Source organism: Lepidochelys olivacea (assembly GCF_965140295.1).
Source record: "Lepidochelys olivacea isolate rLepOli2 genome assembly, chromosome: 7".
Classification (NCBI taxonomy): domain Eukaryota; kingdom Metazoa; phylum Chordata; order Testudines; family Cheloniidae; genus Lepidochelys; species Lepidochelys olivacea.
The window spans coordinates 82,697,214-82,769,302 of record NC_140417.1 but is presented as its reverse complement, the minus strand read 5'-3'; the positions used below and the strand labels follow the sequence as shown (position 1 = coordinate 82,769,302).

Genomic DNA, 72,089 nt, shown 5'->3' with positions numbered 1-72,089 from the left:
TCAACTCAGTTGTTTGAACTTCACTGTCTAGGGCCTCACTAGGTGCTAGATCTCCTGCCTTTTCATACATGCAAAAAAGTGCAACCGATCACCATGTTCTCCAAGACAACTCCATGGTTCCTTCTTTATTCAGGATTCAGATAAAAATTATCCTGCCATTTTTTCTGAAAGCTCCTATGGACCCTCAAAGCCGTCTCCTAGATCTTGTATTTCTCTATGGTCCCCTCCATATATATGCTTATTTAGCTGTGGCCTCCTCTACATCTCTTTTCCCTTCTGCAGCTCTGTCTGGCTGGTAAAGCCTCCCTGTAAACATCTGCCTTACTGATTCTCCACCTCATTTCAAACCTCAGCTCAAAACACTAGTTTTTTCCTCAAGCCCATATATCTACGTTCTTTATTCCCTGTTCAGTTATTCATCATTTAACTCTCTTCATGCCATAAAGTAGCTTTGATACAGTTTGTATCAAAACAAAAATTCTATGATTTGTCCCCATCCTTTGACAGCCGTTTCAAAGCCACTCACAGATGCTGTCCTTACACTATGCAAAGCATAGGGATGGCTCCTTTTGAGCCCTGATCCTGTCAAAACTTATTTACGTTCTTAATCTTACTGTGCATCTGCAAATCAATTGGATTTAAGCATGTGCTTAAAGTTAAGTGCTTCAGCGAATCAAGGCTCAAATCCTGCTGAGCGATGAACACTTGTAATTTTTACTCATTTCACTCTGACTGTACCATAGAAGGATTCTCCTACTAAGTGAAATCCTGGCCCCATCGAAATCAATGACAAAACTCCCACTGAGTTCAATGGGATGAGGATTCCACCCATTATCTTCAGATTATTGAAACAAGTTGTATTCTACTGGATTACACTAAGGGCCTGGTCCTGTTCCTACTGAAGATTTGCCATTAACTTCAGTGACAGTAGGAATGGATCCAAAATTTAGATCCTTTGCTCTTCAGGTTGTGAAATGTTTATCTAGTGACTTTAGAGGTGACATATATTTGCAATACAACTGCATACAAAATTAATTTAAAGTAGAACAAAACTGGCTAATTTTCATGATAAATTTTGAAATTCAAAGGATGAAACATATCCCTGATGTAACTTCATTGAAATCAGTGGAGTTGCACCTGGTCTGAATTTGCCCCAATGTCTTCTAAAATTACTATATATACTGTATATTGTGTCTTATTTTTCATACCATGAAACTCGGTCAGTTTTGCAGTGTCTTAGATACTGCTACATATACCAATTTGTTTTATATAACAGGCCATGTAATGTATATATGGAAGGTTTCTCTATTTTTCCATATGACATTGCCCAATTATGAATGGATTTCTATTTTGCTGCTGTTATGAAATGAAGGAGACTGTTTCAAGCTCCATGGCACTTCATAACCTGAACTTTATTAGCCTCAGTTGCTAGGATTCTGAGAAACTTTAAAGAGAGATTTTGATTTTCAGTGTATGTTTTTCTTTTGGAATTAAAAGCCATGTTTCAATATTAATCATGGTAATAAAAATTTGCATCCTCTTTCAAGATTAACAATACATGTTTCCTAGTCTTCAGAGACTTGTTGAAATAGCTCCATATGGTCACAGGATAGAGATTTCAGTGTGGGAGATTCCTCCTTAGATTTCTAGTCCAACCAAGTGTAAGCTATTTAAACTTTGGATATTTGCTGTCAGAAAAAGGCAGTCAGTTTATCAGTCTCTTTACAGTTCTCTGAATTAGGGATGGATCAGCAAGGAAATCTACTTCTTGGAGGTCAGAAAGTGTAGGGGAAAAGTGAGAACTGCCAAAAACCAAGCAAAGTTGGCCCTTGCAAGGGAAATTAAAACCAATAGTAACAGGTTCTATAGCCATATAAATAAAAAGGAAACAAGGAAAGAAGAAGTGAGACCACTAAGTATTAAGAACGGGGTGGAAATTAAAGATAATCCTAGGCATGGCCCCATACTTAAACAAATACTTTGCTTTAGTTTTTAGTAAGCGTATGAGGAGCTGAGGGGTAGTGGCAAGGTGTCTAATAGAAATGAGGATATGAATGTAGAAATTACCACCTCCGAGGTGAAAGTCTAACTCAAACAGTTTAATGGGATTAAACTGGGTGGCCCAGATAATCTCCATCCAAGAATATTAAAGGAACTGGCACATGAAATTGCAAGCCCAATAGCAAGGATTTGAATGAATCTGTAGATTCAGGGGTCGTACCCTATCACTAGAGGATTGCTAATACAGTACCTATTTTTAAGAAAGGGGGGGAAAGTGATCCGGGAAACTACTGGCCTGTTAGTTCAACCTCAATTGTCTGCAAGGCCTTGGAACAAATTTTGAAAGAGAAAGTAGGTAAGGACATAGAGGTAAACAGCAATTGGGATAAAATACAACATGATTTTACAAAAGTTATACTATACCAGACCAACCTGATCTCTTTTTTTGAGGAGATAACTGATTGTTTAGACAAAAGAAATGTAGTAGATCTGATCTCCCTGGATTTCAGTAAGGCATTTAATACAGTTCCACATGGGAAATTATTAGTTAAATTGAAGAAGGTGGGGATTAATATGAGAACTGAAAGGTGGATAACAAGGAACTGGTTAAAAGGGGGACTACAACGGGTCATACTGAAAGGCGACCTGTCAGGCTGAAAGTAGGTTATTAGTGGGGTTACTCAGCAATTGGTCTTGGGACCAGTCTTATTTATCATTTTAATTATTGACCTTGGCACAAAAAGTGAATGTGTGCTAATAAAATCTGAGGATGACACAAAGGTATTGTCAATATGGAGGAGGACCAGAATATCATACAAGAAGATCTAGATGACCTTGAAAACTGGAGTAATGGAAATGGGATGAAATTTAATAGTGTAAAGTGCAAGGTCATGCAATTTGGGACTAACAACAAGAATTTTTGCTATAAGCTGGGGACTTATCAGTTAGAATCGACAGAGGAGAAATACCTGGGTATACTGGTTAATCACAGGATGTCTATGAGCTGCCAATGTTATGCAGCTGTGAAAAAGGCTAATGTGATCCTAGGATGTATAAGGCGAGGTATTTCCAGTGGAGACAGGGAAGTGTTAGTACCATTATAAAAAAGCACTGGTGAGACCTCATCTGAAATACCATGTGCAATTCTGATCTCCCATTATTAAGAAAGATGAATTCAAATTGGAACAAGTACAGAGAAGGGCTTCTAGGTTGATCGGAGGAATGGAAAACCTACCTTATGAGAGGAGACTCAAAGAGCTTGGCTTGCTTAGCCTAACGAAATAGAGGCTGAGGGGAGACATGATTGCTCTCTATAAATCACGAGAGGAATAAATACCAGGCAGGGAGAGGAGTTATTTAAGTGCCAGTCTTGACAAAAGAACAAATGGCTATAAACTGGCCATCAACAAGTTTCAGCCTTGAAATTAGACAAAAGTTTCTAACCATCAGAGGAGTGAAGTTCTGGAGCAGTGGGGGCAAAAAAACTAACCGGCTTCAAGAGCTTGATAAGTTTATGGAGGGGATGGTATGATGAGACTGCCTACAATGGCATGTGGCCCATCTGTGACTGCACATAGTAAATATCCCCAATGACAGAGATGGGACACTAGATGGGGAGGGCTCTGAGTTACTACAGAAAATACTTTCCTGGTGTCTGGCTGTTGGATCTTGATGACATACTCAGGGTTCAACTGACTGCCATATTTCAGGTTGGGAAGGAATTTTCCCCAAAGTCAGATTGGCAGAGACCCTGTGGGGGAAGGGCGGGGGTTGCCTTCCTCTGCAGCATGGGACATGGGTCACTTGCAGGTTTAAACTAGAGTAAATGGTGGATTCTTTGTCATTTGAAGGCTTTAAATCATGATTGGAGGGCTTCAGTAGCTCAGATAGAGGTTACTGGTCTGTTACAGGAGCGGGTGGGTGAGGTTTTGTGGCCTACATTGTGCAGGAGGTCAGATTAAAATCTATGAGTCTAACTCTCACACAGAACAAAATCCATCCAGTTGGTTCCAGGTAGAAACATTTTGTTTCTGTTGAAAAGAGTAATGTGGGAATGTTGGCCAGACTTAATAGAAGAAATTAATATAAAAAAGGGCTTTTAAATGACTCTTTCAACACAGATAATATAGCTGCAGTTTGTTCTTTTGCATCATCATTTCAAGTATATGCAGCACTACTTTCAGTTCCCCTCCCAAGATTTTTTTTTTTTTTTTTAAAAAAAAAATCAAAATTTTAGGTCTACTAAGCCCCAAATTACAGTTTAACAAAAAAAAATAGAAGTTCTCTTATAGGGCCAGACTTTCAAAGGTATTATTTTTGTGCATGCCATATTGAACGAATGGGCTATGAGGATGCAAATTTTATTAGCAGTATGCTCCAGTGATAGTGCTTGAATATAGTAAGTGTGAGTTCTTGTGGGAATAAAGCTAGGTTTGTATATATGGTTATGAAAATTTGGCCCTGCTGTTTAAGATTGATACACCCCACATATAACTTCCTGGCTGCCAGCTGGGGCTCTGGTTGTTGGTCTGATTATGTTTGTGACAGGAGTCATCTGAGCATCACTAATCCCATCCTAGTCCAGGGGGGAGGAAGAAGCTGCCTGCCTCGCCCAAGGAGCCATTTTGGGGGTGTGAGTAGAGAGCAAGGGTTTCTGAGGAGCCGCAGAAGAGGCATAAAGCTGTAGAGCACTGGGAACAGTTAAGGTTCTCGGCCAAGGCAAGCAGACACACTTGCTGCTAGTTTGGGGCTCTGTACAAAAGTGACAGCTCCTTCCATCCCAGCTGCTCCCACTTCCACTGAGGGAATGAGAACCTGCTTGGAGCTGACCTTGATGGGGATTTATAGGAATGCTTACAATTCTCTGATCTTTTTCTGTGGATAAACACTACAGAGCTATCAAAACAGCACCATTAAACCATACATTTAAATAGGCTTTTCTTTTAAGACTTAAATAAGCATCGTTTGTGGTTCTTCAGGCTGAAGCATGATTCTCTATCACTGGCCTCAGGTTTGGAAAGGAGGCCAGGCTACCAATCTCATTAATTCTCTGATTTGGACAAAACAATATGGCAGAAAACTCTGTAGCTCAGTCCTGAATTCCCTTGTCAAGTTTGATTTTTCTCTCTTGGATCTGAACCTAATTCATCAATTGCTGAACCGGAGTTTATTGATCAGGATTACACTGTCGGAGTCTCCTCTTTATCCTGTAACGGGAATTAGATCTATTCATCAACTATCATCTTCCACTATCAACCCGCCTGCACTTCATGTGCTGCGACTGGAGTGCCCTGTGGTTCCGGAGACGCTGTGCTGCTAAGCAGGATTATCATATCATAGAATCTTCTGCCGGAGAAACTTCTCAGATGATCAATTCCTTCACTGGCTTTGGAAGACAGTTTATGGCTTCCACTTGTAATCCAAGAGACACTATAATTCTGTCAAATATAGTACAGGAATATTTTTCCCACAGATTTTGTTCTGGCTTCTGGGCCATCCTAATGATTTGTCAGTCAATACTCTGCATGGTTTGGAAGTGTGGGTTCAGTTGGTTCCTAGTGCTGGTCGCTCACTTGCAGGTCAAGAAGGGCCTGGGGATGCTGGAGATGAGCACATTCAGCCCAAGAGGGAGAAAGCATCATGTTTTATCACCCAAAAGCAATCCCTCCTGCTGGATAAGTAGTGGCACTGGTGAACTGTGCAGGCTAGGAGGAGAGAGCTTCAGTTACAGGTATGCAATGGTCAGAGCAGTGACGTGAGAAAATAATGGGGAGGTACCTATGGCTTTAACTACACTGGCCAAATCCTTTTAGTTTGAGTTTCTTTGTATATTTCACCTGCAACATGTATATTACATAAAGTAAATGTAACATTGTATTAATTTAACCTGCCCTCAGTGGGCAGCACCCAGCTCCCACCCAGAAATAAACAGATAACTCTCCACAGTCAAGCAAATGCTTAATCAAAAAAAGGCAAGTCTCAGACTGCTCTACACTGCAGGGAGCCTCAGAGTCCACCTCACACTAAGGTGCTAAAAACTGCTTTGCAGACTGCTCATTTAGTGCAAAGCAGCTAGCCAGCTGCCCTAGCAAGACAGCTGTGGACTCCTTTTGTGTACAGGACTTCCCAGATGTTATAAACTGTATGTTGACTTACATCAGTCGAAGATCTGGCCCTTGATTTTTAAGCTATCCTGCTCCACTGACAGCCTGATGATGTGATGACCAATTTATCATTTTGACTTGGCAGCGCCCTGCAGAAGCAACTATAGAGTGAATAATCCCCCCCTCCCCCACTTAGCAGTATCTTCTCTTGCTCCTAGACTATGGGGTGTTTTGAAAACCGTTCTGTCCTTTAATCATATTGATTTGCACATATGTCCTCCCCTCTTTGCACATTGGATGGGTTGGAAAGATATTGGGGAAATTATCAGTTCTTTGTTGGACAGGCCAAGTCAGACTGAGTGCCTATGGAAAGTCCTAAGGTCCAAAAATCTCTCTGGTGAGTGTGGAAATAAAGGAAGTTCATGTAAGTGGATACTTCCCATTTTCAATCCAAAATACCTCTGCAGTTATTCGGAGCTCTGCTGACCACGGTGTTGAGTGCTTTCAACATCAGTGGGAGTTGAGGTCACTCAGCACCTTGCAGGGGGTGCTCAGAGTGAAGTCCTAACAGTTACAGTTCCGTCAGCCTGAGAAAGAGCATTAAAATCAGGAAGAGGGATGGACTCAAGTAAACTACCATCACCTCAAGCCTTCTCTCTCTTTTCCTGTAGTTCACCCGCTAGTGCCTCTCCAACTTTTCATTTGTAGGTCAATCATGGGAATCAGAGAAGCAAGCAAGGGAAGAAGTGTGGCAAGAGGTAAACCAGAGGTTTACCAGAACCAGTCAATAATCCAGCAATAAATTCTGGGGTACTTGGGCCAACCTTTCAAACTGCAGAGCCATCCCACTTCAGGCTGAACATTTTGTATGGAGCTCTTCTCTCCAGTAGTGTCTGTTAACATTAGTTCCCACAGATGTTGGCTAATTATTGTGAGCCTTATGGAGAAGTTATTCAAAGATCATAAACCAGTTTCCATTCAACTTTTCTACTAATGTAACTATTGGTAAAAAAAATGAAATTGTTTAACACTGAGGGGTTTCTCATATTCACTCAGTATTAATGCTGGAAATTTATCATCTGCAACAATGAGCCCCGGTACTGCCAGGAACTGCAGATTATGTCACTTTCCAGAAGTAAATCTGATGCCAGCAGGAAGGGATCCCTAAGTCCCATTCCATTATTTAAAACACAGTTTAAAAAGCAATCAGCAATTTATAAATGTCAAGAAACCTTTTCGCCTTATGAAATTTTATAGCTCTGCGTGAACCAGCACATTGGGGTGGCTTTTTTTTAAAGAACACTTTTGATCAAAATGAAATAAGCATGTTCCTGACCAAAAATAAACTTTACAAAGAATAGTTAAAGGTGCAATTAACTAATTACTTAAGGTGGGTAAAAAAACCTTAGAATATTTTAGGTACAAAATAATCATTTATTTAAGTGTCCACAAATAACCTTAACTCTGACCCTGTATATACCTGGGATTTATTGCAGGTATACAGGATTATTTGCTGTTTTTTTATAGAATACCATTAGTAGGTGTGCATAGAATTTAAGATGTATATAATAACTAAAGCTATTTTGTAGTGTAGTGTGACCAGGTGTGACTCACCACTATAGCGCCTCCTACTGCTGTCCCAGGGATTAGCTCTGATAGACAGTGCACCTTCTTCTGGTGATGTCTCACCACCTTCACTTCTGCTCTTGGACCCATACCATTCCAAGGACCACAATGTCCTCCACAGCTCTCTGGCTGTGCCAGACTCTGTGGTCCCCACATCCAGGAGAATGTACTGCAATCTGACAGTCCAGCCACTTCCTCGGTATATTGGAATTGGAAAGAGTTCAGAAAAGGGCAACAAAAATGATTAGGGGTATGGAACAGCTTCCATATGAGGAGAGATTAATAAGACTGGGACTTTTCAGCTTGGAAAAGAGACGACTAAGGGAGGATATGAGTGAGGTCTATAAAATCATGATTGGTGTCATGAAAGTAAATAAGGAAGTGCTGTTTACTCCTTCTCATAACACAAGAACTATGGGTCATCAAATGAAATTAATAGGCAGCAGGTTTAAAACAAACAAAAGGAAGTATTTCTTCACACAACATACAGTCAACCTATGGAACTCTTTGCCAGAGAATGTTGTGAAGGCCAAGACTATAATAAGATTAAAAAAAGAAGTAGATATGTTGTGGGCACCTGGCATTGGACACTGTTGTCCATCAATGGCAAACAGAGGCTAGGAAATGAGCAACAGGGAATGGATCACTTGATGATTACCTCTTCTATTAATTCCCTGTGGGCACTTGGCACTGGCCACCTTTGGAAGACAGGGTACTCAGCTCGATGGATCTTTGGTCTGACCCAGTATGGCCATTCTTATGTTCTTAAGTGGGGGTGAGGGGGGGACCCGGGCCCACCCACTACTCCAGATCCAGACCCAGGGACCCTGTAGATGGCAGCCATGTGCTGCATCCCCTCCAACTTCTCAGTACCTTTCCCTGGGCCACTTCCCCGAAGTCCTAGCACTTTCTTCACCCTTTACCTCAGGGCCTCAGCATGCCAGTCTCAGCAGCCAGCCAGGAACTCGCTCTCACTCCCCTGATCCTGCCCAGCACTGCTCTGTCCAAGGTGCTAGCATTCTTCTTCCTGTGAGGCAACCAGCTCCCACTCCTCAAGCTCCAGGGAACAACTGTGAAGCTGCTCTGCTCCACAGCTCTTTTTATATGGGCCTACCAGGCCCTGATTGGCTGCTTATCACAGCCCCTCTCCTCGTGGTTGCTTTCTGCACAGCCTCCCTAGGGCTACATTAACCCTTTACATGCCAGTGTGGGGCAGGTGCCCCACCACATGTGGTTTCTGGGTACTATCAAGACACAGATGACAGAATAGTCTCTTATTGTTGACTATCTGCACCATATATGAAAGGTATTGTAGGCTACTACAACCACTATTCACACAGAACTTTTAGGCTCATAGCAATATGGTGGATTTAAAATGTTTCTGGAAAGTATTCAGGATAAGAAAAGAGATATCTGTCGTTCTTCCTGTCAAAGTGTGGGTGGTTGAAGTTAAGGAGGAACTACTTTTGGGTCAGTGTCCCATATGTAATGGGTGGGAGGTGGCCTGTATATCTGGAGCTGCTATCAGGTAAAAAGATGGGTGTTGATACAGGCTCAGAATGCACAGGAGCATAGGAATTGCTGCACCAGATCAGACCATTGTTCCATAAGGTCTGGTAGCCTGTCTCTGACTGCAGCCAGTACCAGCCCTGGGCTAGGGAATGGGGAGCATGTTGGGAGTGTGAAGAGCCAAGGAGGAGGAGTGGCTGGAGCAAGCTGCACTCCAACTATTTCCAGCTGGTGTCCTGCCTCTCAGGAACCATTGCCAGCTGATGTAGGCTGAGGCAGCCCGAAGGCTGCTCTAACTTACACCTGGGTCAGGGCCAGCACTGGTAATCAGAGAGCCACAAGAGACTCCATTTAGCGCAGTATGAAGGGGCATCAGGGAAATTCAGGGAGGCAGAGAATTGGGGTCACAGTATAAATCCAAGTTTTGTAAACTTGGCTTATTGGATTAACCCAATCTCAGACTGTTTTTGCCAAGCCCAAAGGTTAAGTGGTTCACCTTTCAGGTCATGTCATGCAGTTTGAAGTGCTGACCCATACTGGGGAGAAGCAGGTGCCCTCTCAACCCCTCAGTGTGATACTATTGACCTGCCTCTGCTGTTTGCTGGGACTGCAGCACCACAATGGGGCAGAAGTGATAAATTAGAGTAAACAAGGAGATGTAAAGCCTCCAGGTTTTAGTTCATGTGAAAGCCCCCTGCTAGACTGAAGGTCAAGATTTTCCATGTGAATTCAGAGGGCGAGGAAAGCATCTGACTGTGAATGAACTGGGAAATAGATTTGTTTCGGAGCATCCTGCGGGTTGCGGCCAGCTTGCTGAAAAGTGACATAGCCTGTGAAAAGTAGCAATGGATAATAACCCCAGTGTGAAGAGACTGTATCTCACTTTCCAGCCTGCTTTAATGTTAGCAGGGAATGATACTATTTTTTATTTGTCAGTGTCCTTTAAATATTTCTGACCTGAGTAATAAAAAACGACCCTTTTCCCTTTAAGGAAAAAACCCTCTATTTTAATTGCATTCATTTTGTAACTCCTAATAATATTAGGTTTGGATAATAGTTTCTGATTTTACAAAAATCTAAATGCTTGGCCTAAAACTAGCCAATGTGTCACTTTAAATGAAGAGTTTCAGCAGAGATTTGTGAAGTTGTTAAGGAATTTGGATGCCCAGTTCTCATTTAAAATGAAGAGGAGATGAATGTCCAAGTTAGCAAGGCAGCTCTGAAAATATCACTCTTCAGAGTAAAGTAATTTCCCTATAAGATGCCAGCAGGAGAATACCATTTTCAACTGAAAATTTTGTTAAATTTTGTCTTCATACACATAGCTCCCATTGACTTCAATGGGAGTTCCAGGTTTCCATCCCAGGTCAGAATTTGGCTGTTTATTTAAAAGTCAAATTCACAATGGCAAAAAGCTCCTAGCCCAGTGAAGTATGGGGTTGAGCTAAAGAAGTGCAGCTTTTTTTAAATTCTCTGAAGCCCCTCTCTGTTTCTTTTCCACCACAACAAAAAACGTAAAAGACTGAAACGCTTGAATCCTGCACAAAGAGAAGACACGATTATTTGCTGATAGGTTTAGATTAATATTTGCTGAGTGATTTCTTAAAGGGTTTCTGAAGTGCTCTATTGTTGTGGGGGAAAATATACAAAGTACAAAACTTTGGGGAAGGTTGGCTGGTGTTTTCTTTTGTTCTTATAGTATTTTCCCATCTGGAAATATTTGGTGTAAATTAGCATAACACCGCTGACTTCCTAGGACAAGCAACCTGGTCAAGTGGATAGGTCATTGGACTGGAGCCTTGCCTACACTAAGAGCGTTTTACCCTTATAGGAATACCAGTACACAATATCAGCAAAGCTCTCTTAGAGTGGACACTGCTATACCAATAAAGCCATGCTTTTGCTGTCTAGTAAAACCACACACCCCGAGCAAAACCGACTATACTGGTAACAGCTTTGCCAGTATAGCTGCATCTACAGTAGGGATTTCTGCTGGTCCTGCTATGTAGGACAGGGATCCAGCCTTTTCACACCCTGATCAACATGGCTATGCTGGTAGAAGTAAGTAGTGTAGACGCAGCCTGGGATTCACAAGACCTTTGTTCTATTTGTGGCCCTGCAATTGACCTGCTTTGTGACCTTAGGAAAGTGCCTTCATTTCTCCATGCCTCTTTTTCTATTCCTAATTCTATCTCTTTAGATTGTAAGGTATTCAGGGCACAGACAGGGATCTGTAACATACTGACCAATGCGTTACACTTGTACACTGCCTAGCGCAATGGGGCCCTGCTACTTAGCTACTGATCCTATGGGTAATAACAAATAACCACCTGAGGATATGTTCTATCATCTTTTTTTTGACAGTTGCAAACTATTCCAGAAAGGAAAAGGTGGGTCGTTCTAGGGAATCTGACTTTGCACAAAGAATATATATTTTTACTGGTTCAGTCTTCAGTAACTATTAGTCAAACTGAGCTCCACTGCTCTTCTAACACCAAACTCGGTTATCTAGGGCCTCTAGTTCTGCATGTGCAGTTTTGCCCATGCAGAGCAGAATTACACATGCAAATAACTGTGCACACAGAATTACTATCCACAAAATGAGATCAGGCTGGTACCAACTGAAAAGCTACCCCCTCGAATATTCAGAGCAAACCTTCCCTTGTATTTCTAATTCTCCTTTTAAATTTCTATTGCCTCTCTCATTTTCCTACTTACTTTTCAATTATTTTTTCTTTTCTCCCTTACACTCTATTCTTTTATCTCTGTTGCTTAGTCCCATCTCATATTACCTCTGAGTGGCACTCAGAGACTCTAGCCTCTTCCCCAACACTCACCCCTACCCCTTCTGCCTTTTTTTATTCTGCAGCTGTTCTGAGCCCTCTTGTGTCATTGAGCCTGCCTCTGAAAATGTCAGTAAGGATAACATGAGCCACTGGAAGCCCAACCTCTCTGCCATGCTACTGCCGATGGGGGCTACAGAAAGAGCATCACTAGACACTAAAATGTGGGTGGAGAGGCAATGCTCCTTCCCCTGCCCAGGGGTTTCAAAAACATCAGCCTATGGTTTTTCAAGACCAGGCTTTTAAAATAAAATACCTGGCTCTTCCAAAGCCCTAGGATGAAGCAGATCACCGGTTACTGAAAGGATTGGCTTGTGCTCAAGAAATTGAGGTGCCAAGGTGGGTTCAGTAGTGGATGTGTCAGGATTCCAAGCCTTCCTCTTTCATGTTTTGTTCTAATGAGCTTGCAAGGGGTGCTGTGTGCAAGAAAGTTTGCTCCCAGAAGAATTTCCCTAACCAGACAGAGCCAATACCATTCTGCTCCATTTTACCAGATTCATGTTTTTCCATTTGCTTTCTACAGTGAAGTGTCAAAACTTTCCCACACATCCCCACGTGCTCGGACAATATGTTCATTCACACACACACACACACACACACACACGCATAGATGAATTTAGATAGAAAAAGCACAAGTGTCTTTACAAAAAACTGCAAGAAATAAATGAGAAAAATGCCTACTATTCATATCAGCTTATGTTCAAAGCATAACAATACTTAATGGCACATTAATGGCATGTGGACAAAAACATCACAATTGAAAAAAAATGTCAAGTTATTTCAAGAAAAAGACCTCATGAAAATGTTTTTCAGACCTTGGAATGTTGCTTTATTCTAAAAACTGAACCACAATAACAGTGCAATTGGCTCTTTTCGCCTCCTTTTTTTGCTGGAAATATTATTTTGTAAGGATTTTGGAGATAATCCCTTCTGGCTTCAATAAGCCAGGTGCATTTAAAGAACAGAATGATAAAGTCACAGTGCCTGATTCTTACACCATTGTAAACTAGGAATAGATCCACTGAATCAGATCCTTAGTCTTTTGGATGGGTTAGAAAAGACCATCAGTATTATTCCTGGCTATTTGACTCTCAGTACTCTATGGATAATAAAATTAGCAACAATTCTCTTGAATCTAAAGTGCACCAGCTCATAGTAGGCATTTGGTTCTGATAATCAAATATATGGAAGGAGAAAAATATAGTGAAAGAATTCAAATTTTAATTAAAACTGACTCTAGTAAAGGACAGGACTGGCTGAGGTGGGAAAAGGCAGTTCTACTGTCTGAGACTGAGGGTATGTCTACACTTATCGGGGATCAATGCTGTGGCGATCGATCCACCAGGGGTTGATTTAACGGATCTAGTCCCGTCGACTCTGGTACTCCACTGGGAATGAGAAGGGTGAGGGCTTGTCTACATTGCCCACAGGATTGATGGGCGTCAATCGATCCAGCAGGGGGTCAATTTATCGCATCTACCACTGAGCGGTCTGCTGTCAACTCCAGAACTCCACCGGAGCGAGAGGCGCAGGCGGAGTCAATGTGGGAGCATCAGCTGTCGACTCACAGCAGGAAAGACACCGCGGTAAGTAGATCTAAGTACGTCGACTTCAGTTACATTAATCACGTAGCTGAAGTTGCATAACTTGGATGAATCCGCCCCCCCAAGTGTAGACTAGGCCTAAGATAATCAATGGCAGAGCGTCTCCTATTGATACAATGCGGTGTAGACACCGCAATAAGTCGACCTAAGGTACGTCGACTCCAGCTACTTTATTCACATACCTGGAGTTGCGTAACTTAGGTCGATTTAGCCCCGTCGTGTTGACCAGGCCTTAGGGTATGTCTGTGGGACCCGGGCTTGTGGACTCAGTGTATCCAAGCCCATATTTGAGCGTTCACTCTGCTTTGTAAACCTGGGTTTGCAACTGCTGGCCCAGGTCTCACAAGTTCACTACCATGTCCATACTGCACTACGCAGGTCTTCTGACTTGGGCACACTGCTTGGGCTGCAGCCACACTGCAAAATGTATGGGCTTAGACCAGAGTCACAGGGATGGAAGGGGGCTTGGAATCAAACCTGAGACAGAGCCCAGGCTTAGTGTGCAGTGTCAGCATACCCTGACTGCATACCCACCCAGATCCTCTGCCTCTGCACCTGGGCAGCTGGCCTGATTCACTGTCCTGCTACCCCAGCTATATTGCTATTTTTAGCACACTAACTCAAGCAGAGTTAGTGCAGTGAGCTAGGAATCGCCCTGCTTAGTTAAAATGCAGATGTACCCGTATAGTGACAGCTTGCAATTCCAACATGGTCCTCAAAACACCACACTCTCCTAAGTGCTGAGGTCCACACTCAGAGCCAGATCCTCATTCTCTGCAGTCCAGCCCGTTTTTCACCATTCTGGCTGTGCAATGGGGAACTCCCAGATAGCATAAAGCCCTCAAAATGAGCACACATAGAGGGTATTCCTGGGCAGGCAGGAGAAACAGTTATGGGATGGGAAGCGGTATAGCGAAAGCACACTATACCCCAGCAAACCCCAGTCAGTGGAGTGGCTAGGGGATCATTCTAGGTGGTGACATTTAGAGCAGCCCTTTGGTAGCTCTAATTTATGCATGGTGCCAGTTTGACCTCTGTGAGCCTCAAGGTCAGAGGAAAAGAAAGGTAGCTTGGAGTTCATCTTGGCTGGCCCCAAGGATCCAGCCCTCACTTTTTACCCAAGCAAAGTCACACTTAAGGGAAATTTCAATGGGAGTTTGACTGAGCACAGACTGTGTAATAATTGAGTGAGGCCTGGTAGAATAAAAAAGGACTGGAAAAAGGGACAAGTAGGGGACTGGTTTCAGAGTAGCAGTCATGTTAGTCTGTATTCGCAAAAAGAAAAGGAGTACTTGTGGCACCTTAGAGACTAACCAATTTATTTGAGCATAAGCTTTCGTGAGCTACAGCTCAGGATGCATGCTGTAGCTCACGAAAGCTTATGCTCAAATAAATTGGTTAGTCTCTAAGGTGCCACAAGTACTCCTTTTCTTTTTAAGTAGGGGACTGAAGATCAGACACAGTTTGGGTTGGAGGAAAAATGCTTTTGTCCTTCTAATTCTGGCGTCAAGAAGCAGATCACCCCTGCAATCATGAGGAATGAGTTCCTGAGGTCATTGGAGGCCTTGCATGAGCAGTACGTAGTAGAATGCATTTGTGAGAGGTCATACGACCAAGCACAGCTTGTTATTCCAGAAGGAGAGATAGAAAATCATCCTTATGTGCTGGCTGGGTGAAATTGCCATGTGTAGCCTCCTACTTGAGGGTTGCTCCCTCCCAGTGACTTTGTGATGGATCCTGGGACATGGATAAACATTAGGAGAGCGCTTTGCTTCCTTTCCTCTGTCAAACCCTCCCCCTCCCCGCCCCCATAACAGATTTAAGTGTTGTATAAGGTTTCCCATAATGCCTTTTGCTGAACAAACAACCTGATAGGCTGGGAAAGATTCTAGTGTGTATAGTTAGGACCAAAACTCCCATGGATCAGAACTCTGACAGAGCACTGAAACCACCGTTCACAGCCACAAAGTCTCTGTTGCAGGATACATGTTCCTTAGTTGCTGGAGGCACCTGCCATTTCCCCTCTCACCTTGAAGGCATGCCTGAAACATACATACATGACATCACTTCATCCTGTTATGTATTAGTGCAGGAGGTAAATGCTGGAGAGGATAACACACAGGAGTGTGTGATCATTGCTAACATGCTTAAAATACGGTGTGTTTGCCTTCTGTTCTGACCTACAACAAACACGACTATTTCAATTCTAGGAGTAAAATCCCAGCCCTATTGAAGTCAACTCCCTTTGACTGCGGTAGGACTAGAATTTCCCCCCAAGTTTCCACACAAGTCTGCCAATTCACTTTAACTCTGATCTACAGCAAAGCCTCATAGTCCATGCCTGAGCAGAGATAGCTGGCACACCACGTTGTGCAGTCATTTTGTTCATGACGTGGAGTAGGCTGAGGCCAGCACTTCTGGCCAGAGGTGACAGGCTCATGCATTTGCTTGACGCCACTGCACTAATGAGGCTCCAAGGGGCCATCTATACTGCACAAAACACCTGTGGAGAGAGACACAGACCCCTGATCAAAGCTTGGGCCTGCACTATGGGGCTATAAAGAGCCGTGTAGACATTCCCGCTCAGGCTGGAGCCTGAGCTCTAAGATCCATCCCCCTTGCTGGGTTTCAGAGCCAGGCTCCAGCTCAAGAGGGAATGTCTACACTGCTATTTTAGCCCCATAGTGTGAGCCTGAGTCAGCTGACCTGGGCTCTGAGATTTGCTGCTGCAGGGTTTATTTTCTGATTTTGCAGAGTAGATGAACCCTAAAATGTTGGTGTATAACCATTTATACATGCACCATCCCTAAATTTCAACAGTTCTCCTGTTTCCTGCCAGGTGAAATATTACAGGTTTCCCTAGGAGGCTTTTCAATCTTTCTTTGGCCAGCTTTTGTGGAAATGTTTTCCTGTTTCTTTTTTCTGTAGAGGGTTTGCTGGCTGTGAGTCAGAACTATAGGCTGCTGGGAGTACATCTACACTGCAATGTAAATCCGGGCTCAGGTTCAAGCCAAAACCACCTGCCATCTATATAGGTATCTATCCAACTTGGCCCTAGAGCCCAGCCAGAAGGGTGGGCCTGAGCCCATTCTAACAGTGAAAAAGGGAACTCCCAGAGGTGCCACATACTACCTCCCACCAGGCATAGAGGGTATTCCTGGGCAGGCAGGGGCCTGGTCTGGGTCCCCCAGACTTGAGTTCTGATAGCCCCAATACTATTCCAAAATCCCATGGGCCTGTGTTCGTATCTTTTCTATCCCAAGGCCAGCCAGTTGACCCCCAAGAAATGAGAGGAGCCTCCTGGTTCAAATGCAGCTGTTCAGCGTTTAACCCTTCCATTTTGTTTGCTAAATTGAAAGTAGAGTGAACAGTCTCCTGAATTTGCTATGGCCACCAAAAAGAAGTCCATTGCCAAGCACGCAGCTACCTGGTCATGGGACTAGAGTCAGATTCTGATAAATCTGTGGTTGGAGGTGAGCAAGACATTCAACTTCAGTCAGAATACCAGAAATGGCCCTGTGTACCAAGAAATAGCAGACAAGCTGGCAGCATTGAGGATTCATCGGACCAGGGACCAGTGCAGGGAATGGATTGAGCGTGAGTCTATCTCTGTGATAGATGGTCCTTAAAACCAAGAATCACAGCTCCATTCAGGTTACTCCTAATCCCAAAGGACTAGTCATTTACCCCAGGTCAGTTGCACCTTAGATCTCACACCAAGGACAACACTTGTAGCCAACAAATTATCTGAAGATTTGCTAAACAGGAAAAGGAAGCTAGAGAGCTATTTACAAAGGTAAAGCAAGCAAATATAGACACACAAATGAGTTTCAGTCTTAGGTTTCAAAAGGTAATATAGGCTTCTATAATCAGCAAGCTCTATTTCTCCTATAGGGCTAACCCAAGCTAAACAGCTGGGGGCGCTCGTTCTTATCTAGGAAGCTCCTTGCACCTCCTGAGTCCCAGCAATATAGAGTTCCTTAGTTGCTTTTGTTTGCGGTTTTTATCCCCCTCCTTCCTGCCATGTGCTCTCAGCTGCAAACTCAGCTGGTGGGAGAAGTCCATTCACAGGGAGGAAAGCAGAACTACAGCAAGAGTCTTTAGTCCTTTTATTGACAATTCCTCAGTCTGGATACAGGAAGTTGCCAGATGATCCAAAAAGCCCGTCAGGTATCGATGGGTCTCCTCTTTCGGGAGGGGCGTAACAATTTCTGGAGAAGAGCGGCTCCTCACACTAATTAATGTCCCGCTCCTCTAAACAAGGGCACTGGAACCTTTGTAGAAGTGGGGGGGTTGGCACCTGTGCCTCACTTTTTAACCTGGACATAGTCTGGAGGCAAAGGGCAGTGTTGATAATAGCGATCAGTTCCCCTGCCGGCACCGCTCTGTGCCTAACCAAGGTTTGCAGGTTTTGGGGGGCCACCCCCCAAACTATGCCCATGTTAAAAAGTATGGGATATGGCCTCAAGGCCCCCCCGGTTCTGGCACCGTTGCCTGTGTGGCAATGCCTAGTCACAGAGGCTCACACTACATCCGCTCATATATTACATTACATTGAGTGGCTCTCAACCTTTCCAGATTACTGGATCCCTTTTGGGAGTCTGATTTGTCTTGTGTACCCCACGTTTCACCTCACTTAAAAACTACTTGCTTACAAAATCAGACATAGAAATACAAAAGTGTCACAGCACCCTATTAGTGAAAAACTGCTGACTTTCTCATTTTTACCATATACTTACAAAATAAATCAATTGGAATATAAATATTGTACTTACATTTCAGTGTATAGTATATAGAACCATGTAAACAAGTCATTATCTGTATGAAATTTTAGTTTGTACTGACTTTTGCTAGTGCTTTTTATGTAGTCTGTTGTAAAACTAGGCAAATATCTAGGAAAACTAGGCAGACCTCTGTGTACCCCTAGGGGTACGTGTACCCCTGGCGGAGAACCACTGCATTACAGTATGGAACACAGCTATTACAAGTCAAATTAATGCATGCAGCAACTCACAAGCATTCCATCGAGTCTAAACCCAAAACACTCGCTCATAATTCTAATACAGTCGCACCTCAGAGTTCCGGACACCCCAGGAATGGAGGTTGTTCGTAACTCTGAACAAGCTGTTATGGGATGCGCCTCAGGGCGGACTGCTCGGAGCGGGGGGCTCACAGCTCTGCAGTGGATGCCTGGCGAGAGGGGGTGGGGACAGGCAGCTGGTTCTAGCCCCCTGGCTGCACGGGTGATGAGGGAGGCACCCTGGGGCACCACAGTGTCAGTGGGCGCACGGTGCAGGCTGTGGCCCTTTGAAAGTGAGCTGCTGCTCCAGAGCACAGTGTGGAGGCAGGAGCTCAGGCTCCGGCTCCAGCAGCTTACACTGCAGGCCAAGTTTCAGTACCAGCTTGGGAAGTTTCTTTCCTAGGCTCTGAGCTTGCAAGCTTGTCCCTCTCCCAGATAGAGGGGAGGGAGAGGGGAAAACAGAGTTCACCACTTGTAAGTGGCTGCCCTGAGCCATGGCGAGTAGGGGGTGGGGATGAGGACAGGCAGCCCAGATGTGCCTGTCTTTAAGATGCAATACAGGCATAGAAACGTATTTGCTTTTTTTTTTTTTTTTTTTTTTTTTGGTGTCTGCTGCTGCCTGATTGGTTACTTCTGGCTCCCCATCGTGTCCGGTCGACCAGTTAGTCCGTAACTCTAGTGTTCATATCTTTGCAGTTCTACTGTGCCTATCTTATCAATATTAACCCACAAGTGAGCCAGACAGATCCCAGCTATGTATCCGTCAATGTTCATTTGTAGGGCCCATCCATAGTCACGGTCCATTTTGGTCAATTTCACGGACATGGGATTTTAAAAATCATAAATTTCACGATTTCAGCTCTTTAAATCTGAAACTTCACAGTGTTGTAATTTTAGGGATCCAGACCCAAAAAGGAGTTGTGGGGGCAGATCACAGGGTTATTGTAAGGGGGGGGTTGCGGTGCTGCTACCCTTACTTCTGCACTGCTGCTGGCGGCGGCGCTGCCTTCAGAGCTGGGCAGGTGGAGAGCAGCGGCTGCTGGCTGGGAGCCCAGTGCTGAAGGCAGCACAGAAGTAAGGGTGGTAATACTGCGACCCCCCCCCAAATTAACCTTGAAACCCCCCTGCAACTCCCTTTTGGGTCAGGACCCCCAATTTGAGAAACACTGGTCTCCCCCACGAAATCTGTATAGTATAGGGTAAAAGCACACAAAAGACCAGATTTCACAGTACGTGACGCTTTTTTCATGGCCATGAATTTGATAGGGCCCTATTTATTTGAAACATGGGGACCTTGCCATGAGCTGGTGCCTAGTCTGCCAGTGTCACAGCAGTACTTACAGGCAAACAGCCTGGCCAGTCCGGGACACGGTCAAAGCTCAGTCACACAATGGCATCCATCTTTCTATGGTTTTGCAGGATTTCTATGACAGAGGAGATTGCATCATCTGAGAAGGGGAACAGGGAAATACTTTTTTTATCATTGCCAAAGGGAAGGGATGGGCCACTGGGAGAGGCTTAGTAATCCCCTGCTGATCCATTTGGGATTCTAGGACACCAGAAAACCTATGTTAAAATCTCTAACGCCAATTTTGGCCATCTTTCAGCAGAACAAATGCTTGATATAGAACTTGCATTGTTTTGAAGGGCAAGGAGCCATGTAACCAGACTAATCTATGTCTTTCCAGTTAGCCGTCTAACATTTTACCTTCTCTGTGATATATTTTTCCTTCTAAGAGCTTGTCTGAACCTACTGAATGTGATTCTGCTTACAGCTTGTACTGCTGCCTTTGCCAGCGCTTGCTCCATATATTAATGGCCCTCTGTGTAAAGGGGCTTCTCTTAACTGAATGCCCTGAGTTCCAGGTTCTTTCTTAGATTCAGTTTGTGTTCTCTTGTAATTTATCATTACTCTGTCTAATAGAGGAGAGTTTAATGGCTTAAACATTAGGTTTGAAATACTTAGCCTCCCAGTAACTTCAGGATCAAATCCAGACAGGGCCTACTCAACCCTTGCTCCTTCCAAGGTACCTTCTATCTAGGGTGCTGTGTGTATGGATCTTTCATAAAAGACTTTAGAAAATGAGATCCTGTCTACCTTGTATGTACAATAAAGATCAGTTAGCACTTTTTGTTCAAGCAGAAGTTTGTCCTGGTTTCTTGGCCATAATTTCCCATCACTCTTTTTGTTGCCCTCCACCCTGCCACACGTCAGTGGTAGGTGAAGTGTATGCAGTGTGGCTTTGTAAAGTGCTTTGGGATGAAATGTACAGTATCAAAGATATTTAATTGATGAAAAGGAAGAGTGTCTAATGCTCTTAGACCTCCTTTCAAGTGGCTGGTAAAGTCAGGATAAAAGCAATCCAATTATTGCATGAACCTCTTTCAGGAAATGGTCTAAATTGGGTCCTCTCCTGCAGCATCATAGGAAACTTCCTGAGCTAGTTTTTGTTGTTTCTCTCTTGAAGTAGTGCGCTATTGGGGATCTCCCAAAATACTGTGTAACTTGTTCAAAAGTTACTAATTGTGACTCATGAGCCTGTTTTTAGCCTGATGGCAGTAGATCCTTCCTGAGCTAGCTCTGAGATGCAGATCCCAAACCCATGGGCAATCCCTTCTGCCTTCCAAAGGAAAAGAAGCTCAAATCCATAAGAATTAAAAATAGCAACACTCATTAGTGTGCTGGTGGCTGGAGTTTGTTGTCCAAAATAACAGCATGGGGCCTCATTTTGAAAAGGGGGCTCAGGCGCACAGTTGCAAACTGAATAACTGCGCACGCAAATGACCAGATGCATTATTTTTTAACAAATGTTTTTCACAATAGGGGGATACGAAAAGTAGAGGGTGATAAATATAATTTCTGAAGCCTTAAATATAGTCTCATGTGGCCCCATACAAATAAGGGACCAGTGTAACATTTCAAAGGGGAGGAGTCTGTCTGTTTTTCATTGATTCAGACAAAAAAAGGAAAAATCAAGCCACACCTTTCCTCACCTTGTTCCTGAGACAGTTTTGGAATCAGACACCCTGGCTTAGTAGTTTAATAACTTACTTAGATCATGGGCCAAATGCCCTGCTAGTGTAAGTGGTTGTAGCTGTATTAACTTCACTGGAGTTTTACCCCATGTACACCAGCAGAGAATTTGGCCCGCTGTCACTTAGGATATGTCTACACTGCAATTAAACAACCATGGCTGGCCCATGTCAACTGACTCTGGCTCCTGGGGCTCAGGCTACAGGACTGTTTAACAGCAGTGTAGACATTCCAGGTCAGGCTGGACCCCCCAGCAGCCTGGGTCCCAAAGCCTAAGCCACTCTTCCCTTTGGCTAGGAAGCTGCTGTATGGACATCCGCCACTAGACCACGCTGCCCTGTGCCCGAGAGACGGCTGTATGGCCTCCAACCGCTAGGCCTCACTGCCCTCTGCCGGGGGGGGGGGAGGGGTGGCTGTATGGACTCCAGCCACTAGGCCACGCTGCTTTATGCTCTAGGCACTTCAGCCGCTAGGCCATGCTGCCCTCTGCCTGGGGGCAGCTGTATGGATTCTGGCCACTAGGCCACGTTGCCCTGTGGCTGGGGGCTGCTGTATGGACTCAGGCTGCTAGGCCACGCTGCCCTGTGCCTGAGGGCCACTGTATGGACTCCGACCACAAGGCCACACTGCCCTGTGGCTGGGGGGGCTGCTGTATGGACTCTGACCATTGTACCTCATTGTGGTGAGGCCCCAGACAATCTGTTAGACTGTAACCGCAATGTCAGCACACCCATTATCCACCCTGACAGGAGACAGAGTATGCATACACCGCCACAAGCAGATAAAGAGACTGGCCCTTGAATCCCAGGGAAATTAATTTGTGGTTTTCAGTCAGAATATTATTTGCAAATAGTTTTTCACAGTATGCACCCATTGCTACTGATGACATATATATTTGGCTAAATACATGGAAAATACAGTCCTGGGCATATCATAGGGAATGGACTAGCTCAAAATTGTTAGGGATTTCTCACTATAATAAATATATTATGTACAGGAAGAAGGGATTTCCAAGAGACTACTAGGGGCAATGGGGAGAAAATAACATTATTTTGCATACTTAATTATCTCCTCCAAAGGTCAACTAATAATTAGGGACCGATGGGAAAATATCATCTGTACCAGGAGGTATTCCCCAAGAGCAACCCTACACCTCACTTACAAATGAAGTGAGGGTCCTGCAACAACCTGCCCAGGCTGGGGACCTCCAAGCCAAAAGAGAGGCACCATTGTCATGGAAACCACATCAAAACAACAGACTTCCTATAATAATCCCAATTAGTATCAGCAGATGTGGTGGGGATGAGGCATTTGGGAGAAACTCTCTGGCGTTCATTTCTTGCAGGACTGTGCTGGGAAGAGGGTGGATAACTGAAGCAGTGTGTTTACCTTCTTGAAACAGCACTGATGGTTTGAGACACTAAGAACAAAGGGCCAGTTGTGTCACTGAATTGCCCACTGAGACCCCACTTTATGGTTAGCTCCCCTTTCTCATTTCCTGGCATTACTTACTAATTATGACAAATGAATCCTGCATCCTGCTTGGCAGACGGTTTCACATGACCTCTGTCTTGTCATGCCAACATATACAACAGCCATGGCTTGATCGCTGAAAGTGGGGAGCAACCTCTACAAGTTACTGCACATTAACAAAGTAGTTGTACTTGTGTAGTGACGATACAGTGAACCAGCTTCTCCCTTGGTTAACACCAGTTCTACTAGGCGTGACTCCCCTGACTTCAGGTGAGATACAGCAGATTTACACTGCCATAAGTAGGAGACGCCAGCCCTGAAGCTTTAATATCATGCATCTGGCCAGCACCTCTGATGGAGCATAAACTGTTGGCTTGAGAAATGTGTGATTAGTATTGCATTCTGGATTGCTGTAATGGCCGTTGGCGGTCATTATTACAGATTGAACCTGATCCCACAAAAACATCAGCTCTACAGTGTCTGCTAAAAGTATCCTTTAGCTGGTAGCTGTAGTGGACTCGTATCATTTGTGCACCAGCCATTAGACGTGGATACACAAAACGCATGGGTTATGCTGACAGCCTGTGACGTGTAGCTCATAAATGGTCTGAGGAGACACTGGGAGGTGGTCCAGAAGCGTTCTTCTGGCAGTTTCATCATTCCATATCATGAGGCAAACAAAAATTTCTGTATAATAGAGAAAAAAGAGTGTCATTGTCCCACCCAGAAGCAGCCCACGAGGGGTGTTTTATGTCTCTCCCATACTATGGAGGGAGCAAGGAAAATTTGACTTGACCCTTAAAGGACAGTCAGCTCATTTTTGTAGAATGTAAACTCTTTGGGGCAGACACTCCTGTCTTCATGTGTGTTTGCCTGGCCCAGTGCAGCTTTGATACTGAGTGGTGCCTCTGGGTGCATCCATAATATAAGCAGGAAGTAATAATGTTCAGAGTGGTTTGGATGACTCAGTGCTGCGGCTGCCCAGCCTGTCCTTTCCCACACCAGCTCTAAAGCGGTGCGATCCTGGAGGAGAACAGCATCATCTGTTTTCACAGGAGATAGATGAACGAAAGAAGGATTCCAAGTCCAATTGAATTATTTATGTCTTACTGTCTATCCCACCTTGGTGTGCAGGATGCTGGAGAAAGAGGATAAGCCCTGTCTCTGACGCAGGGGGGGAGTTTGCACTCTATAGGTATGTCTACCCAGCAGCTGGGAGCACCCTTCCCAGGGCAGATAGCCAGACAGGCGTGTGCTCTGCTCAGGCGAGTGTGTTTCAGATAGTAGCATGGCTGCAGCACCAGAGGCAGTAGCTCAGGCTAGCGGCCCAAGTACCAACCCCCACCCCCTGGGTGTGTCTGCGGGGGGCTAGCCTGGGACGCTGCACCCACACTGGTACTTTTAGTGGCATAGTTCCAGCAGTGCTACCAGCTGGCTGTCTACCCACGCTAGGAAACACGCTCCCAGCTGCAGTGTAGACATACCCTGATTTAGTTCTGCTGCTCTTTTATCTCCTTTATTCTCCAAGTCTCATCCAGCTCCATCCTTCCTCTAAGTCTAACGAGTTTCTTTTACCTTCCCCAATTCCATCCTTTGCTTCCCATCACACTCTTCTCACCCTCCTAGCAGACCTTGCTGACAGTTCATTGGGGGAAAAGAGGGTGCAGGTCTTGCTGTCGCCCTCCTATCCTCTGGCCAATTGCTTTATTCAAACGTCCACTGCACTAGGGCTGCCCTGAACCAGAGGCACCCTGTAATTCATTGTCATGCCACCCCCAGCCTCAGATGCGAGAATGATTTGAAGCCAGCCCTGCAGTCAGCCAGACGTGCTGAGACCTCCAGCCAGATTTCACCAACGGAGGCAAGGATTGGTGGGAGAGGAAGCCTTTTGAAACCTCCCATGAAAAGGCTCTGGCCCCGGGTTCGTTTCAGTTCAAGGTTTGGGCTGAGGCTCATGGCCAGTCAATTGTGCCTAGTCGCCACCTCTGCTAACATGGAAATGCCTTATGACATGTCTCCTACTGCCTCACCCAGAAAACAAGGGAAATGGAAGAGAGCACAAGAAACACAGAAGAATGGACGTCAAGACAAGAGAGAAGAATGGAGAAAATCTTTGGCGAAGTTCAGACCTGCGTGCTCAGGTCTGTCTCTACAGTTCAACCTGTATCTTACTTTTCAGTGATAACTTGGTAGTTCAGCCCCTGCAGAATCTCGCAAAAGCGCTGCATTTTGCAGCCGTCCTCCCTCATCACAGAAGGAGGCATTGCTCAAACTCCAGGTTAGTGTTGGGGCATTGCTCTAACTCCAGTCAGGAGAAGGGGCTGAGGCTGCTGCTCCTGGCTCAGCTCACACCCTTAGAGAGACGGCAGCACCTTCCCCCTCTTGGCCCCGGTCCCACTCAGAGAGGCAGCTGGAAGGCATGAACTGAAACTCCTCAGGGAGCCCAGGTCACAGAAACAAGCCAGCAGAGGAACTTTATTCTTGCTTTACAGTTGATCTTTTCATCACTAAACTGGTATTGGAGCAGGATGGAAGCTTCTTACAGCCTGACACTGGACCTCCATCCTGCTGGTGCCATAAACCATCACTTTTCAGCAGTGAAACCACAGCAAGAAGGAGGTTGACAAATTATTTTAATTGCTCATTGGACTGCAGGTTCCAAGGAGCCTGGGTCATTCCAACCGCCCTTGAATCCCAAGGGAGGCTTACTGTATGCAGGACTGTATGATCATGAGACCCATTTGTCACTCTGCTTCATTTAGGAATGTCACCTTTGGGGCACTATGAGGGAACCCTTTTCTTGCTCTGAAATGGCACCTTCACTGAACAAGCACAAGTCAGCAGCTGAGCGGCCAGCGCCACCTATTGGTAGTAAATGGAAAATGCATGTTCATCAGCCCTCTTTAAATGAATACTACTGATAGGTTTCAGAGTAGCAGCCGTGTTAGTCTGTATTCGCAAAAAGAAAAGGAGGACTTGTGGCACCTTAGAGACGAACCAATTTATTTGAGCATCCGATGAAGTGAGCTGTAGCTCACAAAAGCTTATGCTCAGATAAATTGGTTCGTCTCTAAGGTGCCACAAGTTTTCTTTTTACTATTGATAGAGACACGGTATTCCCAATGAACACAAGACAACGGATCTCTGCCAATTTACAGCACCTGAGGACCCAGCCCAATGCATCATAGAAAGTGCTGGTAAGACGCAACGTGAAAGAAGAAACACAAACAGAAATAAATTGTGATCAGTCTAGGTATTTATACGGTCCCTATGACTGTAGAATCAGAGCACCTCACAATCTTTAATGTATTTATCCTCATAACACCCCTCTGAGTTAGGGCAGTGCTATTAGCCCTATTTTACAGATAGGGAACTGAGGCACAGAGCTGCTAAGTGACTTGCTAAGAGTCACACAGCAAGTCTGTGGCAAAGCAGGGAATAAAACCCAGGTCTTCCAACTCCTAGGCCAGTGTCCCAGCCAATGGACCATCACACATAGCTACTAATAGCTCATATCTGAGCCAGTAATACAATCCTTGTTAGCAGGAGCATTCCAGAAAGGGGCTGGTGATATAAAAATAATAATACAATACCCACTGCTCGCTTGAACCAGTTCTCAGGCGCAAGAGATAAGTGTAATAGTGCAGCACTGAGGAGCTTGTTTCAGAGTCACATATAGATGCTTAATAAAGACCAACATCTTAGAAAAGAATACCTCAGCAGCGGGGAAATAAAATCCTGGGGGAATAAAATCTTCCCAATAAGTAACAGAAATAGAAGAACTCATAATATGGAGTGGTAGAGGATAGGTGTCCTTTCTGGGGCACAATGAGATAGGGCTCACTTTGAAGTGAAAGTCAGACTGCACAAGAGGTCGGCCCTAAATCCAAGGCTAGGTCTCATATTCATCGACTAGATCAGCAATGGGAAAGAGTGAGAAGCTCCTGTATGCAGATGACATAGCAATATGGCATCCTCAAGCAAAGGTGTAGAGGATACAGTAAACCAGTGGCATTACTGACTCAATTGGAGTGGGTTGAAAGTGAGCATGACTAGGACTGAGGTCATGTGGATCAGTAAAGGTGTCACAAGGAGAGCGAACATAGAGACTAATGAGTGAGACTAAACCAGACTGACCAGTTCAAGAGCCTTGGTTGCTGAGTCACAGAAAATGGCAAGCTTAAATGTGAGATACAATCCAGCTTGAAGCATGCTGAAAGATTGTGGAATAAGATCTCAGGGGTTGTGTATGACAACATATGTCACGAAAAGCCAACTCTATAGAACAGTGGTGCTTCCATTAAAGCTGTATGGAGCAGAAGCATGGGTAATAGAGACAGCAGGCTCAAGGCCTATAGGTGTTTGCGATGTCTTTGTGCCATAATAGGAGTTGCACTGAGACAGCTGTCATAATAAAAGTATTAGGATGGAGGTCAAAGCCTGAGATGTGGCTGACAAAATCCATGAAACATAACTCCAGTGGTTCGGGTACCTGAAGAGGACCTGATGATGACAGCATGGCAGGAGAGGGTGATAGGAAAGAGACCCAAAGAAAACCAAGGAAGTGATAGATGGATTGCATCAAAGACGATGGTAAGGAAATGGACCTTACTGCCACTTTGGCATGTACTTGTACAGTGACTTGATCCCAGTTGATGGGATAAGAAGAAGGAGATGCGGCTCTACAGAAAACCTATTTTAAAAGGACAGGATAGTCGCTTTTTTGCAACTCTTTCATTCAAATTATACAACAAATTGCATAAGATGTACTGACATCTCCATGATCCACCAGGTGGCGCTCTGACTCAATGTTTTCTGCCAGCCGTCCCATCACATTGGGTCCATCATGCTCCAAAGGACAGTGAATCAGAAATCAGTGGGAGTCCTGTTCTAGTATATACAGGTTCTTATACTGTGCTCATACAGGGTTGCCAAGTCTCATATTACAACAGACGTCCTTATTTAAATAAAAAATTGCCTGTTCCATACAAAATCAGGGTGGGACGCCTTGTACCCCATGTTCCAACCAGGAGGGTAGTGCTGCTGGAGCAGTATGGGTAATCAGGCTGGAGTCTGAAATCCAGGACGGAGCTGTGCTCTGGCACTTCACTTTGTAAAGTTGGCCGCTTGACCTGATGCGCAGGATGAAAATGCCACTCAAATTTGGCCTGGCCGCCCCTCTGAAAGTTGCCCCTCCCATTGAAATCTTTAATGGTGCCCCTGGCGGTTGCAGCGAAGCCTCCTTCGGCTGCTGTCTTCCTCCAGGCCACACCCCTTCTTTCAGCCCTGATCCTTGGCGGTGCACAGCACTGCCATAGGCGGAGACCATCAACGTCAGCCTCCGACTCAGCTCCCAGCACCCACACACAACCTGAACAGGCACCACAGGCCTGGGTTTTGAAGAGAACCCCTTGGAAGGAAGGGGGCAGAGAAAGGACTCTGCCCCAGAGGCTCAAGTCAAGACTGGGAACATCTGAGGTCTGCCCCATATTTCTGAAATACACGGCTGGCAATCCTATCACCATAGTTGCTGAGTGCCTTCCAGAAGTATGCTAAGCAATGTGATTACACATCAGTCATGTGGTGTTTGTTCTCTCATCTTCTCCCCAGAGAGGGAGTTAGGCCCCTAAATCCCTTTGAGGATCTGGGCCTCAGTCCTTACTGTTCTGTTTCTCTTTCCCTGACTCTTGACCCACAAAGAAGAAATGGCTCAGGAGTGCTCCTTTTCTCCCTGGTTACCAAAGTCACGTGACCCCTCAGTACCCATATCCCATGTCCAGAATCAAGTCAGAACCAGATTTTTTCATTTCCATTTTCTCTGCATTCCTTTCTGGCCTGGTGAGTGAGCAAGTGCAGTATTGATTTACAATCTGATACATCATGAGTAAAATTTTAAAAAGCTCCGAAGTGACTTAGGAGACTGAATCCTGTTTTCCAAAATTACTTGGGCACTTAGGGGTCTAACTCTCACTGAAAGTCAATGGGACTAAGGCTTCTAAGCCACTTCGGAGCTTTTTAAAATTTTACCCTTTCTCTTGGAGGATTTTTGGAAAAAGAGGGTGGACTAGATCATTGAATAGGTCTTTTCCATCTATAACTCACATAGCATTCACATGGCACAGATTCAGAACTGATGCGAGGTATCAAAAATTCCCTGTTTGATTTTATAGGAAGCATCTGCACTGGATTTGGATTGTGTAGTCAGATCTGTTCCAAATCCAGAGAGAAGGATGCTGATTTCCCCATTTCTTTTCTACTCATTTCCTGTTCTGGTTTCCACTCTTCTTCTACTAGGCTCAAGCCAAAGGTGTCCCCAATTCAATTATCGCTATGGAGCTAGAAGGCCAATGATTTAAAAGAGTTCTGGGGGAAATCCACTGATCTCCAGTGATTCTTTAATATTCCTATTTTAAATGTTTTTATTTATTTAATTTTAATATTAATATATTAATGTAATGATGTTCAGGGGAAAATCATCAGATCCACACCCTACAGCAAATGGTTCTGTTTTGACAAAACCTCATTACACCACTCAGTAGGATTGGCAGTCTGTGCTCAGGAGATGCTCAGGTTTACAATAGTAGAAGTCATTACAGGTAAGAATTGAGGTCAGGGTAAGCTTGCACAATACCTGCTGCACTGAGCTTTGTTCTAGTAGTACTACTTGTCCCTCACTTCTAAAAGCAGCAAATTTTCCCTTTTTGTTTATTAAAGAGAAAAAAATGCTTCTACCTAGGCGTGTTCATCTGACATATCCTCATAGACTTTAAGGCCAGAAGGGACCATAGTGATCACCTAGTCTGACCTCCTGCACATTGCAGGCCACAGAACCTCACCCATCCATTCCTGTAATAGACCCCGAACCTCTGGCTGAGCTACTGAAATCTTCAACTCATGATCCAAAGACTTCAAGTTACTTAGAATTTATCTACCATTTACTCTAGTTTAAACCTGCTAGTGACCTGTGCCCCATGCTGCAGAGGAAAGTAAAAGAAAAGCATAGGGTCTCTACCTGGGGGGAAATTCCTTCCTGACCCCGATTATGGAGATCAGCTGGACCTTGAGTATGTTGTCAAAACCCACCAGCCAGACACCTGGGAAAGAATTCACTGTAGTGACTCAGAGCCCTCCCCATCTAGTGCCCAATCACCAGCCATTGCGGATATTTGCTACGAGCAATCTCAGATGGGCCACATGCCATTGTAGGCAGTCTCATCATACCATCCCCTCCATAAACTTACCATGCTCAGTCTTGAAGCCAGTTAGGTTTTGTTGTCCTCATTGCTCCCCTTAGAAAGCTGTTCCAGAACTTCACTCCTCTGATGGTTAGAAACCTTCATCTAATTTCAAGCCTAAACTTGATGATGACCAGTTTATATCTATTTGTTCTTGTGGTGCTTAACTTAAATAACTCCTCTCCCTACCTGGTATTTATCCCTCTGATGTATGTATAGAAAGCAGTCATGTCTACCCTCACCCTTCAATAGGTCAGACTAAACAAGACAAGCTCCTTGAATTTCCACTCATGAGGTAGGCTTTCCATTCCTCTTATCATCCTAGTGGCCCTTCTCTGCACCTTTTCCAGTTTGAATTCATCTTTCTTATACATGGGAGACCATAACTCCTCACAGTATTCCAGATGGGGTCTCAGCCGTGCTTTGTATAATGGTAATAATACTTCCCTATCTCTGCTGGAAATACTTCACCTGATGCATCCTAGGACTGCATTAGCCTTTTTCACAGCCGCATCACACTGGCGGCTCATAGTCATCCTGTGGTCAACCAGCACACCCAAGTCTTTCTCCTCCTCTGTCGCTTCCAACTGATATGTCCCCAGCTCCTAGAAAAATTCTTGGTTTTATCATGGGACTTGACATTCATTACCCGTGGACCTAAAAGCAGGTTACAGGTGTTGCAATTAGAGTCTTTGTGCAACAGCCAGACTTCCCCTCTCTCTCTCTCTCAAGTTGCATTCATCCTTTTATTTCAGTGACCTAGTACCACGTATTTTTTACCTGCTGACAAAAATTGAATGAGGATTTATGGATTTTGTTGCAAGGATGGGGGACAGGGGAGGAGAGGGAGTATATAAGAGGGTGATGGGTACAATATAACAACTCAAATAAAATAGCATAGATGAGAGATTCTCAATGGGGAAAAGACTGAAAGGGAAAAAGGGGAGGAAAGGGTGAAAGAAGGAGAGGAAAGAAACAAAAGGCCAAATGCAACCATGACATAAACAGATGTAGCTCCTTGGACTTCAGTTCAGTCCTGGCTGCTGACACCAGGATTCCAGTTGCTCACTTGAGAGGGAGAAGGGAGGGAAGAAACTTAAGAGCAAAAGGAGGGGGAGAGAGTTTTAGAGCCTAGATTCCTGAACCCCACATTTAAGGACTCACAAAACAGGGGCTAAAATGTAAACACACTTGCACACACACAAACTGCTTGGTTGGAAAGGACGCTCTAAACCCCTTCCCCGCTAAAGGCCACTCACTCAATCTCTGTGTCTCTTGGACTTTCGAATGATGCTCTTTTAGTCCCCCACACACAAAGGTTGGGTGAGTGTTTCTCTCCCCCTGCTTTGTGTGGCTGATGGATGGCTTGCATGGCTTCCCTCTGCAATGGATTGTTGTGGCGCAGAAGCCTCTAGCCCCACCGCACACACAGGCTGCATTGCCTATTAGGGAGCCCCTTTGTGATGTAATTGGATTTCTCCCTTTGTTAGTTTGCAATGAAAATGTCATCTATATTGGGGAGGTGCCCATTCATCTTGAATTAAATTCAGTCGTCTCTTCGGTGAGCTGTGAAACTATTCACACTGCAGCAGGCAGCTGCAACTGGAGGCTTCCCTGACAATACCCCATGCTGCTCTATAAGCGCAGCTCCCGTCCCACAGGGCTGACTTGCTTCCTCTGTTACCCACATCCATTACGCTTCTCAGCCCATCCCTTAACCATCTAAGAAATAGCAACCCTCCAAACTACACACAGTGGCTGGGAAGCCGAAAAGGAAGCTGAAGGCCATGGCTGAATGAATGTGTTTATAAGAACACCCCAGAAGAGAAAGCTCAGCTAAAAGATCCAGCAGAAAAGGAGCCCTTATGTGAGAAGGGTGCAAATTCCAAAATTCCAGTCAAAATCCTCCATCCCTCTCTCCTCTCCCATGAGTGTTTCAGGTCTACTTAGAGTTAAAGCTTAACAGAGGTATGTTAATCAATCAACTAATTAATTGCATGTTAACTAACTATATTAATATGTTAATAAGTTCAAAATTGGTGCCGAGAGCTCCAACATGAAGGCACACGTGTCTGGCCAGCACCAGCAGAGACATGCACGACTGACATACATCTACATATGGGAAATAGCTGAGTGACCCTGCAGAAGACACGTAAAATTAGCACGACAGGTGTGCCTGAGACACATACCTGACGTGTGCTTAACACACACACACAAATACATAGACACATTCCCCTGACATGCACTTTCACCATCATCCACTTACCTAGTCTTGGAAAGGGAGTTTTCCAGGATTTAAGACTGGCATGGCCAGCAACCCTTTTGTTATTGTACTCTATATGAATCAAAATAAATCTCCAAGACATTGAAAGATCCTAAAAGATATTTCTCTACTGATTTTGTACAGATGCAAGCCAATGCAAGTCATGGCCTTTTTCTTCTGTTGAAGGTGTTAAGAAGCTCTGACCTTGGTCTAGGAGCTTGCCTCGTCTTTCACAAACTCTTATCCATGTAAATTATCACAAAATTGTCACACTCATTAACCTGCCTGCTACAAGCCCAATATCTCTTAGAATTGTGTTAATGTGGAATATGGTTCACTAAACATCAGCTACATAATGTTTCATAGCACTTGATTGAGACATTGGAATGCAGAGAATAGCCTCGTTAAAACGGAGAGTACCTCCACTAGCGTAGCATCCCTTAACATAATTCTGGGATGCGGGGGAAGGATGCGTGTCCAGGCTACAAAACATAGCATCCTCAGCAGCAACGCAACCTTAATGCCTGTTGAGGTATAGGAGACAAATTATCTTAAGTTAAAATGACATAGCACCCTAGTATTGTGCGAAGTTTAGGACTGGAGCTGCTATGGAATAGTAACAAAAGAAAATAAAAGCAACCAGGCTGGAGAAGGTATTAACAGGGTTAATTCATTTCAATTAATCAGTTTTTAGGATACATTAAGTTCCTGCCTGAATGAAGCCTACTGCACTAGCCCTCAAACTCACTCTGAGCATCCAGGCTTCAAATTCAACCTGACACGGGAACACAGTCGTTTAGGAGATTAGGTCTGGTGATTAACACGTCCGTTGTAGAAGCACCCAAATCCCTTATGCTCACCTTTATTGTTTCTTTTCACAAGGAGCTTCTCTTCTGTGGAAAGAGCAGGAATGATTTACTAACAGGATTAGTTCCGTCACTCGAGCTCACAATGGGGGGCCCCCAGTGTTGAAGTCCCATCTCTGTCAGAGTCCCTCTCAGATGCTCTGCCTCCCTGTGGAGGAAGAGCTGGTGATGCAGACAGGAAAAACCCCACAGAATCCCATGGGATCAGTCCCCTATGCTGGTTTTCCACTGGGGAGATTGACTTGGGTTCAAGGGGCATACAGGAAGCCAGTCAGCCCCTGCCATCTCTACACAATGTAATGACTTGGTATCCCAAATTAGCCCACTCTCCATGCAAGCCCCGCACCTCAGCACTAACCTGCCAATATGCCTCAGGTTGGCTTTGGAGGGATTCCCTCCAGGGATGCATGGTTCAGTCCCAGAATGCCATTCAGTCCTTGATCTCTATGCTGAAACTCTCAGCATAAGTGCCAGTCACGATGAAGTTAGACAGCTGTTCATCAGGAACTGAGCTGAGATCATCACATCATTTTATATAGGTCACCAAACGACCATCAGAAGGTAACAAATTTCAGTTAATGCCAGAGCTCTGCAGTTAAAGATGGCTTCAGTTTTAGAAGGAGTGACTGAGAACCTCAGCCTAAACAAAGCAACCTGCCAAAACATCAGCACAATGCAATACAACATGATGATAGTGCACCACCCCACAAAGCTAGCCTGGGTCACTGGACAGTCTCAGTGAGATTCAGGCTCAAGCCTTTATCTGTAAGACTCTTAAACTCCATCTCAGTGACAGGCTTGCTATTCCAATCCCATGAGCTAGTCAGTTCGTTTGTAGGGTTGTATTTAATCAATACACCAGTTAAAAGCATAGCTGTGTCTTCCCAGATTTTCCAGCACTTGGGATTTGTGGAAGCTCCGCTTGGGGAGCAATCACTGACTTTCACCAGCTCTGGCATGCTGGCCACCGGCCCAAGAACAGCAAGAAATTCAGACAACAGGCAGTTTGGAAAGAGATTTATGTACTAGCGTCACAGAACAATTTTAATCTTATAATAAAACATCATGTTACCGTTTTTTTTCTCCTTGTTGTTTTAGCAGAAGGTTCTCGTTATCACAGGAACCAGAGGAGAATTTGAGGTGTTGCTCTTGGCATTTTTACACTCCATTGGGGAAGGCAGAAATTTACAGTCAATTTGTGATGCACAATTTCCTTCACTCAGTTTATTGAACAAAAACAAGAACCACTTTGTCCATGCATGCTACACAAGTGTTCAGTAAGGCTTCTCCATATTCACTCACACACACACACACACACAGTAAAGCTGTTATAAGCCAATATGGTCCCAAGTCACAATTCAGATCTGTATTTGCACCTGATTTCAAACTTCCAGAAATTTGTGGGAGGATGGGCGGGGTAATTTAAATTCTGTGGTCTGGTTTGGCCCACTATAATGACAGGCCTGAAGTATGGATCCAATCGGGATGTAAACTTCCCCCAAAGTCTGGATCTGCTGTTTTTGTTGAGGCCCAGTCCTATTTATAAGACAGAGGAGAAATATTGCTCACTGATTCTCAGCTCATCAAGATGAAAGTTCTTATGTTTCTTGGCCTTAAAGAGGGATTGAAGAAAGTTTTAAAATACACCACACCTAATACAACCCCTCTCTAATATGTTTTTAGCAGATATGTTTAATTTCCACTTCTGCAAATTATCAAGGACTGTATTGTTTAAAAATTGGTTCCTCCATCCACACATTTCCAAGCCCAACTTCCCCAGCTACTCAATGTTGGAATCATTCCTCCTGCAGCAGGGATAAGGTATCACCCACAGTGACAACGTCCCGGAGCAAGTTCTTGTTCAAATATCCCAGACAACCCAGGCAAGACAAAAGTACAGGTGACATGACCTGTTTTACAGACACTTTTTTTCTTCCCTGTTTTAATCTTCTTCAAACTCCTTTTTGGTCTCCCCACTTTCTCTTTTAATGTCCCCCTTTAGCCCCTTATAACAGCTCTCCAATCCTATATGTTTAAGATGTAGCATATACTGTGCTGTCAGCTCAAACCCATCAATACCTCTTCTTCTTTTAATTTAAACTTCCCTTCCAATACACCTCTAAGATCAGAATAGTAATTACAAAGTAAACCCTGCCTTCACCAGGCCATTTTCAAATTGTCTCACATTCATGCGTGTTTGTTTTATTACTCCTTGGAAACCCCTACTGCCCTTCACACCTGCAGATGAAAATTAAGCTCCCATTTCAGTTCCCCTCAGGTCTAGGCACTGTATCTGATAAGTGCTGGATGACACAACATGACATGCCAGACCCTTTCTATAGGTGCACCAAAGTTTTGGTTTCTGGCATGACCTCTCTAGCCAGTGGCTGAAGCTCCTGGGCAAGCCAAGCCTCACTTGGGCAACCCTCAGAAAGGAGCAGCTTAACGTGAGAAGAAATGCTACACCTGGGATTGTGCCTTTGGGCATCCCAACTCCACACTTCAATTCCCCTTGAACACTACACACAGACACTTTCAGGATACATAACTGTGCACCTGCACACACATACACATATACACACACTCTCAGTGGGGGAACACACTCACAAACACACCCATGCCTGACAAGGAAACTTGGTCTTTCTTTCACTAAGCAGGAAGCATTGGTGGCCAGTGGGAGGGCACTGTCACCGCTGGCTCAGGTGTGAGACCACGTAGATAAGGCCCACCAAGAGGAGGCCACGCACGCCCACCATCATGAGGAGGAAGAGCAGCAGGATGGACATCACTGGCTCCACCACCTGGTTCCCGAGGTTCCAGAGGGGGAATCCCATGTTCACTAGCTGCTGGTTCAGTTTTGAAAATGGAGAGCGCCCCCCAGGCCTGGCAGCCTGCTGCTGCGGTCGAGCATGGCCTGCATTAGGCACCACGTTGAAAAACTCCTGCAAACATAACAAGAGAGAGAAGGAATTCATCCTGCTGAATCAGACTCACAGAAGGGGTGGAAGCTGAAGGAAAGAACAAGGCAAAAATTTCAGAAACGTTCCTATTATTTAATTCAGAGCAAAATATCATCCCGAGGTCATCGAGAGAGACAATGCGGCAGAGAGCAGGGACCACAACTGACTGCCCCTCCTCTCACAAACATTTCTTAGGAACTGCTTGGCTTTTGCGCTCTAAACTGAAGTTGAAATTGTGGGGAGAGAGGAATGGAGAGTAGGATACATTAGAACAATTACAGGTACTGCACCTTTTGGGCTACACCTCACAGTACACAATTTCACCCACCCACCCTGTATGTAAATCCCTTGGGGCCAGGCACACGCACCCATTTACACAAGTGAAGGGGAACCCAGCCAGGTGGAAACAGAAGCTCCTTCCCTGAGAACCTGAAGCCCTTCCAAACTCTGCATGGTCAGGGATTTATGGAACTGGTGGAGGTGGGGGATGGGTGTGCCAGGAGAGAAGGGGATGGAGCCAAGGATCGTGCTCCTCTAACTACTACCAGATTTTTTAAATCCAAGATGGAGTCAATGCTGTTCAAACCAGCATTAGCTCTCCCAGCACATTACCAACTACCCACAAAGGGACTTACAATGCACCACTTCAGTAGGACAGCTGATAGCAACAAGATTCCCCCAGAGCCAGGCTGCCATGTTCCTGGTTCTAGGAGGACTGGCAGAGGGACAACCGATGCAGGAACGTGGGCATTTTGTTGGCCAGGATGAAAGACATTTTCTGCACCCCCAGAGCAGCCAAGCAAAACACAGCAAACAGAAAAGAGCAGCACAGTGCCCTCTGGAAGTTGGCACCCAAGACAACTGCCGTGATCACCCACCCCTAGAACTGGCCCTGAACCAATGTCTGGGAATTAGAGAGCTTAAACCAATGTTTCCTGCAGATCCCTGGCCTCAACAGTCAATCCATTCTCCAGGCCAACATACCCACATTACAGAGCCCAGCAGCCATAGCGCACCGTGATTTGCAGCATCTTTTCCCCTCCTGTGTGTTTTAACTTGGTCAGGGTGGTTGGGCCCTAAACGTGAACTCAGATTCCTACCCAAATTCTGCACCCACAACAGCACTTGTCATTTCCGCTGCCTACCCCAAAGATTCTTCCAGTATTTTGCAGTAAAATGTGGAATGCTGTTTCTCCCAACTCTGTCTTGCCTAGCCCTCTGGACAGAACGTTACGATCAATGTTCCCTCTACATTTTCTTTGCTCTGAGCGGGTTCCAAATTCCAGTGAGAGCTACATTTTTGTAGCAATCTGAGACTTTTTTAAAAAAAATCTTTTTACACTATATTACATTAAACAGTGTAAGGAATTTTTAAAACAACATGTTAGTAATACACATGCATCTGGGACAGACATGCATGCTGAGTACCCATTACCTTTCAAGAGCTTGAGTTAAAAAACACACACAGTTAGGAAACCAGGAGCCCCTATCTTTCCTATCATAAGCTTCTACACCCAGCCCTTCCCAGGAGCCTCAGCCCTTGAGGGAGCCCGCTACCACGCCTTCCCAAGAAATCCTGCCTCCCAAACCAGGGTGCCCGGGAGGCTGTTGCCATTGCAGCCCAGAGCGGGCAGGAACACACAGACCAGGCACTCCTGCCCCAGCAGCAGTGGCAGCACAGTCTCCCCCTTCCCCCATGCCACAGCTCCCTGCCAGGCCAGGCTCATTTCAGCACTGATAGCCCTTGGAGGCTGCTCCCAGTGGCAGGGACTAGCCTCTCCACGAACACCCCGTGCCCTACCTAAATGGCAACCCTGGTTCCTGTCCCTCACACACACACACACACACACACATACACACTCCTTACCCATCCCTACTGGCTTGAGGTTTAACATGGCACAAAAGAGGAGCTGCTGCAGGTTCTGGAAGCAGGGCCCAGCTACCAGCCATGCTTCCAACCACATGAGGTGTGCTGTAGGTACCGCACTGCTCTGCAGCCGCACATGCTCACAGCTGAAAGGGAATGTTAATTATGAAGCATCCATTGAAGATGTAAATCTTGATGCACATCCATTTCCTTCAGCAAAAAATCTAAGCAATTACAAAAATACACTGCACTTCTTCACACTTTTCTGTTTCATTACCTGCCAGGAGGTGTTCTCCCTGTGCTGTGCATTTGCTCTCACCCGGGGGTCGTCATCCTGTACAATATCTCCATTGGCCAAAATCCGGACCATCCTTGGGGTCACGCAATATACCCACCCTGTCACACCTGTAACACACAGGAGAAAGGACCTGTAGTTCCCCTCTGAGCATTATTAGCTACTTCAGACTGATCCAGGAGGGAAGAGAGGCTCAGGGGGAACCAGTTAAACATCTTGGGCCATATTGTGAGTGCAGTCAAGGAGGGACATGCAAGAAGTTTCCCCCACTCTTTGCACGACTGCATAAGGGCCTCCACAAGAGGCCTCTGGGGAGTGTAGGAATTGTTCAATCCTGATGCCTACCAGGGAGCAAAGACAGAAAACAAGGGGTTGGTAGGAGTAGGGAGCAGATAAGGGTCATGGTGCAACCCACATTCCTCACCAGCTTGCAGAAAAGGGCCTATGCAATAAGGGTGAAATCTGCTCCATCCCAGGGAATGTGCCCACAGAGAAGCCCAGAGACATCATGGCACCTTCTCCCCAGCATACATCCTGGTGTGATGCAGCTCCACATTACACCATACCAAAGGTAGAGATGTAAATGCCACAATCTAGCCTCTTGGGGAATGGGAAGATATGTGTGTCTATCGCTCTCATTTTATCTATTACTTACGCACACTATAAATGTATTTTTTTTATGGACACAGCAAAAATCCCACTGCCAGAAAATGAAAAAGATACTTTTTCATAGCTATGGAATCCCTAGAGAATAATATTTTTGAAAAGCTGTCAAAAATTACTTTTGAAAGTGTCATATGAACATAGTTTTAGAAACTGCAATAAAGTCAGCTGTTTTACAACTTAAAAAAAGGTTCTAAAATACCGTAAGGTTTTCCCTCTTGTAATAGCAAATCTCTAAGAAGCAGAACCTTAGGAAAAACATGCAGGAGGGCTCTGCACAGAAGAATATTTTGTGCTGTGATTTAACAAACACGTTTCTGCTGATAAATTAAAAATTGGTCTGACCAGTCAAATCTATAACACAGACAGGAAAACTGACCATTACAACACATCTATCCCAGGGATCTAGTTTCTAAAACCTGGCATTTGTGGTTTCCAGGCTATTAGAACTAGCAATGCTCAAAGCACAGGGTGAAAACTGGAACTGACCTGAACCTTTGCCTATAATGCAAACTTATGGGTTTGGTTTTTTGTTTTTTTCGTTTGTTTGTTTTTTTTTGGGGGGGGGGGGTAAAGGGATGGTTAGAAACTTCCATCCAGTGCCCAGGGATGAGGAAGATCCAACACAGCAGCTATGCCTTACCACCACAGTGCACAATGCATAGGACCCCCCCTTTCAAAGAGACAGCTAGCAGTGTTTCAGAGTAACAGCAGTGTTAGTCTGTATTCGCAAAAAGAAAAGGAGTACTTGTGGCACCTTAGAGACTAGCAGTGTGTTTCCCCTCTACAAGACCAGGTTCAGAATGGCCTGAATGACCCAGTTTGTCATATGAATCTGAAGGCCAGTCTCTCCCATTCCCAGGAGGGCTGATAGATGCACAGACACATGAGCATGCTGATCATACCACATATGCTGGGCAAGTAGAAGCAAAGCACTAACAGATTCCTCTGGGTCAGGTACATGGCTTAAATTAGCCTGAGCAGGAACACTATACTACCCAAGCTGCCTGTGTCACTCTGCACGGTACTCAGAAACTCTTCTTCTTTGCCTCACGTTTCTTGACATAATTTTGAAATTTTGCAAGAAGCAGCTCTTAGGGCGGTGGGAGGAGAAGGGAAAGCAGAAGAGGCCGTACTGCTTCCTGAGCAGATTACCGATAAACTGTCAGAAATAGCATACTCACCTTGGCGATTCCCTCTCTCTGTTCACTCCATACAGTCTGACTGACTTGTACCCAAACTGCTGCTTCCTCCGGGCTGACATCACAGGAAGTTAGCTGAGCGAGGTGAGGGAGCAAGCAGTTTCTCTTCTAGCCAGGGGCTCTCCAGAGCTGAGCAAACCCCTCTTCAGGCGCCACAGTAAACTGCAGTTCTCTGAACTGGCTATGGAGATTAAGTGAGCTCTCTTTTGAACTCTGCCCCTCTGTCTCCACAGTATTTATGCTACACTCCTCTCCCTTGGCCTGCATGTTCATTCACACCATGACTCTGATCACCCTGCTCAAAACAACTCTAATAATCCCGACGCATCTGAAATCTAGGCATGGCGAGTGCCCCAGCACAAAGAGAAGGGAATATGGGGCAATGCGCCCCAGGCATAGGCGTGGTGTGGAAACTAGGGGTGCGGGAGGTGCTGCAGCATCCCCAGATTTTACACTGAGCCACTGGCTGAGCACCCAGGCCTCCACTCTCCAGCCTGTGCCTTGGGTCCCAGCTGCCAGCCCTGCTCCCCGGCCGCTGGCCCAGTGCCTATGGCTCCAAGCCAGGGCCCCGCTCCCAGGTCCAGGACTCTGCTCCCCAGCCCTGCCCCCGGGGCTCGGGTCCCAGCTTCCACCGGCCCCGCTTCCCAGCCGTTGACCCTGTGACCGGGTCCCCGAGCCTGGGGCTCTGCTCTTGGGGCGCTGGCCCCCTCCCTAGCCACTGGCCCCGTCTCCGGGGCCCCGCACCCAGCCCCCAGCTCCCAGGTCTCTGCTACTGGCTCCAGCTGCGAGGTCCCAGCTGCAGGCCCTGTGCCCAGGACTCCACTCCTGGCCCCATGCCCACCCCCAGACTTTTCCCCCTTACCTCTGTCCGACCCCACCCCACCCCGAGACAGGACAACTGCTCCAGGCCCCAGCTGGGGTGCGGGGCGCGAATGGGGGTAAGGGGGTTGGCTTTCAGCACCCCCACTATTAAAAGGGTTCCAGTGCCACTGCCTAGGCTACAGCCTATCAGAAATCTGAAACACTGACCACTTGTTTCCAAATCTGTAGGACTGTCCTGACTTTCACAAAGCTAACCCACAAGCCAGGTTTGCCGGGCAGTTAAAGTGCCTCAAACTGGGATGAATTCATGGGCTGGGGATGGTATGGGATTGAATTTGGGGCCAATTGGGGACCAGTTTGTAGGCTAGGAAACTAGGGTAGGGCTTGTGACTGGTTTAAGGTTGTGAGGCAGCGGGGGTGCTCAGATGAGTGTGAGATCTGGCAAAAGTTTCTGGGACCATGCTAGGGTTAACATTGGGACTAGTTTAGAGCTAATTTGTAGGCAGTGGCAGGCTAGGATATGGTTTGGGGATGCTTGTTAACCTGGGCTGTGGTAAAGTTTGGTAGCAGTTTGTGGGGCCAGGCTAGGTTTAGTGTAGGGACTGGTTTGTGAGTCCTGGCTAGCAGTTGGCAGCAGTTGAGTTCGTGGGTTCAGACTACAGTTAGGCTGCTCGAGACTTGTAAATTCCAGGACTATAACACAGTTTAGTAACCTGGTTAATTCTGTCCACACAGGAATACAATGCTCTATAACACCATGAGGGTATTACCAGGTTCTGATGTAACAAATGTTGCTTTGTAGAGGCACTCCATTTCTCCTCAGTCCAAATTACCCTGTGTAGAGTTCACAGTAACAGTTCATTTTCTAGATCAGAAAGCTTTAAATGGGACATGTTTATTGACATAAGGATGGGTTATATTTTGTCAGTCTGTATCTAATTAGGCCTTTGGCATCAGCTTAGTTGAAACCAACTGGCGGGACCATGTGACATGGACAGAGAGACAGGGTGGTGATCCTGTTCATCTCCTCTGGTCTCCCTTTGCTTGCACCTCCACGGGGAAGAAAAGCATCCAAGATGGACACTCACAAAGATAGACCTTCTTCGTTGGGGGGCCCCCATTGTGAGCTCAAGTAATGGAGCTAATCCTCTTAACAGATTGCTGACTTCTTTTCTAATAGACAAAAATCAAAAGGGAAGTGGGGAAAGCTGGTTTGGAGTTTAGGACCACAACATTAATCCCCCACTCCTTCAGAAATAAAGAAAATCTTAAAGAGACATTGTCAAGCCCTTTAGCCCACACATTTCACTTACTTTTAAAACTGAACTGAATGTTGCAGATGCCCTCTTACTCCTGGAAATCCCTTTGGGTTTGGCTTTAAAATCAATCTCTCCAACTCCAAGTATCTGAAGGATAAAATGTGCAATCTCTGTTTGTGCTACAGGCCCCACACATACTGCAGGTTCCATCTATATTGGCCAGATAAACCATGCTGGCAACTTTCTAGGAGTTTAATGTGATCATATTTAGCCCTGAGCAAAAGTGCTGAAAAATGCTCTGGGGGAGATTTTACAAGTTTGTTCCATGTAGTGTTCAAGTCTGTTCAGTTTAGCCTTTTGTGAAATTGTGAGGACCCAAAAACTTTTCATGGATCAACTTCAATTTTCAAAATTTCAAGTAAAAATATGGGGTCAAGGACAGCTCTTTGTCACAATTTTGGCTTGCGGAGAGATGACAAGGGAAGGCAGAGCAACACACAGATAATCACACACAGAATTTGCAATATATTGTGTACACACACGACAAAGCATTACTGAGTCCTATGACCTATGGTCTGCACATATACAGCAACAGGAGTGATAATGAGCCATAAAATTGACATAATAAATTCAGGCATGGGATCAGCAGTAGCAAAGGTAGACAGGTCTCCTGTGATTTCCCAGTTAGAATCCTTCTCGCTGTTTAAAGTATTTAGGGAAAGCATTACTGAATCTGACCTGTATATGCTTCACTAAACACATGCTTTGAATACACATTGGAGGGACAGGAGGCTTACACTTCTCTTAGTACTGCCAACAGTTTTCCACTACCCAGTTAATGCTAAACTGAAATAATAATTTTCTTTTCCACTTTAAATTATTCTTACTCTGCTTCTATCATTACAAGAGAACTGAAATAAAAAAATAAAATCTCAGACAGACTACATATGAGCATGTAGTAGACTAGCCTCCACAGAACAAAACCAAACGAACCAATCAGTAAAAAAGCACTCAGCAAACCAGCCTACCAATTGAAAAATGAGGAAATTTCAAGAGGTTCAGAATTTAGATGGTTAGCCAAACTATCCCACTAGACAGCGGTGTTGTATACCAATGCCACACTGGTTTGGGGCCCCACTTCTCCCTTAGTGTAGGGGAGAGCAAACTCCACAAGTTTCAACTAACAGAGATTCCTATTTATTCTTCCAGAGTTTCCCTCTACCCCATTAGCACTGAAATCCCCTAAAATCCAGCCTTTTTGTTTGGTGTTGCTTTTTCATTTCAAATTCATCTTAGTAACTAAAGTTTATCATATATTTGTCATATATATGTAAAGTTGTTTAGATATTTTTAATTGCTGAGTATTTTTGGAGGATAAAGATAATTAAATGTTAAAATTGTAGTGATCACTTGACAGTAAGAAAAAAAAAAGAAACATATGGGCTCTTCAGTTAGCCGTTGGCCCCAATGGGATGTGAATTAAATAGCTTTGAAATTTAAAACAAACTTTTCCCCGTATTCAGTAGGTTAGTGTTGTTTGAAAAATTATAGCCATTAACTTGGCCACCAGAGGGCAATCATATTGTATTTAGAATGCAATTCCAGTCTATTGATATTGTTAATGATGAATAAAATGCATACAAAATTAATGTCACAAATATGTCACATTTTTCACCTAGTTCAAACCCAGATAAATGCATATGTACAATTTCATGAAAATCAGACTTAATCTACTATATTTTGTCTATTCCAAAAATTTAGCTGTGCATGAGAGCACATAATAAAAGATAGTTTGGCTCTTTGTTTCTCTGTAAATGGACAACATAACAAAAGGTAGTCTGATGGTGATGTTAAAGCAAGATATCTGAGCAAAAATATGAAAACGCTTCATGGCTTTGTATTATAAAGGCAATTTCCACTTATCGCCATCAAGTTCATTCCCCTACAGATTGCAGTGGTAATGCTCTCCATCTAGTATGGCTGGAAGTCACACTTCACTTAGAACAGCCGCAATATAAAATTCCCTAAAAACCTAATAAAATTATGAATTATTAATCACAACATCTTGTACTCAGCCACCAACTGCCTTTAATTTTAAACGTATACAGGTACTTCCCCCATTGTAAACTAATCAATGCATTGTGGCTGACATTTTCAAAACTGGCTACTGAGTTTGGATCCTTTTCTTTTGGGGGCTCAAGTTGCCTCTTGTTGGACACGTAAAATCAGTAGCCATTTTTTAAACTGTAGATGCAGAACACCTCTAATCTCTCTCTTGTGTGTGTGTACGTGTGTGTCCAGGATGTTGGTCCCCGGTAATAAATTTGGGGCGGACCTGCAGCTTTCAGGAAACAGAGTACTCCCCTGACTCACCCTATGGGAGCAAGCCAGCTCTGCAGGACTGGGGAAGCTGCACTCAGACAGCAGTGTGAGGTATTGTCAAAGAAGCCTCCAGTTGCAGCTGCCTGCTGCTGTGTGAATAGTTTCACAGCTCACCGAAGAGACGACCGAATTTAATTTGAGATGAATGAGTGCCTCCCCGATATAGATGACATTTTCATTGCAAACTAACAAGGGGAGAAATCCAATTACATCACAAAGGGGCTCCCTAATAGGCCATGCAACTTGGAGAGTGTGTGTGGGGAGCAAGAAGAGGTGGGGAAGCATTCTCCAAACCCAAGTCTAGGGAGGCGGGGGATCTGCAGTGTCCACATATCACAGATAGGAACAATGCGCGTAGCGTTCCGGCAGAGAGAAGAACAGGCCATAGTAAGAGACCGCCGGCTGCAGCAAGACTGGATTAAGGCCAGACAGATGCCAGGGGTCAGGCTTAAAAAAAGTCCCTATGAAAAATTCTCTTGCTATTGGGGAAAAAATACTGGCCTCTCACATTGAGATTTCTAGGCCACTGTAGACTAATAACTGATGTGACCATCCTGTCCCAAAATCAAGAATCTCAGCACTTTTTCACATAAGTCTTCTGCTCATCATCACTTGATTCCAAAAATATATTCTTTTTCTCTTGAAGGGGGAGGATCACGGTCTCACTGACCCTGAGAAATGCATTCATAAAGATCATGGCAATATCTGTTTCCAGTGTCGATCTTGACATTTATGTTTCCAGCATGGATCATATCTTGGGCACTTGGATGCTGCACAATAATTCAATAAATATATAGAAGTGTCATAAAATTGCTCTCATAAAACCAGATGTGACACACAGGAAAAAGGCAGAGGGGGTAGATGTAGATAAACGGCCCACAAGAGTCTTTATGGGGGGAAAAGTCACATTTTTAAGATGGCATGTAAAAGTGAATTGCACTACCTGGGCCCACCTGCTAACATGAGAGGAAACAGTGAGGCCCCTGAAAGGTAGGTGGTATCAGTTCCGCTCAGGGCCAGGCTCAAATAGGTCACAGATATAGGCTTACACCAGTAAGGGCTTTAAACACCATCAAGGCCAATTTAAAATCAATCTGATTCTGGCCCTTACGGGCAGCCAGTGTAATGAATGTAGGATGGTAATATGAGTAGTAAGAAGTAATATGATCACGTTTGCTCAGACCAGAGAATAAACACATTGCTGCATTTGAACAAGCTGCAAGCAACCAAGAAGCCCTGATAAAAGCGAATTTCCATAACCAAGCTAAGGGTAGGAAAAGGAGTACTTGTGGCACCTTAGAGACTAACCAATTTATTTGAGCATAAGCTTTCGTGAGCTACAGCTCACTTCATCGGATGCATACTGTGGAAACTGCAGAAGACATTATATACACAGAGACCATGAAACAACACCTCCTCCCACCCCACTCTCCTGCTGGTAATAGCTTATCTAAAGTGACCACTCTCCTTACAATGTGTATGAAAATCAAGGTGGGCCATTTCCTGCACAAATCCAGGTTTTCTCACCCTCCGCCCCCCCCATACACACTCACTCTCCTGCTGGTAATAGCCCATCCAAAGTGACCACTCTCTTTACAATGTGTATGATAATCAAGGTGGGCCATTTCAAGCACAAATCCAGGTTTTCTCACCCCCCCCCCTTTTTTCCAAAAACCACACACACAAACTCACTCTTCTGCTGGTAATAGCTTATCCAAAGTGACCACTCTCCTTACAATGTGTATGAAAATCAAGGTGGGCCATTTCCAGCACAAATCCAGGTTTTCTCACCCCCCCCCTTTTTTCCAAAAACCACACACACAATAATAATAAATTATTAAACAGAATAAATGGACACAAATCAGATGTCAAGAATTATAACATTCATAAACCAGTCGGAGAACACTTCAATCTCTCTGGTCACGCAATCACAGACAAGAAGGTCGCTATTTTAAAACAAAAAAACTTCAAATCCAGACTCCAGCGAGAAACTGCTGAATTGGAATTCATTTGCAAATTGGATACTATTAATTTAGGCTTAAATAGAGACTGGGAGTGGCTAAGTCATTATGCAAGGTAGCCTATTTCCTCTTGTTTTTTCCTACCCCCCCCCCCCGATGTTCTGGTTTAACTTGGATTTAAACTTGAAGAGTGGTCAGTTTGGATGAGCTATTACCAGCAGGAGAGTGAGTTTGTGTGTGTATGGGGGTGGGGGGGATGTGAGAAAACCTGGATTTGTGCTGGAAATGGCCCACCTTAATTATGCACATTGTAGGGAGAATGGTCACTTTGGATGAGCTATTACCAGCAGGATAGTGAGTTTGTGTGTGTGGTTTTTGGGAGGGGGGTGAGGGGGTGAGAGAACCTGGATTTGTGCAGGAAATGGCCCAACTTTATTATCATGCACATTGTGTAAAGAGTTGTCACTTTGGATGGGCTATCACCAGCAGGAGAGTGAATTTGTGTGGCGGGGTGGAGGGTGAGAAAACCTGGATTTGTGCTGGAAATGGCCCACCTGATGATCACTTTAGATAAGCTATTACCAGCAGGACAGTGGGGTGGGAGGAGGTATTTTTTCATATTCTCTGTGTATAAATACAGTCTGCTGCAGTTTCCACGGCATGCATCCGATGAAGTGAGCTGTAGCTCACGAAAGCTCATGCTCAAATAAATTGGTTAGTCTCTAAGGTGCCACAAGTACTCCTTTTCTTTTCACACACACAAACTCACTCTTCTGCTGGTAATAGCTTATCCAAAGTGACCACTCTCCTTACAATGTGTATGATAATCAAGGTGGGCCATTTCCAGCACAAATCCAAGTTTAACCAGAATGTCTTGGGGGGAGAGGGGGGTAGGAAAAAACAAGGGGAAATAGGCTACCTTGCATAATGACTTAGCCACTCCCAGTCTCTATTTAAGCCTAAATTAATAGTATCCAATTTGCAAATGAATTCCAATTCAGCAGTTTCTCGCTGGAGTCTGGATTTGAAGTTTTTTTGTTTTAAGATAGCGACCTTCATGTCTGTAATTGCGTGACCAGAGAGATTGAAGTGTTCTCCGACTGGTTTATGAATGTTATAATTCTTGACATCTGATGAACTGTGAGGGAGAAGATGAACTGTGAGGGAAGAAAACCCCTTATTTAAACACAAATATCTTTGAAAATGAGCCAAAGTACCTCCAAAAAATTAGAAATATGTGAATGGTCTATAGATTTATGCTTACATGAGAGGTATCTAAAAATTTTCCTCAGCATATAAATTACTCATTAAAGCTCTAAGAAAGTGTAATTCCTGCTGTTAATTAGAGAATTAAGTGCTGTAGAAGAAAAGAGAGAGGGAATCTAGTTAGAACATGGGACTAGGAGCCAGGAGTTCTGGGTTTTACTCCTGGCTATATGACTTTGCTGTGTGTCACTTAACTTCATCTATAAAATGAGGGTAATAATACTCCCCCTCCAACTATAGGGGTGTTGTGAGAGTTACTTAATTAATACTGGTAAAGTATCTGACATCCCTTGACCAAAACTGCTGTGCAAAGTATTATTAAAATGTTGCTACCTGTATGAGTGTGGGACAGATGCAACTAGCCCTGGGACGTCTCTAAATGCAAAGTCTTTTTTGAAAGGACCAAGAAGAAGAAAAAAAGCACTTCAGAGCAAATTCTCATTTTTGACCTGGGTAGAGAAGATTTGTTGGCCCAGAGAGAGACCAGGCCAAGTCCTAGTCCCACTTCAGTTTTTTTCACCAGTCTGGTAGTGCAAAATAGACAGAATCTAGCAGAACCAGCCCCAAGAGTGTTCTCCTTCCCCAGACTCAACCCAGAAGGCATATCCACGAGAAAGAGGGGATGGTCCAGGCATTCCAATACCCTGCCAATTCTCAGATGCCATAACAGCTCTTCGGAGCCATGGGCGGCTGGGTACAAATTACAGCAACTTGTAGGCTGCTCTAATTTATGTCAGGGACTGATCAGCCCCCAGCAAACCTCAGAATCAGAAAAGTATAAAGGAGGATAAAGCCAAATTCAGCTTGGCCAGACTAGAGGATCTGGACAACTCTCTCTATAGATCTTTGAGACAGAAATACCTTAAAATGGGACATTACCCAGCAATGGCCAAGGCCTGTGTGGCAGGGGTAGTATCAGTGCACACGCTCATCAGTCACTGCTTTCTCTCCACTGCTTCTCTTGTTTGGCTGCAGACTGCTTCCCTGTCACCAGCACAGAGGAGTGAAAAGGAAAAAGGATTATATCTTTCATCAGTCACCCTAAATGAAGCTGGGGCCAGACGGCAGGGTGAAAGCAGGGGAAGGGGGAAAGAAAGTAATGAGATTCTGGGGCTCCGTTCATACACTAGATATCCTTTCTAGTTGCTCCGTCGGATTCAGCCAGTCTGTTCAACCATCCACAGCCTGAGAGGAGAACACCCCCCACCCCCTTGCCGCAGCACCTCCCACCTACCCTCCCCCAGCCCCTGTGAGCTGCAGGTGAATTAGCATTCGTTTGGTTCTGCCCAGGGTGAGCAAATCACAGCTTCAAAGCCATCGCAGGCTTGGGTGAGGCCCACACATTGTGCCCCTTTGTGTCTTTCTTCTACTGACGATTGACTGAGCTAATTGAACTCCTCTCCCGGAATGACTGAATGGGGTTTCTCAGTGAAGGGTATGGGGCAGGGGGCGGGGATGGGATAGAAGAAAACGGGAGAAGGTGGGGGGGGTAAAGATTCTTTTCCAATCCAGTGAATGATCTTAGGGTCCCAAACAGTATCTCCAGGGTCAAAAGGTTAGAAACTAGCTAGCCAAGTTAGTCCCTGCAGGGCACTCCTCCCTTCCCAGGGGTTGAGATTCTCCTGCTTCCCTTTCAGTTGCAATTAGCTGCCACATTCTATAGACATGTCCACATCTTCCAGCAGGAAGCTGAGACTGCTCTCCAGTCCAGTATGCACTAGTTCTGCACAGTGACCATTCTGTGCTCCTATTCCATCGCCAGCTGCACTTATTTATTTCTGAATTAGTTTCCTCTCTGACTTGGGTTTCTTCTTTGATCCCCCCCCTCCCCCGTTCCCAAAGAAAAAATCCATGGCTGCATTATAGCTGAATATAGCCAAAGACCACGGTTGGTTGGAAATGCTTGTGAGAGACAACAGCATTCCATATGGAACATACAGCACCATGACTGCAGGGACAGCACTACGGTGAATAATGTTTCCAGCATTTTCCTTTATAAACTCCACCTTTCAGAGCTATTCCTTACAAGCTGATATTTGGGTCCAGATAGCCCTGGTTTATATCAGTTTCTGATACCTCAGCTGTGGAAACTCCACCAGGAGGGGAAGTTGTAGCGATGGAAAGTGGAAGGCCCCAAAAGCAGGTGGCACAAAATGGAAAAGTAACATGGAAAGACCAAGAGGGTACCCGAGGCTGCCCTTCCTCACAGAGAATCCCCCATAGGGAGCTCACTAACAGAAAAGCTTAAACTTTCATGTACCAATACTGGCAAACTTGGCTTTTGGTGTTTAAAGGCAGATCGTTAGTATGCAAGGACAACTGAAGTAATGTATTTCCAAAGTAAAAAAACTCTTTTAACATTGTAAAAGTGACAAAAAAATTATCTCCAATTATACTGTATTGGCTTCCAGTAGCTTTTTTATTTCACGTACCCATTGCAAAACTGCTTTGCTGTTGGAAATGTTTGAGGTTGCCAGGCTAGGAGTTTGTGGCTCAATTTAGGGTCACAAGTGCCATGGACATGGTATCACTGATAGTTAGGGATGGAGGCAAGTCACAAAGGCTAGAGAGGAAACCCCTATTAAAGGCAATCGCAAAACTCCCATTAGCTTCAACAGAGCCAGGATTTCAGCCAAGGCATTTATCTGAACTTGCTCCCATATTTCAGGGTGTTTTTTATCCAGAGTTTTGGTTTGGACCCACCTCCACTGCAGACTTGACCCATTAGCTTTGTATTGTAAACCAGTAAATAAAATACAAAGAAACTAGAACCTTTAACCACAACATTTAACAGAGTGGGTACCTGACAAACATGATTTCAAAGATGATCACTTTCAAAATTAAAAAATCACGGAGGGATACATAATAAATTATCATAACAGGAAAAAAAATAAGAGTACAGTTATTAGAGCTCTGCAAAATGTTTTGACTCAAAACACAAAGCACTTAAAATCAGCCTTGGTTCCAGGTAGACCTGCATGCATTAACCTCAACCCATGCTCATGAAAGTTCAATGACCATAAGCCTAAGATTCTCTCAGAACTATGAAGCTAGCAAACCTCCCTTCCCTATGCCATGCTCTGTTGCTCCAACCTGACAGCCTTCCTGATGATAAGTTGCCAGACTCCCCTGAAGATGCTGAAGGTAAAGAAGTCCTAAGGCTTGTTACAGGATGGAGGGAACAGTAGAGCTTAGGGGTGGGATGTTCTTTCTATCTTGTACCTTCAAGTACCTCTCAAAAAAAGTTGGTTTTCTTCCAATCCCTCTGAGCCTGCCATCAGGGTTCAGTTTGAAAACCATTTTGTGAACAAAATTCAGCATGGCTTACATGGGCCTTACAATTATGCCTTCCAGAGGATGGGGCATAATTGCATATGTAGGAATTACATGAAGTTAACACTATACTGTAGAGTTCATTATTTGGCAAGAGGTGGATGCAGTAATGGTGGGTTTTGAACCTGTAAGGAACATGACATATACAGAAGGCCGTGCAACAAACAGAATACATTATTCTCTGTTTCAGGCCATGTCACTGGTAGTTAGGATGTATTAAAAGAGACTATATCAAGTCATGTAGGTGCCCATATCAAGATAAGCATCTAATATTTTTGGTATTTATTTAAACTGAAACCCATACTTTTCATTAGTGTGAACCCAGCTCTAACTCAGTTGCAGCACAATTTAAAATATTGTTTAGTGCCTACAGTTCTCCAGGGTGTCAAAGTTTGCATGTGTGACCATCAGAATTCCATCTCTCTTAGGAAGAGCCATTTCAAAAGATGTTTCCTGATGCTTTGGAGGTTATGGATCAGCTTTATTGTGGCCTGGGCTATGGATGAACTGGAGAGAGGCTGGGCAGACAGCCACTTACATATCATAGCAGGAGGCTAGTGAGGAAGAGGGCGGGGGATAGATACAATCTCAGAGAAATAACAGGAAAATATATATGTCAGTAGCAATAATGAAACAATCATCAATCACCCAAGGGAAGGTGGGGGAGACCTCGTATAACCAAAAGAAAATGGAGGGGGGAGTGTTTGGAAGTCACTGGTCAGAATGATGAAAGACCAGAGCTTTAAGAAAGAGACAGAGGGAGAAAAAGAGAGGGAGAGGGGAGATAAATAATGGTTTATTTTTAAAGGAGTAGTGATAAATTTTAAGTCAGCAGTCCCTCTGGAATCATTAATGGGGAGGGAGGTTGAAACCTTGGCTTTGCCCAGTCTAGCCGGAGAGTAGGGCTATTGAGTGGAATTTGATCAATAGAACCAGCCAGCCAGAGCAGATGGCTGAAGGGAGGCCAGGTGGGGGACCCTGAGGACAGAGACTATGTCCGTGAGCTGAAGGTTTCCCCCTCTATTCCTCCCCCTTAGTTAGAGTGCTTGGCTGGAGTTGCACAGTGACAGGGAGCAAGAACCTCACTCCTGACAGGTTTACGAATGTCTCGTTCAGGGAGTTAAATCATTACCAGAGCCACAAGGTCAGACACCAAGCCGGCTGCCTCACATTAAGGGCTAAATCGACCTTTTCTTGGCTTGTTTGTATGAGGGTTTGGGGTTGGTTTCTTTAGCTTCTATAGAAATAATGTTAAGCATAGAGGCCTCCTGACACGCACACACTTTCAGACTGTCCGATGCAAAGGCCCTTTTGACACAGGGCTCCTGCACCCCAGTTCCAGTCTCCATTAACTACCACACACACGTGCATGCTTTCTACTGCTTTAACACAAACTGCTCCCCTGCCCTAGTGGCTTTGGAGCAGAGGGCTCACAAGCTTACACAACAATTAGCATAACACAATTCCAGATGTGAGACTATCCCAGGAAACAGGCATACAGCCACCATTGGCCCCCTTTTCTTCAGGTACTATGCTGAACTGGGCTTGGCTGGACCCAATAATCTAGTCATGGGACTTCTATCAAGTTACTCTCTATCTACGGTGATATAAGTGAGAATAAAATCAGGCCTAACAAATTTTAAAATTCTCTAAGTCTTACCTTAAAACAGTTTTTCTATGAAGCCTGATAAAATTAATGCTGTATGTCCCATTGGAAAGCTAGAAATCTCCTCTTTCCAATGATATAAAGTTCCCCAGTTCTAGCCCTAAAGGCTCACAAGAAAGTGGACTTGAACGTGTCACTGGTCTAGAAGAGTCTATTGCCCATGCTGTGCCTCAGGCAGGTGTAATTTGTTACATGCATTGGAGGGGAGAGGAAACATTTCTTTGGCTTTTTTTTCTTTTTCTTTTTTTTTCCCTACTGTTGCTACTGTAACTGTTATAATGGCAACTATCTGAAACAGTTCCTCAGAATGGAATTCTACGATTAGACCTAGTGGAGATGGATTATTGGCCAGACCACAAATGATAAATGCAATTTATCATATGGATGCCACCACTACATGCTCTGTGTGTGTGTGTGTGTGTGTTTGTGTATAATATCTATCTATCTATCTATCTTCTGGATAGAAAAGGGATGAGATGCAGTTGCAGGAAAGGTTTAACTCATAAGATCAGACTATGTAAACTGTGAAAGTCCTGTTTTGTCACGGTCTGTCTCAATCAGTGAAGCCATGATAAGGTTAACCACAAAGCTGATAAACTCTATTAGAAACTGGAATCTTAGCTACTAAAAAAAGAATGTAAGATGTTAGCTTCAGTCATGCTGCACAGAGACCTCAGTGAGTTAGATGCTTATGCTTTTAAAAAAAATTACATTTCTCAAAGTGGCGTTTTCTTCTCCTGGTTTAATTTTTATGTTGAAAATGTCTGCAGGCTAAAAGAGGGGCAACACTTCCTCCATCTTCAAAGCAGTGACATGAGTGGACATTCAAATATACTCCCACCTTTCAGGGCACTCCTTTGGAGGCTAATTTGTTAATGGGTTACAAATCATCATTTTCGAAGCAGTCTAAAAAAAATCATACATCCAACTCCCATTGAATGTCAATGAGATATAGAAGCCTAACTCTCTTAGGCCACTTTGAAAATCCTGATCTAAATAAATAATATAATATGTGGTTTCACAAAGATTAATCTTCAATACCCCTGTGAGGTCGGTAAATTGCTAAAATACATGGTATAATGAAAATATTAACATGTAAGTATTTATTAATTTCAAGAGTCTCCAAATTCTTTGGCGGATTTGTCACTTTTAATGTGTGTCATTTCATACATCTCTCAGGTGGGAGAACAACTCAGATACTTCGTTTTCACACCTTCAATCTATTGAAAGAAACATTCAAAATAAAGAGAAAGAAGTGCAGTTCACTGATAGCTAACAGGAAAAAGTGCATCAGTTTTTCTTACCTTGCCACATGAATGATCGTGGTCAAAGATGTGATGCACAGCTATAGTTCATTTATAGTATCTCTTTTAGGTGCTTGCTTGGGAAGATTTGGGCAAGAAGGATTGTAGCTCATGAAGTCAGTCCATCATATGAGTGCCCACTGGCTTTCCTACATATAAACACAAAGAGTTTCCATTAGCGTCCCTGCTGGCTTTACCAAACTACTGTGGTACTTCTCTAACTTACATACAGAGATCTACTCAGTCAAAACAGTGCCAGATTAGGACCCCAACTGAAAAGATTCCATTAACATCTCAGTCACATCCTGCTTAACCGGACTACTTTTTATCCATCACATCTCTCATTGGCCTGCTGAGTGATCTTGGGCAAGTCACTTCACCTCCCTGCACCTCAGTTTCCGCATCTGTAAAAATGGCAATAATGATCCTGACCTCCTGTGTAAAGCCCTCTGAGATTGACTGATGAAAAGTGTTATATAAGCGAGAGGTATTAAATAATTCATTAAATGAACAGTTCCAGGCATGTTAAAGTTGAAGGTACTTTTGTTTTAGTTTCATGTGTGTTTCTGTGTATGTGCCTGAATGTGGTTCTCAAGAAAATGAGAAGCTGATAGTATGGCCAAGGGTCAAACCTTGCAAAGGGATCTGCAAGCAAGAACCTATATGGGCACATGAAGAGACAAGACCCATTACAGTCAATGGGGCTCTATGCAGGCATAAGCTTCTGTTCTTGAAGATCTCTTTCCAGGATCAGACCCTAAAGCAAGATGAAGGGACAGATTGTGGCTATCCTGTGCAGGTGCGCAAGGGGAGCAGAAAGACAGCACAAGGAGCCATCTCACATCCTTCACATCCCTGTGCAGGAGCCCGCCATAATCACAATGCACTGCTCTAGACTACCGCTGCTGCCTATGCGGGAGGCACAGGCTGCCCCACCCCTAGCCCCCACTCCACCCCCACCCCACTCCACACCAGTCAGCACAGCTGACCTAATCTATGGGGAGAATACATGCTGACTGCTACAATAGAGTATATGTGCTTTGCTCCACCATGTGTCCTGTCCCCCTCGTGGAATGTGGCTGAGTCAGCTAGAAATCATTTGGGGCTTCCTGCTGTACAGCCTCTGACCACACCCCTCAAATGTGGCTAGTGGCTTAAAGCCAAAATCTGGTCACTGAGGCATGGTCTACATTACAAATGTAGGTCCACATAAGCCGCATTAGGTTGATCTAATAATGTATGTCTCTACTCTACTGAGTCCCTTCCGCTGACCTAAGTGGCCTGTAAGCGGTTGTGATTATGTTGTGGCTTGCAGTGAAGTGTATTGAGGGGTGTTTTTGTTATAAAAAAATTAACCTTGCACCCCAGAAACAATGTATGCACTGTCAATGCTACCCTTGTGCTTTGCATTCCTTGCAGCTGAAATCTTGTCCATCAGTGCATCCTCCACACCGAGACAGAGACTTTCCCAGTATAGAAGGTGGAAAATGAAGACTTGGGAGGACATGTTCAATGAGTTAATGCGCATCTCAGAGAGCGACAAGACGGAGCTCAGAGCATGGAGGATTACATTGTCCGAGAACCTCGATATGGACAGGGAGGACAGGACAGCATGCAGGGAACAAGAGCGTGCCATGCAGGAAGAGATGCTGCAGATTATGAGGGAGCAATCAGACATATTGAGACGTATGGCTGAGGTTCAAGAGAGGCAGCTGGATACTAGAGTCCCTCTGCAGCCTATGTTGAACTTGCTGCCATCATGGCCCAGTTCTACATCCTCCTTCCACAAACATCCTATGGGGGTGAGGGAAGGAAAGTTCAGTATCCCTTGCACTCAACACCACAGGAGGGTACAAGGACCAGAAGGTGCCCATTCCCACACCTTTGATTATTGCAGTGCATCTGTAAGCAAACTTTCCTTGTTTCTCCCCCCACAGTGTTATCAGCCCTTTTGCTTCAAGTTATCTTACTTTCTTTTGCTGTCTCTCTGCATTTGTGTGCATAATAACAGTTAACGGATTGAGGAGAAAAGGCTGTTTATTCATTCAACACATGGTGGTTGGTGGGCGTGATGCTTACAGGGGAGAAAATTCAATGGAGGAATCAGTTTGGTAAGGAACAACACAGATAAGTGTCACGTTACTCTGGCTCATTGCTGAAACTGGTTTTCCAATCCTCACAAAGATGCAGAGCCCTTCGATGTGCTCTCCTTATTGCCCTGGTGTCTGACTGATCAAAATTGGCTGCCAGGAGATCTGCCTCAACCTCCCACCCCGGTGGAAACTTTTCTCCCTTTGTTTCACAGATATTATGGAGCAAACAGCAGGCATCAATAACAATGGGGGTATTGCTTTCACTGAGATCTAACCTAGTAAGCAAAATGTGCCAGCAACCTTTTAAACATCCAAAGGCACGTCCGCCACCATTCTGCACTTGCTCAGCCTATGGTTGAACTGGTCCTTACTGCTGTCCAGGCTGCCAGTCTATGTCTTCATGAGCCATGGGAGAAAGCAGTTAGCTGGATCTCCCAGGATCACGACTGGCATTTCAACATCACCAATGGTTATTCTGCAGTCTGGAAAGAAAGTCCCTGCTTGCAGCTTTCTGAACAGACCTGTGTTCCTAAAGATGCATGTGTCATGCACCTTTCATGACCATCCCACATAGATGTTGGTGAAATGGCCCATATGATCCACCAGCGCTTGCAACACCATTGAGAAGTACCCCTTGCAGTTTATGTACTCTTTGGCAAGGTGGTCTGGTGCCAAGATGAAGATATGCATTCTGTCTATTGCCCCACCACAGTTAGGGAACCTCATTGTGGCAAAACCATCCACTATGTCCTGCATGTTGTCCAGAGTGACTACCCTTCTTAGCAGAAGTCTGTTAATGGCTCTGCAAACTTGGATCACAACAAATCCCATGGTAGATTTACCCACTCCAAATTGATGTCCCACTGACCAGTAGCAGTCTGGAGTTGCAAGCTTCCACAGCACTATTGCCGCTCACGTCTCAACTGTCAGTTTAGTATTGCTGTGCTTCAGGGCTGGGGACAGTTCTTCACACAGTTCTTGGGAAATGGCCTTATGCATTCTAAAGTTCTGCAGCCACTGCTCATCATCCCATAGCTGCATAACAATGTGGTCCCACCAGTCAGTGCTTGTTTCCTGGGCCAGAATCAGCGCTCAGCCATGTCAAGGTGATGCGTGACTGTTGCCAGCAACTGCGAATTGCTCCGCTCTATGTTTTCCAGCAGAGCTGTTTGTGTGGCATCACATTGTTCCACACAGTAGCTCCTGTATCAGCTGTGTAAATACTGCAGGATAAGGTGCGAGGTGTTTGTGATGCTCACAATACCGTACAGCTGAGCAGCGTCCATGCTTATCGTGCTTATGGCATCTGGGTGGGTAACCCAGGCTTATGCAACAAAGCGTGAAAAAGGCTTGGTTTGTTTGCCATTGATTTCAGGGAGGGGAGAAGGGAGGGAGAGAGGTAAGTGCATCATGGGAGGCTAACGCCATGTTCCCATAATCACCCAGGCCAATATTTTGGTCCCGTAATGCATTTCAAGCCCAACCCAAAATTTCACTCGGCTACCCAAAATTCCGCTCAGCTACATTCACTGTGGGATAGCTACCCACAGTGCAGTGCTCCGTGCGTCGGTGCAAGCCCTGATAGTGAGGATGCACTCCACCGACACAATGAGCATAGTGTAGACATCCAAGATTGACTTGCTTAAATTGGAGGCTCGATGTCGACTTACATAAAGTCGACTTAATTTTGTAATATAGACATGGCCTGAGTGGGCAAGCACTGGGTAAGCTTCACCCACACAGCTCCAGTCAATGCATCTCCTTCCTGACATGGAACACTCTAGCTGTTTCAGTTCTGGGTTCCCATATCCTTCTCAGTTCTGACCTGCAGCATCCCTGCTGTCCCAGTCATTGATCCTTACACAGTACTGTGAAATCTCTTCAATCCTGCTGCCCTCCCACACTACTTGGTATTCAACTTCTGAGTCTCTGTTGAGGAAAAACCCACAATCATTTTAAATTGTGCCAAACTGTGGGAGGGCAGAGGGCAGGGAAGAAGTGTAATGCAGACAAAAGCTCAGTAGGCCTTATTCTGAGACCTAGATACTCACCTTCGTCAGTGACCTAATCCAAGATTTCAGCTCAGTTCTCCAGAGTAGAGAGCACACTGATGCATTATTCCACAAACCCCTCTCCACCACCCAGAAGAAAACAATGTTTTTCTTTTCTTTTACTCTATCTTCCTCTCATTCCTTCTTGTCTCACAGCACTGTAAACCTGAAAACTAGTCAGCTTCCTCAGGTAGAATCTATAATGCAGAACAAACAAACTAGTCCTTGCTCCTTCCCAAAGAAAAGCATATCCTTTGTTTCCCCCTCTGCATGTTACTCATACCCAGGCACACTCTCCAGGTGGATACAACAGTGGTTGTAACTAAGTTAGACTTAGCCATATCTCAGTTAGAAACGTTATCAGTGAATTTTCCAGCTCTGGGCTTAAAGCACCTGTTTAATTAATCTTCTTCTGTCCCACATACATGAGGTCTCTGTATTTAAAACAAGCTGTTTGCTGACCAAGCAAAAGGATTGAGCAAAATCAGAGGTAGGGACCCCATTTCACTCTACCTGCAGATGCTAACCAGATGGATTTGACACTCCTTGTTTTCCGCAGTATTTATGGGTGATGGATTGGTACCTGGCAGGTAAAGATTTTTTTTCTTCGGTTCCAGTCTGTTTCTTTTGGAAAGGAAAGGGGAAAGTTCATGACTGTGCAGATGTCTCTCTACCATACATGGAATGGTGTAAATATTTTTAAATTAAAAGCCAAATGAGCAACAAAGATAATAAAGGGTCTCAGGGGTTTTAGTGTTGTGTAGAGAGTAGGAAAGCTCCATTTATATCCATTAGAAAAGACAGTAATTGATTGAGGTGTGCGGCATTCTGATGAGTATTGGGAAGATAAATTCCATTGAACTATTTCATGGAAGGATGATGAGTTCAAACAGAAGGCATGAGCTGAAGGTACAAAATGGAGTTAAAACAGTAATGAGGAATTGCTTTACCCATACAGTAATTATAATGTGTAGAATGGATCAAACTGCCAACAACAGCAATAAAAGATATAACCAAGAACAAATTAAAAAAACAGCTAGAGGCAGCTAGAAAGCAAACTCTGTACAGAATATGATTACCTGACAAATGAGTGGATAGATCAAAGGGAAACATGGGGACAGATTTTCAAAGCCATGAGTAGTAGTTGGGTGCCCAGCTCCCCTTTGTGCCTTTGAAAATCACCATTGTGATGTGTATGAACTACCATAAATGTGAGCTTCTTCCATCTAAAATCTTACCATGAGATACAGAGATAGTAAACATTTATTGTCATCTTTGACCCTTGCTATTGAGATGGGCTTTATACTGAGCCACATTTGAATCCAGCTTCCCCAGAGTTTGGGGCTGCTCAGATCTGTACTTTTCGCTCAGGCCTACCTCTGCTTATAATATACTAGAGGAAAGCAAAGCAGCATGGTGATGGGGGAAAAGAAAAGAATACAACGTGTTTTGCATTATAACAAGCGTTTAACAGTGTGAAGTTCTCCATTTCAGACTTCTAGAAGATGACCATTCTCTTCCCACTACAATTTTCCATTCAGTTCAATCAGTTGCCAGGATTTCCTGAGTGTTAGCTGCATCTTTAAATGACTGCTTCAAAACAGACACATTGACCTGCACACTGTTGTAAAACTAGCGGAGTGTAGATTTTTTTCCTATTATACCACAGGCAGCCAATCATCTGACTCAGATACCTTCACAGATAGTATTCTAGAAATCACAATAAAACATGAATTGTAGGACTTTCAAAAGATATTACTGCTCCCAGTGAAGTCAATTGGGAACAGAATTAGGCCAATGCTGAGTGCTTTTGAAAGTCCCACTTTAAGACTCCAATATAAAGGAATGAAGTAAGAGGTCATGACTCTTACCATGTTTATCCTTCACAGAGTGGTGAGGTTTGGTCAAATGTCCACATGTTGGAAATAAAGTTAATATTCCCACCAAACATTGTCATTTTTTTCACACAGACCCTGCTTAGATGTTCATAAACAGGTTCTAGTCAGATTCTCTACACCAAATACAAACCTGTGTTTTTCTGGATCAATGCATCCACAACACTCAGGTGAACTGACTTCTCAACTTGTTCATTCTCTAATATGGACTATTAGCCATCAAAAAGAACAGTCATTTGGGACACCAAGAGGAATACAAGTGATGATTTCATTGAGAAAGCAAGAACACTCATTACTCACAATACGCCAAAACATCCAATAACACCAAACTGAAAAGAAAATCCACCTTCTGAAAGATAAGATGGTTCCTTATTCTTTGCTGACAAGTGGAACAAACAGAGACATGAGGCCAAAATGTGCTGTGATCCTTCCCAACAGGGAGCCCTTCAGTGCTGTTGCTGATACGAGCTAACCACACTCTCACTCTGCCCCCAGTGCACTGGGATGCTTTTACCCTTCCAGACACTTCCATTGAACCTTCATTTCTGCTCTTGAAGAACCCTGCTGTGTTTTCCTTAAAATGTGCTTAAACCCTCAAATTACACATCCTTTCATACAAAAAAAAACAAAAACAACTCATGTTAACAGTGTGACACTTGATTCATATCCAAAGAGCTAGTGGTTCCTGGTCATAACTGTTCAGCTTTCAGGCACTGTGGCATGCAGCAGATCTATTTTCTTTTCTAAATCCTTTAGTGTGTAGAGTCCACTGGCCAGACAGAATGAAGTTTCTATCTTACACATACTTGTGATCTCTTTTCAGCTATTGCTTTTTGTATTGATTTTTAAAGGGAGCTCCGCAGCTTTAAAGAGATTTCCAGACTTCTTTTTGTGATTAGGAAAGAGGGTGGGGCTGTGAAGGAGGTGGGGACCCAGAAGAATTAAATAAAAGGAGCCCAACAAAAAGAAGTTAAAAGTGTGAGTGACAAGTTCTGGGCAACAGGCTTCAGCTTGAACTGAACCCTGTGAGGTCGTTTGCACTAAGAATGGAAACAAATGAGCTGGATTTTCATGCTTGGTGGACAGTGAATGAATAAGCATCTTTTAAAACCCTATCAGGAACTCTTTGGATTGTCATTATAGCTGGAAAAAAAGAGAGACTTTTGAAATCTGCCCATGTGAAAGTATCCTGATTCTTAGCCTTTACAGCTATGGGCTTTAGACCTTTTCCTCACTGAGGAGGAAACCTTTCTCTTTAAGATGTAAGCGTATAAATTTGCAGATTACGCATGAAGGCCTCTCCTTAATTAATTATTCATAATTAAAGAGCCCCGCTAAATATTGGTTGGGGAAAAATACAAACATGAGGGAGACATAGTTCACAGTGGTGGTATCTCAGATTAAATACAGAACTGGTTTATATAAGAAGGATGTACAGAAAATGCAAGACGGTTTGACGTACTTGTTGAAATGACAGCTAATCTATAATTAATTATATGAAGGGACTGGAGACTAGTTCACAAAATTTGATGCTTTCTATTAATGGGGACTGAACAGACATGCCAGATGTATACAGCATATTGGGGAAGGCACTTCCCTTAAGTCTACATTTAAGCAGAGACTGAAGGCCATAGGTCAAATAAATTGTCTTGGAAATATGGGAATCTAGATAAATTGTTTCTCAGTTATCTGACATGATTTGATCCAGCTACTTTCTCCTGGAGCAGGGATCAGCATAGAAAAGTTTGATGAAGTTTCTCATAGGAAAATAACCCCAACATTTCCACTACTCAGCTTTGTGCTCCCCTGTCATGAGCTTTGGCAAGGCCTTTTAATAATTAGACTTGCTTATTATTTTACTCATGTAAATTATTTACCTTCTCTGTTTTCACTGTTCATTATTTTTACTGTCCTTTTGTCATCTTGATAGAAACATATATAAGCAATCTATATGTAAGAATCTACAGCTACAAGCAATGAGCCAGCCTGCTCTAATGCTAAATACTGTATGCAGCCTGAAAAATAAGCCTGTGGTTCCTAAAAACAAATCTTCTATGGCTGAAAACTAATATAAAAACCCAAAACAAGCCAAAAATGTACCATTAAGGAAAGAGAGAGTTTGAATTGGAGATGTTTAAAGCATCCCCACCTTCATAATATATATTGTCTTGTCTTTACATAGCATATTTCATCCCAAAGGATCCCTAAATGCTTTACAAAGCATAATCTATAAAGGATTACATTCTCCCACCACTGAAATGCAGCCACCTCTGGTTTCCATATGATTCTTTCATTGTTCAAATCCTTTTATCTAAACAGAGAGAGATTACCTAGAACTGTGTGTCTCAGGCACAAAAAATGTAAGTATGTTACAAGGGATTGACTGTCTTCAAAAATAAAAGTCAGTCCTGCAAGTTTCTCAGCAACTAAAGTTTCTCAGCAACTAAATCTGTCAGAACACATGCTAAATAGTCTTCAAAATATTTATATTTTGAGCAGGAGATTCTGTAAATTTATATGAGCAGGAGATTCTGTAAATTTCTGTATCTTTGGAATGGATGCATTTCAAATGGCCACCTGTTTATTGTACATCCAAAAGTGCACAGGCCATTAAAGAAGCCTCGGTTATTATGGTGGGACACCAGATCTGAGACAGCCTAGTGAACAGAAATGAAACCATCATGCACTAAACACTGAAAAAAAGATAAATGGAAAAGGAGTCTTTCAGTGTTCATTATCAAGTCTCCAAAGGTTTGCCAAAACCATAGCAACCAGTTCAAGCAATGATTAACCTAATAATGTGGAGGCAAAGAAAAAAGATGCATTCAAGACCCTAAAGCAGTCACTAGTTCTCCAGTGGTTGTAAATTTCCCTGCCAGTGCACAGAACCAAGGCTAAAAGACCAGAGACGTCCTAAATCTCCAAAGAAAAGAGCTGCAACACAGTAAAACCCACGTAAGTGAACTCTTTCTAGAAAAACAACTAGTTTATGAAACAATCACCCTCCAGGCCTCCTCTAATACCTAATACCTAACAAGTCTAATGTGACTTGTTGCATTGTAGGGCTCTTTCCCCTTCTGTCACTCATTCAAACATGGAACTTTACACCATGACTTTTGCAAAAGTGCAATTTTGATCAAGCCATTGTTTGAGAGTGTAAGTGTCATAATTTTTTATCCTTCTTTTCCTGATCCACATACTGAAAGGGCACTGGGACAGTCTTAGATAAGGCGGATACCAGAGACAAGCTGAACTGGGGGGGAAGGGTCAAAAGACGCTCAGTGTGGAAACTAAAATACTAAGGAGCCAGAAAGAGTAATGCTATTAGGCCTTTCACTAAGGAGGTGGGGGATGGGTAGCATTCAGGAATATGAAAAGGAGTACTTGTGGCACCTTAGAGACTAACAAATTTATTTGAGCATAAACTAAATTTGTTAGTCTCTAAGGTGCCACAAGTACTCCTTTTCTTTTTGCGGATACAGACTAACAGGGCTGCTACTCTGAAACCTGTCATTCAGGAATATAACACCCCACTCACACCTAGACACATGCTTTCTCTCCCCTCCCCTCTACCAGCCCCAATTACCTTCCTAGTGGCTTCCCAATCCACTGTGCAGGCAGAGGAGTGGACCAACACCACTGCACTCCATAATGCCAATGAAAGAGGGAGGTCCCAGGCTGCTCTCCGCCCTGGGTTGCCAGTAGAGGGGGAACTCACAGAAAGAGGAAGGCCCCAGACCCATGCCTGGAGCAGGCCCCAGCCCTGCAGTGAGACAGTGAGCAGCAAAGCGCCGCGCTAATCGCTGCCCCAGCTACCAGCTCTCTGAGTCCCTGGTTGCCGAATCAAATCTTCAAATGCTAGCAGCGGCTGGGAGCTGCGTGCTAGCAACTGGTGCAGGCCGGGGAGGTGGGAGGGGAGCTAAGGCGGATTGATGGTGCTTCCAGATGCATATTCTCCTAAAATAGTGCCGGGTCACGGTGGGGAAGAGTTCATTTGCTGGGGCAGAGTAGCTAGTTGAGGAGAGGATGGGACCGATTGCCAGTCCCTAAAAATCACAGTGCCCCCACAACTTTTTCTGATCGGGCAGTGGGCCTAGCATCACACGGCACTATTCCTGCCCGTGCGCGCCCAGGTCTCTAACACAGGGGCGGGGAAGCCCCACCAGAGCCAACTCATTTCCAGCACCGAGTTCAAAGCAAGTGACAGAAACTTTCTATAAACTCGTTTAAACAAACAACAACTCTTCAAAGGAAAGGGCAGGCCTTGGTTTGACTCTGGCCCGCGGAGCGTGTAAATGGCGACTCGCCTGGAAGCAGAAAGGCGAGCAGGCTCCTGACGAGGGGCTGGCAGCTTAATCCCAAACCACCACCCCCTCCAGCCCCCACTTGCCCGCACACCCGCTGCCCTGCCTGCTCCGGCCAGTCACGGGAACGGCTCCCGGCTTTCAGCACCATGGCCAGTGTCTTCCCCCCGCCCCCGGTTTTGCTCCAAGCACCAGTCTTGGGCGGCGCAGGCAGCCCTGCACCGAGAGCCGCGCGGCTGCGCAACAGGCACGGCCGGGCGAACTGCGAGCGGCCAGCGAACCCCGCGGAGAGCGAAGCTGCTCCAGGCGCCCCAAAGCCGGCAGCGAGGGCTGGGCAGGGCCTGGCTTCCCCCCTCCCCGCCCCCCGCCGCCGCGGGGACCCTCCCGCCGAGCCGGTCTGCGCCAGGCCGGCGCACGCAGCGGCGCTGCCCGAGAGGCGGGAAGGGCGTCGCGGGCCTCACGCCGGGCGCAGCCTTTGTAAGGGTCTGAAGGAAAGAGGCGGGAAGTGAAGCAATCGACCAAAGGGGACCCGCGCGTACTGAGGAACAGCACAAGCCACATGCTGGCCAGCTCCTTGCAGCGTGGCCCTGCACCTGAGGGAGGTGCTCGATGAAGCCCGCAGTCAATGCGAGGGACTCTTCTGGCTGCTGTTAAATGACACAGAAGATGCCGACGCCTGGTAGAGGCCCTCACCCTCCCCATCACCTGGCACATACACACCCGCAACGCCGTCGCCGCCTGGCCCCGCGTGCGTGTACCCCACACCTCCCCTTCCTCTCACCCCTGGACACACCCCACAGCCGCCACCCCTCCTCACTCCAGTGCGCCTCACAACAGCCCTGCTCCGCCTCTCCTCACCCACGCCAACGTCCCCCCCACATAAAGACACCCCACACCCCTCGTATATACACCCTCACCGCCCCCACACCTCGTCTCCCCCACACCCCCGCTCTCCCTCCCCCTCCCCCATGCCCCACAGACGCCACTCCCCCTCACCCCCCCACTCTCTCTCCCCACCTCCGCTCTCCCGCCCCTCAGCCCCATCCTACCACCCTCAGCGTCTCTCTCCTCCCTCTCTCACCCACACGGGACCTTCCTGAACTGGGCGCACTCACTAGCAGATGCAATGGGGGGGGGGGAAGAGGCTGGTGCCTGGAGCCGGGCGGGGGGGGGGGTAGAAAAGAGCGAGAAGAATTGAGGACAAACAGCTTTAAAGCGCCCTCCACACTGCGCTAGGGCCCTGCAAGGCCTAGGAGCAATAAATGGTCAGGGGCCTTGTGCCCCTTTCTCAACAGAGAACTCCCCTCCCGAAGCTGGGGGCTCCCAGAGCTACGCCGGGGGAGTCTTGTGCCAGCTGGGCCATGGGACGCTGCCCCCAGTCCTCCGAGCGGCAGCCAGCTCTACCAACGGCCTGAGAGAGAGTTAGCTCCCGCAAGCCGCGGGGCGGAGAGCGGGACACGCCCCGTGGGGGGCTCGGCTAGCGAGGGCCGGGTTAGAGCGTGGCTAGCTCGGGAAGAGGGGGCATCCTGGGCTAGTGATCAATGGCTCCATGTCTAGTTGGCAGCCGGTATCAAGTGGAGTGCCCCAAGGGTCGGTCCTGGGGCCGGTTTTGTTCAATATCTTCATAAATGATCTGGAGGATGGTGTGGATTGCACTCTCAGCAAATTTGCGGATGATACTAAACTGGGAGGAGCGGTAGATAAGCTGGAGGGGAGGGATAGGATACAGAAGGACCTAGACAAATTGGAGGATTGGGCCAAAAGAAATCTGATGAGGTTCAATAAGGATAAGTGCAGGGTCCTGCACTTAGGATGGAAGAATCCAATGCACCGCTACAGACTAGGGACCGAATGGCTAGGCAGCAGTTCTGCAGAAAAGGACCTAGGGGTTACAGTGGACAAGAAGCTGGATATGAATCAACAGTGTGCCCTTGTTGCCAAGAAGGCCAATGGCATTTTGGGATGTATATGTAGGGGCATTACCAGCAGATCGAGGGACGTGATCGTTCCCCTCTATTCGACATTGGTGAGGCCTCATCTGGAGTACTGTGTCCAGTTTTGGGCCCCACACTCCAAGAAGGATGTGGATAAATTGGAGAGAGTCCAGCGAAGGGCAACAAAAATTATTAGGGGTCTAGAACACATGACTTATGAGGAGAGGCTGAGGGAGCTGGGATTGTTTAGCCTGCAGAAGAGAAGAATGACGGGGGATTTGATAGCTGCTTTCAACTACCTGAAAGGGGGTTCCAAAGAGGATGGCTCTAGACTGTTCTCAATGGTAGCAGATGACAGAACGAGGAGTAATGGTCTCAAGTTGCAGTGGGGGAGGTTTAGATTGGATATTAGGAAAAACTTTTTCACTAAGAGGGTGGTGAAACACTGGAATGCGTTACCTAGGGAGGTGGTAGAATCTCCTTCCTTAGAGGTTTTTAAGGTCAGGCTTGACAAAGCCCTGGCTGGGATGATTTAACTGGGAATTGGTCCTGCTTGGAGCAGGGGGTTGGACTAGATGACTTTCAGGGGTCCCTTCCAACCCTGATATTCTATGATTCACCCTTCAAATCAGCCTCTGCCCTAGGAACGGCTGCATCGGCTCCTGACTTTCCGGGGGCCCCTTTTCTCCCCAGGCGCTGAGTTAGGAGAGGAAGGGCAGTGGCCTAGGACGCTTCATTCCGACAGCCCCTGGGGCCAGGCTGTCTAGGGCGCCGGTGAAGAGCGAGCGCTGCTCCGAGGGGCGGGGGCTCAGTGACAATAGCTGAGAAGAGGCTCCCAGCCCGAGCGGTTATTTTTCACTGTTGCCTTTTCTGTGGGGGCTGTGCGTGCGTTTTTGTTCCCAATATCCAAATTTCTTTTGTTCTACAAATTGCCTCAATAGCGTCTCTTTGCTGCTTGCAAATCGGCTCAGCTGACAACAATTAGCATCACAATAGCCTTTTGGCCCAGCAGCACCTCTTTGTTTCTCGGCCACATTGCAATGGGGCAGGGGGAGAATGCTTTCCGAGAATCTGCGGAGAAGAGGAAATAAAGAGCGGCCATAAATCTACCAACTACAAATTGAGCCCCTGGAAGGGGGAAAAAATACAAGATTCATGTTTTCAGACAGCATTTTATAACCAGTCTAAGCCCCAGACAAAACCCATGGGGACTGGAGAAACTCTACACTGTAATTAGCAACTCGATTTTGTAAAGTCGCTTGACAAAGCTAGGGTGCTTCCAGTTGCAAGGAATGGAAGACATGGCAGCGAGCTGGAGTCTGGGTCCTGCAAAATCCCCCAGGGCTCCGTCCCCGAAAGGGTGTTTCAGATTTTATTATTTTGCACCGAGTTAATGTAAGAGACAAACTTTAAACCTGCCCACACTGATCCTTAGAGCTGCTTCCCCACCTTCAGCGTCATTCAGTGCTGTGTCACTGCATTGGGCTGAGTGATGGGAATTCCTTGGGGCAAGGACGGAGCTGTATGCATGGTTTGTAAAGCACTCTTTAAATACCGATAGTGCACTCTCACTATAAGCAATAACTATGCTTTGCTACATTCATCTGCACACAGCTCCTGAAAGTTACTTACATCTGTAGCATGGGATAGCAGCAATGAGAAGATGTTTTATTTCGTTTTTAACTGTTCAGCTAAACCAATGATAGTGGCACGGGGAAAAGAGTCCATGGAATTCTGTAGAGCAATCGCCTCAGGGATTTTAAAGATGCTTAGAATACTGAGTATAAATGCTGATGAGATGCAGCTGCATTTGAAACCGCAATAATGAGGCCAAATTCTGCTCCCCTTTTGCAAAACTCCCACTGAAGTCAATGATAGAGAGAGTAAAGGAAGCAGGAGTTGGGTCATGATTTCCAATTACTCCACATCAAGCAGGATAAAAGCCAGCGAGAAGTCTAACTGTGCTGCAGAAGGAAGAGAAGCTGAATTGTGTCTTTGGTTTTATCTAGGGAAAGGTTATACAATGCACATTCCGACTGCCCACAAGGCCACAAAACTGTTTATACAATTCTCTACTTCTTATACCATAATTTATGGATCCTCTGTCCCAAGATGTGCATTGTGAGGAAACTGTGACCAGTTGAATACTCACCACGTTCCACCCCAGAGCCAGCTGCATCTTAGTTAAGGATGAAGTGATTCCTAGGACAAATCCTGCTACTCTTATTCATGAAAATATCCTCATTGAAGTTAATGGGGACTTCTAGTAAGGCAAGAAGCTTTAGCCCATAGTGTATAAGTAACCTAGATCTCTTTGGGGGGATGAAATATGAAATATTCTTTTTTACAAATGCATGAGTTGTGTTCAGATGGAGACTAGTTTAGAATCTTTGTGCGTGAAAAGTGGGGGAAGTTCAACAATATCAAAAACATATTGAAATCATTTCATATCTAACCAAAGACTAGGAAATAGTGATTTTATAGGGAAAGAGGCAATTTTGCTTAAAAAAAAATCATCTACTCCTTCATTCATGAAAATACTTCTCAAGTGTTGAAGCAGCTACACCAGAAAACCCAACTTTTAAAAAAAGTAACCAAATATATTATTGTCCTAACCCTCCTTCCTGCTGTGAATTTCTCATTCAGCGGGACTATAACACTTTCAGCCTGACGTTTCCAGGTGCACACTTTTCTCGTCCTGTAAATAACTGAATATTGCAATAAGCCACCAATAACTCATTAATCTCGTGTTATTAGATTAAATCCCCAGGCATTAAACAACACCTTCCTTCATTCGTCTGTTTGCTGTTCCCCCCATCCGGGTTTTGATTAGTGCCATATATCTTCTCTCTGAATTCAAATAGAAAACTTCAAGGGAAGTGAAATGGATTACTTGTGAAAGATGATAAGAAGAAAGAGATTAGACTGAGTTTTATATATAAATGGCGTATGGTGGTGGCTTTAGTAAGTTCAAGAGTCTTATGGGGTTATTGTTTTATCAAGATGATCTCGGTTTTTTAGCAGTTGCACTTGGTACTTTCAAAACTGCTCGCCGCCCTGTGAGTGATTTACACTGCAGAAAGGAACGTGCATACCAGCTGCATAACTCTCCCAGAATGTTTTCATAAGTGTAAACACAAAAGTGCCCACAACAGCCAAGCAGCTAGGATTGTTACGTTTAGTCTGAGTTCAGTGTGAAGCTTTGATTGCATGTGTTTTTAGTGGACGAGGAGATCCGCTGAGATATGGCGGTAGGCTGGTGCGACTTCAGGACAGAATATCGGCCGCAAATTTTGAGACTATTAGGAGTTGGAGGCAGGGATCAAAGGCATTATGTAAATCCCTATGTTTCTCTTTGTTTCTGCATTTAAAGTGGAGCCCTGGAGCAATATTCTACGGACAGTAGCATGCTCAACTCCTTGGTGACTCATTGGTTGGTAGCCCCCAAATGTGTGTGCTAAAAATTCTTCTGAAAAGACACTATACTATAACAGCGCTAAAAGAGACAGGCTTTATTTTCCTTTTTTGTTTTTTAATTAACATCACCAAACCTGTTTAGTACAATCATTTAAACCGGTGCCAAAAATAATCTTATGTACAAAATATATATTCGTTATGAAATATAATCAATAAATACCAACAGTGAAAAAATTAATATAATTTACCATTTCCAAGTACAAAAATTTGATTTTTAAAGACGTGCTATCATCTTACATCAAAAAGAACTTTGTCTGAAACTTACCAACCGGTGAAATATTGATCACATACACCCAAACCGCCCATAGGTGAATGAGAGGTTCCCCAATTACAAAAAGAAAAAAAGTATCCCTCTCTAAGCATTCAGAGTTCCTAACGCACCCTACGTGCTCCGGCTCTAGCAGGAGCCCTGGAAAGTGCATATCCATTGGGTTGATCCCCATTATCTTTTAAGGCAAAGCGAGAAAAGCTGATTTCAGAGTCACTTCCAAGATCATTCTCCTCTCCTGGGGTCGGGAGGCAGTGCGTGTCCAAAGAAGTGCATGGTTTGACCATCCGTGCATCGTTTTTGTGTTTGCAGCTGCAAACGAGTCAAGGGAAAGAAAGAGAAGGGTGGGGGGGGGAATCCCCAAAACACAGTTCTGGCCTCAGACAAACTCTGGGAAGGCATGAGGGCTGTGCCTGGGGCAGGCCGCGGTGTCCGCAGCCTGGTAAGAGCGCCCTTCCTCCAGGGAGTCAGTGGGGCTCAGGCTGCCAGCCTGGGAGAATGGAGAGTACAGCGAGTCCCATTCACAAGGCGAGATGCTGCCGGGACTGGTCAGCTCCAGCAGGCAAGCGGTGCTAGGGGGCTGCCGGAAAGGCTCCCTGGCCAGCTCCTGCTGCCCCACGCTAAGGAGGCTGTGGTCGGCCATCCGCAGGGTTTCGGTCAGTGCCCAGATGTAGTTATGGGCAAACCTCAGCGTCTCAATCTTGGTGAGCTTGGCGTCGTCGGGGAAGGTGGGGAGGACGCTGCGAAGAGCATCCAGGGCGGAGTTGAGGTTGTGCATGCGGTTCCTCTCCCTGTCGTTGGCTTTCATCCTGCGGTTCCTCTTCTGCTTCGTCAGCACCACTTCGCTTTTGGCTTTTGTGCGTCCCCTTCTGGCCTTCTGTTTCTTCTGCGGGCACTCCGGAGGGGGGGCTCTCCCGGGCCCCTCGTCTGCAGGGCAGCCTCCTGCCTGCAGCCGAGTCAGGGAAGGGTTGGGAGAGGAAGGCAGGCTGCCAGTGCCAAGGGAGGAAGCGGAGCCTTCATCGTCAGACACACCATAGTACTGATCCCCCTCGCTGTTCACCTGGGCACCAGGAGAGCAATCGGTCTTGGGAGACATCCTGCAGGGAAACCCAACGCACAGGGAATCGTCAGTTTCCATTCAGCTCCATGCACGCTACACAACAAAACCTGTTCACACAGACACTCTAGGGACTGATCCTGTGTCTAATTCAGGGCAACAAGGCAGCTGTCCCCTGGGACTCCTGGATCTGCGCAGGCTATGGGCGTGGGGGGAGAGAGCCCAGGTACTCGTAAAATACAGATTTAGATCCGAGTGGGCAATAATTCCCCGCTGCTATTGGCAGAAAGAGTGAAGAGGGTGCTTACCTGGATCCCCCGGGGGTGAAGCTGGCTCTGTGGGAGTTGCACTGTTGCAAGAGCCCAGCCAAATTGGTTCCCCGTCTTCTGACCCCTTGGGGATGCGGAGCAGCCTCCTCTCAAGTGCAGCAGAGTGAAGGCTTTGCGTCAGGCA

General features: G+C 45.1%; 2 protein-coding genes across 2 annotated transcripts; both read right to left on the bottom strand.

Annotated features, from left to right (window-relative positions):
• Positions 1-34,579: 34,579 nt before the first annotated feature.
• On the bottom strand, positions 34,580-40,624 carry FAM241B (family with sequence similarity 241 member B). Its single transcript, XM_084634105.1, has 3 exons — positions 40,547-40,624; positions 38,682-38,809; positions 34,580-36,519 (listed from the first exon to the last, which is right to left on the bottom strand). The coding sequence occupies exons 2-3, from the start codon at positions 38,772-38,774 to the stop codon at positions 36,265-36,267; spliced, it is 348 nt and encodes a 115-aa protein (XP_084490231.1). The 5' UTR covers positions 38,775-38,809; positions 40,547-40,624; the 3' UTR covers positions 34,580-36,264.
• A 2,073-nt stretch (positions 40,625-42,697) lies between these two features.
• Positions 42,698-71,675, bottom strand: NEUROG3 (neurogenin 3; the record flags this gene model as incomplete). Its single annotated transcript, XM_084633016.1, has 3 exons — positions 42,698-42,792; positions 54,558-54,706; positions 70,577-71,675. One exon carries the CDS (start codon positions 71,673-71,675, stop codon positions 70,959-70,961), a length of 717 nt encoding a protein of 238 aa, XP_084489142.1. The 3' UTR covers positions 42,698-42,792; positions 54,558-54,706; positions 70,577-70,958.
• Between the last annotated feature and the right edge of the window lie 414 nt (positions 71,676-72,089).

Excerpts from the sequence above, each read along its gene's own strand:
- FAM241B (XM_084634105.1), bottom strand. The coding sequence starts at position 38,774 with ATGGTCCGGATTTTGGCCAATGGAGATATTGTACAGGATGACGACCCC. Across the intron at positions 36,520-38,681 it reads GGGAGAACACCTCCTGGCAG|GAGTTTTTCAACGTGGTGCC; the intron begins GTAATGAAACAG and ends TTATGTTTGCAG.